Below are 72,089 nucleotides of genomic sequence, written 5' to 3' on the forward strand. Positions count from 1 at the left end.
CTTGTCTTTTAGCCACTGCCATTTTGGACTCCTTTTCCCTATTCTACCTACCTAACAGTTTCCAACCCCAAGCTAAGAGTTCTCTTGTGTTAAAAATAATAATAATGTCCTTCCCTGGTGGGGCAGTGGATAAGAATCCAATTGCCAAAGCAGGGGACATGGGTTCGATCCCTGGTCCTGGAAGATCCTACATGCAGCAGAGCAACTAAGCACAAATGTCACAACTATTGAGCCTGTGCTCTAGAGCCCAGGAACCACAACCACTGAAGCCCATGTGCCCTAAAGCCAGTGCTCCCCAGCAAAAGAAAGCACCGAAATGAGAAGCCCTCACTCTGCAACAAAGAGTAGCCCCTGCTCTCCACAACTAGAGAAAAGCCCATGCAGCAGTGAAGACCCAGCACAGCCAAAAATAAATAAAATTATTTTTAAAAAAATAATAAATAATAATAAGGGACTCCCTTGGTGCGGCAGTGGGTAAGAATCTGCTTGCCAAGGCAGGGAACACAGGTTCAATCCCTGGTCCAGGAAGATCCCACACGCCTCGGCACAACTGAGCCCATGTGCCACGACTACTGAGCCTGCCTGTTCTAGGTCCCACGAGCCACAGATGATGAGCCCCTGTGCTGCAACTCCTGAAGTTCATGCACCTAGAGCCTGTGCTCTGCCACAAGAGAAGCCACCACAATAAGAAACCCGTGCTCTGCGACTAGAGAGTAGCCCCTGGTCCCTACAACTAGAGAAAAAGCCTGCATGCAGCAACCAAGACCCAGCTCAACCAAAAATAATAAATAAATCAGTGTGTACATGTCAAATAGATAAATTTACCAAAACAAAATAATAATACAGAACTTCAGCTTCTGCTGCTCCACGAGATATGTTAGCACAGGAAGCACAGCCTTGGTGGAGTCCTCCCAGTGTCCCAGAAGGAAGTCTCAAAGATGTCTGCCCACAGATCCCACATGAGAGACCTCGGGCCACAAAACAGCCCTGCTTGGCCACCTTAAAGCTTCTTCTCTGCCGGGAGGGATCACACAGAAGCTGATCTGCTGTCTGAAAACTGCGGCATCCCAGGGCCAAACAGATGCCTTCATTCTCTGTCATCACCCCAGAAGATGAGTGTCTATCCCCATTTTAACTGTCAGGTTCTGAATAGTGAATGACTTCCCCAGAGGTGAGGTGATTTCCCCAGAGCCACGCGACTGGTAAGCCATTCTTTGGTGGCTCCTTGTTACCTTTAGAAATGAGCTCCAAATTCTTTAGCAATAACCAAGCAGGACCCTATAGGGCTTTTCTGGGACAGACCCCCTTCCCCTGCTCATGTCCTCTGCCTTGTGTTTGTAGAATAGCTGTCGTCTCCCAGGCCTCCTCTGAGTCACAAAAGCCACAAAAGTCACAAAAGCTCAAGAATTGAGGATTGAAAGGACGTGAACACGTACTGGCAAAAACAGTGGTTGGGGCAGGAGAACTGATAAGAAGTTAAACAGTAAGCCAGCCATATGACACTCGCAGAATCTTTAGTTCTTCTGGGAAGTACCTTGATAACAGTATCTGATGCACATTTCCTGAACTGTTTTACAGATGCTGAAACCCGCCGCCCCCCCTCCCCCGACCCAGCAATGAAAGGCGTTAGCTGCTTGATGACCATGAGAACCGTAGCCCCCAGAGGACAGATAATGTTAACCCCTGTGACATGGCCCTATTACCTCACCATCAAACAAAGAATTGTGCACAAGCTGATCACACACCCTGTGACTCCCCTCCCTCACCTTGTCTTTAAACATGCTTCCCTGACTGCTGTACAGCACAGGGAGCTCAACTTGGTGCTCTGTGATGACCTAGAGGGGTGGATGGGGGATAGGGGGACGGAGGCTCAAGAGGGAGGGGATATATGTATACATATAGCCAATTCACGTTGTTGTACAGCAAAAACGAACACAACATCGAAAAAGCAATTATACTCCAACTAAAAGTAAATTAAAAAAATGCTTCCCTGAAACCCATGGTAGGGTTCAGGCTTTTTGAGCATTAGCTGCCCTGGATTCCTTGTTTGAAACTTTACAATAAATGCTGCACTTTTCTCTGCTACAACCTGGGGTCAGCAGATTGACTTTACTACCCATGGGCAAACAGACACAAGTCTGGTTCAGTAACAAGCAAAGCAAACCAGGTGCCTCCCAAAACGCACCTCCTCTTGGGACTCATCCCCCCTCCAAGGCCCTCAGGGACTTTGCATTCTCCCTGTGCAGGGGCAATTCCTAGAACAAACAGGATACCTCACAACTCCATGTCCTGGGACATGCTTCTCCCTCCTATCTGCCCCCGCAGAATGTGGCTAGACCCTACTGTCCTTTAAGATCCATGTAAAGAAAGAAAAAAGACAGTCTCTGATAGGAATCTTTCCTAAGAAAATAAACACGTGGGCAAAGCTATTTATTCAAAAGCAGACCTTTTATATTTAATTATTACTTATAACAGTAAAGCACTGCTAACAACTTACATGTCAAAAAATATGGGAAATTTTTAATAAATTATATTCCCCTATTTGGGGTATACTAGTAAAGCCATGGGCTTCACTCATAGCTGAGCTGGTAAAGAATCCGCCTGCAATGCAGGAGACCCCAGTTTGATTCCTGGGTCGGGAAGATCCGCTGGAGAAGGGATAGGCTACCCACTCTTGTATTCTTGGGCTTCCCTTGTGGCTCAGCTGATAAAGAATCCGCTTGCAATGCAGGAGACCTGGGTTCCATTCCTGGGTTGGGAAGACCCCCTGGAGAAGGGAAAGGCTACCCACTCCAGTATTCTGGCCTGGAGAATTCCATGGACTATAAAGAGTTGGACACTACTGAGCGACTTTCACTTTCACACACAGCAGAGGTGGGGGGAGGTCTGTTGTTTTATTTTTTATTTTTTTACCAGCTGCTCAGCATGTGGGATCTTAGTTTCCTGACCAGGGATCAGACATGTGACCCCTGCACTGGAAGTGCAGAGTCTTACCAACTGGACCACCAGGAAAGTTCCTGTTGTGTTGTTTTGGGGGTTGCTAGCAAAAAGTCTTGACCAGGCAACTGTAAACTGATAGTTCTGAACTGAACTGCTGTAGAGGACTGTTGTGATTCCTTCCTAGGGCTCCATAATTGATGAATAAAGTTTCCTTTTGTTACAACTATCATTCAAACTGTTAATACCATGTTTGAGCAGACAGAATGTTGAGCTTTGCTGCCTATAGTTTCTGTGTGGTGCCAGGCGCAACTTGATGCATATGAAGAAACAAAGAAACTGCATTTGCTAGACTTGCCAGAACTTTGTCTCCTGAGTATCTGAGAGTGATCAGGGCGCTAAAAGGGTCTACCTAAACAGTGCCACCATGATGCTGAAATGTGACCAGTATAATAGTGTGATTCCTATACATGCCACTTAATCTTTTTGAGTATGCTGCCAAAATCAGATCAGATCAGTCGCTCAGTGTTCAAAAAAATGCCACCCTGTTCTGCTGTAACAAATACATACCCAAATTATGAGGTTCTTTCTCACCCACAAAACTAGTCAGATGAAAATGTTCCTGGTTAGCTGTTGGTTTTCCTCCATTCAGTGATTCTGGGACTCGGGCTCCTTCCAGCTGTGGCTTCTCTACCCCTAGAATTTCAGAATTCAGAAGATGGAGAAAAAGAACGTGGAAAGTCATCTCTTAACCCCTTTGGCCTGCAGGTGACACCCATCACTTCCAGCCCCATTCTGCTGATGATTAGTCACTGGGTCACATGAAGTGCAAGAGGTGCTAGGAATATAATCTCTGGCTCAGCAGCCTCTTCTCAGCAACACCTCCATACTGTGATAGGAAGAATACATTTCTGGTGGACATCATGCCCTCTATGCTGCAACCACAAATGCAAGAGTTGAGAACCACTGGGAAGTGGGTTTCATTGCTATGTGACATGGAGAACTGGGAAAAATACCCAATACTGCCTCATTAGTAGAACAACACCCCCTACTCCCAGTATTTCCTACGCTGGAATGTGCAATGGGCCTGGTGGAGAACATGAATACCACCTCCTCTTTGTTCTAGGAACCACATTGTCTCAATCTGTTCCCACTCTTCTGGTGGCCATTCGGTCTGCTCCTCTCCCCACATCTCCCCCACCCCACCCCCCACCACCTTACCATCCTTGGTGGGCAGCTCTGCCTCAAGCGCTAGTCCCTGGTCTGATCAGCTGTCACTCAGGAGACAGAGCTGGCTCTGTTAACCTGTGGTTTATAAAGGATAACCACCTTCTGGAGAAAGAACTGCCTGGGACCACCTCTCCTAGAGAGAGATGAAAGGCATGGCAGGTACTTAGAGCTTTATGGATCTACCAGTACCTAGAGTAAAAAAAAAAAATGTCACAAGAGGGCAGAGATAGTGTCTAACCATTTTTCAAATGCTTTATTTACTTTTGGCTGCACTGGGTCTTCGTTGCTGCACACGGGCTTACTCTTGTTGCTCTCTGTGGACTTCCTATTGAGGTGGCTTTGCTTGTTGCGGGGCACAGGCTCTAGGGCGTGCAGCATCAATGGTTGTGGCACACAGGCTTAGTTGCTCCGTGGCCTGTGGAGTCTTCCTAGACCAGGGACCTATCCATGTCCCCTGCATGGGCAGGTGGATTTTTTACCCCTAGACCACCAGGGAAGTCCATCCTGCAACCATTTCTACCACTATACTTTCAGCACTCAGCACAGTGCTTTGGAAACCCAGGTTCCATCTGTCTTGTGAAGCTGTAGCCACTAAGACTTGGGAGCCCTGAGAGTCTGGCTGGTAGGCCAGAGAAGAGAGTAAAGGAGCTACAGTGTAATCAAATACAGTGGTTTCTTGGAATCCTTGTAGGTATTAGTTCCAGAAACTTCCCCATATACCAAAATCCACAGATGCTCAAGTCCCTTATATGATACAGTATCACATATAACCTACACACAACCTTTGGTGTACTTTAAATCACCTCTAGATTACTTTTTAACTTTTTATTTTGTATTGGGGTATAGGTGATTAACAATGTTGTGATAATTTCAGATGAACAGGGAAGGGACTCAGTCATCATATACATTTTCCCCTCCAAACTCCCCTCCTATCCAGGCTGCCACATAACATTGTGCAGAGTTCCCTGTGCTATACAGTAGGTCCTTGTTGGTTATCCATTTTAAATACAGCAGGGTGTACATGACCATCCCAAACTCCCTAACTATCCCTTCCTTGGCCCCAGCCATAAGTTTTATAAGTCTGTATCTTTCTGTTTTACAAGTTCATTTTAATACCTCACAGAATGCAAATAATTGTAAAGACTATGTAAATGCTGTGCAAATTGTTGCAAATTCAAGTTTGCTTTTTGGACATTTATGAAATTACTTCTCTGGATATTTTTGATCCATGGTTGGTTGAATCTGAGTATGAAGAACTCTCAGATATAAAGAGTCAACTGCAGTAACTTGTTGAATGAAAAAAAAGGAATGAGTAAATGAACAATCATGCTCTTGATGACATATAAATAGTAAAGATAAGTTATGGAGCAAAAATAGAATACGTAATTTTATAATCAATGTGGTCACAATTTAGGAATTCCATATCAAATGCAAAAAGAATGAATTTGTTTATTTTTTTAACAAATTTTAGCACTTTCTAGCTCTTCACTCGGAGAAGGCAATGGCACCCCACTCTAGAACTCTTGCCTGGAATAGCCCATGGGCAGAAGAGCCTGGTGGGCTGCAGTCCATGGGGTCACTAACAGTTGGACACGACTGAGCGACTTCACTTTCACTTTTCACTTTACTGCATTGGAGAAGGAAATGGCAACCCACTCCAGTGTTCTTGCCTGGAGAATCCCAGGGACAGAGGAGCACAGAGTCGGACATGACTGAAGCGACTTAGCAGCAGCAGCCCTTCATTAAATAACTACTACCCAAGACTTCCCAGGTGGTCCAGTGGTTGAGAATCTGCCTGCCAATGAAGGGGACGTGGGTTTGAACTCTGGTCCAGAAAGATCCCACATGTCATGGGGCTACTACTGGGCCCAACAAAGACTCAATGCAACCACATAAATATGGAAAAAAAAAAAAAAAGAAAGGAAATACATAAAAATGTTTATCTTTGGTCCATGCATTTACAAGTGATTTTATTTTTCTCCTTCTACATTGGTATATTTTCCAAACCTTCTACAAGAAGAATGCACCTTTTTTACAATCAAATTTCAAAGTCACAGTAAATATTATCTTTAAAACATCTATCAAATGTTCCTGCTCCAGGAATTGTTCTGTGATCATTCCATGGGGACTTGGAGGTGCCTCCTCAATGCTCACAGTGTCCAATAGCATCCTCTACCATTCACTGAACTCAGTGGATTTTGTTTGCTAATCTATCTTCCAACAAGGCTTGAAGTTGAGGGACAGACTGATTCTTTGATTTCCGAATCCCCAGGCCCTAGTACATACACTAAGCATTCCTAAACATTGCAAATCAAATGAAGGAATCACCGAGTGCATAGTATAGGAACTCAGGTGTTCTCATTCTAAATCCAGTTGCATCTTTCCTGGAGCTAAAGGGATCGAGCATTTTCTCCACTCTTGACTGTAACCAACAGCCTAGGAAGAGCTTAGGAAGCCTATGGGAAGACCGCAGAACTGCCCCGTTGAACGTTCAGCGCCAAGGTTGAGGAACTCAGTGGAGTGAGAACTGAAATCTGAGTTTTCCTGGCAAGAGCTCAGATTAGTCATATGGAGGCATTTGGAGGATTCCCCAAGACTGCTCATTCCTCAGGGATCACTCACTCCTCCCAGGACCTCCCGTGGCAACAAAGGAAAACCCAAGACTTGGGACTGGGCCCTTTTCCACCAACAGCTGCTAGTAGTTTGCATTTAACCCTGAACCACAATTAAAATAAATGTCGGGGGTTGGGGGGAGTGGATAGCACCAGCTAGGAAATTCCTTCTGAAGTGCTTTGAGGACCGAACAGGCCAATTTCAGGACAAAAAAAAAAACGAAAAAAAGGAGATTCTTAAACAGGTTTTAATAAAGTCAACTACAGCCGAAACTGACCAACTGCCAAGCACGCTAAGAGGGGTCAATTTCCAGTTCAACCAAGGGTTTGTAATTCCCTGGAGCTAAAAAGCCAAACAGCACGACCACCCCCTTCACTGCGGCGGGCAGTGAACTCGGCTTCTCAGAAAACAGCCCGTAGGCCGGGCGGTGAGTGAGGGGGAGACCCGCTGCAGGCCTTGGAACCCTCCCAATTTACCTCTTAGAGTCTAATCTGAAACCCAGACTGACGCCTTTGCGGTTTTAAGGACTCCAGGTGCCCCTCCCTACAATATCATCTAGAAAATAATTCCTAGACCTGTAGTTTACAGACGAGGAGCTTACAATCTGGTTCTGGGCCAGCGCGCCCCACCCGCAGGACGACTGGATTCTTTGATTTCCACACTCGCTGAAAGCAAACCCGAGAGGAAGGGCACGAAAATATTTGAGAGCATTTGAGTAGGAAGAGTTTACAATATCGTTCTCTCTGGGGGCGGGTGGAGGCCTGGAGCGAGGCTACTCCGCATAGCGAGAGAAGGGTGTGTGCGCTGCGCCCGGGGTGTGAGTGTGGCGGGGGGAGAGGGAGGAGGGCAGGAAGAGGAGGGAGGGGAAGAGGTGGGGTGAGCCGAGCCCCGACACCCGCCCAGGCTCCTCCTGCCTCCCCCCGCCCCCCCACCCCCACGTACTAAGGCGCCCTGCCCGCGGCGCTGTGCTCACTGGCCGCGAGTCCCCGCCAGCCGAGCGTCCCCGCTGCGCCTCCCGCCAAGGTGAGTCCTGCCCGCCGGTCCCGGGCGGTCCCCGGCCCCACATCCCACGCCCGGGGAAATCCCCACATCGGCGGCTCCCGCGCGTCCCAGGTGTGGGGGTAGGACGATGGTGGTGGTCGGGCGTCGGCTGGGCATGCAGGGGTATCCTCTCCCCGAGCTCTGGGCCACACCCCAGCTGGGCGAGCACCTCCCCTGTCCCTCCCCGGCGCGACCCCCCAGACCCCCAGAGGAGGGAGCACTTGGCCTTTACTAGTACTTCGGTGTTGGTGCCCTGGGGTCTGCTCTCACCTACCTTTTGGTGTATCTTTACACCCTTCCTGCTTTTCGACTAGTCTCCCCAGTTACCCGAATCCCTGTTTCTGGCCCCCTGTCCTGGCCGGCTTGTTTCTTTGTGGGCTCCGGCTGCAGGTCTGTGCAAATGTTCGTAGTCTAGCTGGAGGGCCCGTGCAGACTCGGAGAGGGCTGGCGGGTTCTCTCCCTAAAGGACACCCCTCTGTCCCTCTCCTCGAAGCTTCAAGGTTGGGCTTCCTGTTATTTGTCTGCTAGACGAGAAGTTTCTCTCTACCAGCGGAGGGAAGACGGTCCTATTTGTTTTCCTTAAAACACAGTTTTGCTGAGGGGGTAAGGGGGAGCCACCACTTTCAGCCACCACTTAAGTGGGTTTTGTATTGAAAGGGTTTCCTTCTTGCTATTTTAGTTAAACAAGTGGAACTATACAGAGGTAGAGGAAGAGCAAGTTAATGAAGGATCTAACACCCCAGATTAACCTGGCCCAGTACAATGAGCTGTTGGTACCTGGACACAATTTGAGCCTGGCAAAGGACTGGTGCTTCGTCCCAGACCTGAATACCGCACTTTCCAGCCTCGGGCGGTCTCCACGTAACTGAAACCCGGAATCTGCCTTGTTGGGCGGGGGTGGAGGGGCCAGCAGAGCAGCTAGCCCTGTGCCAGGCACCATGGGGCCCTGGGCCAGGCTCTGGAATACGTTAAGCCCACCCGCTTCCCTCCCTTGAGGTTTCTGCAGGGCGTGGTTAGCACAAAGGGCTCCCGGATTCTCCTAGTGGAAGCCTGTGACTCAGTTGTGAGACCATGTGGGTGTGGCCTGGATGGTTCCAGACTCTCTCTGCAGATGGTTCAGACAGAACACTCCCTGAAGGAAAAGGGGAACTGTGCCATTTTAGAGGGCATTTTCCAAGAGGAAATGAGTCACACCCGGACAGGCCGGCCATCTGAAGGAGAGGTTTCTTGACTGAACTGTGGTTGAGGACAGGTTAGATTGGTAGGGTCATGGCGTTTCAGCTGCTGGGTTATCGGCCTGGATGCCCACTGGCAGGCTGCCTCAGCTTTATTTGGGAGGTAGCGCTTCCCACTGAGAGGTTTACAGTTACTGCAGATTTTTTTTCCCCTACAGCATGAGTTTCAGCCTGCAGCACTGGACTTATATCCTGCCCTTCAGGTGAGGCCAGGCCCACAGAAACACCCTGTCAGTGATCTTTGCCTCCAGCGTGTTTCATCAAATTGCAAAAGGTGATGCCAGGCATTAGGGCAGGAATGAGTTCATAATTCATCTGAAATGTCTTCAGCAGCCCTGCCCCCACAGATTCCTGTCCGGTTTCTATTTAATCATCTCTTCCAAGTGATGTATTCCTCCCTTAACAGCCAGAAGCTCCTTTCTTCACTATGGTCTTTGATCCACCATTTGGAGATTCTTATTTTGGTTCTTCAGATTTTCCTGATGGTCTTCTGTGCATAAAGCACTCTGATTTCTAGGTGATGCTCTTCCCCGGCTTTTCCTGCATACAACATCGGATGGCCCCCTTTCCTCCCATGTCTGGCACCTGGCCAACCTCTCCAGCAGCTACTCTCCAGTGAGGTCAGGGCTTGGGCTGGGTGGAGCTGAGACTGAGTGCCTCTTTGCTTTCCACCGACATCTCCAACCCTGTGACTTTTTTAGAGCACTACCCACTTGGTATGGCCTTGATCCAGTCCAGTCTTTTAAAGTTGAAGGCAACAATAGAATCCTTTCAGAGATATAAAGTGTAGATTAGCACTCAGACTGCTAGGAAAGCTGATCTTTTTAGAGTCTTAAGCTTCTCATTTTTCGGGGACTCAACAATTTAGGAATCTCACATCAAAAGCAAAGAGAATGAATTTATTTTTAACAATTTTCAGCACTTCCTAGCCCTTTATTAAATAACTACCACCTAATCCAACAATGGATTTAATAGCTGTTGTCACAATGGCTCTTGTTTGTCCGTTCTGGCGGATACCTGACAACTCTTCAGGGAAAATTGGATGTACTCTGTTAGGGTAGAGAAGGCCTCAGAGTTCTTCCTATTGGATTGTATCTGGAACTCTTCTTTTGCTGCTCATTTTCTTAATGGGAAAATTTTATGTTTGGTGAAAGGTGGGAGAGACAGCCGGGATTAGATCCATTGCTTCAACTCACTTTTTCTGAATTCCCTTTAGGGATCAAATTCAATCCCACCCCTCCATCCCCCACCCCCTTTTTTTTTCTTTTTAAAATCATCAAAAAGAAGGACACCCAAAACATTTTTAGATAACATGTTTATTTTTACTAACATTCTGCCAATTGTTTTCTGGGTGGGCTGTAAGAAAACTAGGGTATGGACAAGACACAGAAGAGATCAGACTTCTTACTCTTTAGAAATCTTTTTGAAATTATGGCCTGGATCTGGGCATGGGTCCAGAGCAAACATTTGATATTGCTTAGGAGCAGACACTTTTCTAAGGAGGACCCCTACTTCCATGCTACTCCCAGAAGGATCAAAATTTATATTATTGTCAATTTCCTACTTACTAATTCATTGAGCAGACTCTGAAGGCAGGGTGCTGGCTTCTAAGAGTCTGCTCCTGGAGCCCACAGTTTAGTGGAGAAAGACACAGAAGCACAGTTAACTAGAATTCAGGACATATTTTAAAATAGTATGACCTTAGCTGGTGAACTCCCCAAAGTCAAGCACCATGGGGGTGGGAGCTGTGGAGAGGGGGCCCACATGAGCCTAGTCATGCAAAGTAGGTTCTCAGTGTAGGTACAGCAAAAATTGAATTCCCACCACTGTAATTAAGTTTGTAGAGCCCAGAATTTTTTTCTGAAGAGACAGTTACACAAAGAAACCTATGTGAGCATCCACTCTTCAGACCTGTATAGGAGAAACACAGACATCACAATAAAATGATTTCAGTAAAAACGTGAGTGACCAACAATGAGGTAGTTAGAGCTTGTTGAACTCACAGTGAGAAAGCTATCAAGAGGGATAAACCAAAACTAGAGAAAAAGTGTTGGGTGACCAGACCTGTTTAGCAGGACACACCATTTTCTCCTACACTATGGAATGTACTCTACTGTTGATTCATTGCCCCTTTCCAGGCCCTTCCCAGCCCTCACCTCCTGCTCTGCTCCAGTGGCCAGGGTTTCAGCCCAGACCTGGGTAATCACACCTGCACCTCAGCTCCAGCCAACGGAATTGTTTGATTCATTCATTCGCTCATTAGCAACACTATACCACTATTTAGTGGTTTCTAGACAGAACAGAATAATAGCCCTTACCCTATAAGAACTTAAATCGAGGGTGGAGAGGCAGATAAATGATGAAATGGCAGTAGGCTGTCTGGGGAACAGAGAGGATGCCGCTGCCTCTCAGCCCAAGGCCATCCAGTAGAAGTGTTTCCGGGCCGGAAGCTAGAGTAACACCCCTACCTGGGGGTGGAGCTCGTCGGGTGGCTGGAGAACGGCCGCGGTGGGCGGAGGCAGTAATGGTAACGCCAGATTCAAGTTTGAACTGCTGCTTTAGCAACCAATCCATCTGCCCAGCCAGGGTGAGCCACGCCCAAGATGGGAGGGCCTGGCGGGCTGGCTCAGTAGGGCTCCCACCACACTCTGGAAGAACTGGAGGATCCATCCACTAGCCAAGAGCATAGTGTTCATGACATCTTCCCCTTTTCCTTCATCTTACTCTAAAATCAGTGTGCTGGCTTCACCTTCAAAACCGAATGACTTGCTCCTAGCCCTTGTCCGTGCCCTCAGGAGCCGTGGTTACTGATGAGAGGGTGGTCATCTCTGATTTTCAAACCTATTTCTGCTTCCACAACCTTAGATCTCCCGAGTATCCTCTGTTCTGCATTCTTATTGCAGAAGGTCTACCGAACAAACGGGCTCCCCAGGTGACTCAAGTGGTAAAGAATCCACCTACCAATCCAGGAGATGCAAGTTCAGTCCCTAGGTGGGGAAGATCCCCTGAAGAAGGAAATGGCAACCCACTGCAGTATTCTTGCCTGGAGAATCCCTTGGACACAGAGCTTAGCAGACTACAGTCTATAGGGTCGCAGAGTTGGACGTGACTTATCCACTGAGTACAAGCACTAAGGAACAAACTGAGAGTCTGCGCTGGCTGCTGTGGCCACAGCCCACGTGCTCAGTAAACAACAGGCGGGATCCAGTGGGGGCAGAAAAGCTTCCACAGTTCATAGTAAGCGCAAACCATCCCTGCCTGGGTTTGGAGTGTCCTGAGACCTGAGTGCTCACTCCAGGAAGGAGGGCCTCACTCTCTTGAAGAACGTATTCAAGGGTGGCCAGGACTTCCTCAGCTTACAACCTGTATTTCTTAGAAGTTCCTGAAGTAGCCTGTTTCCTGTCTCAGGGGTCCTTTTCATGCTGCAATTCCCTTTCTTACTTCTCTGGCTTTGCAGCGCATTTTCCTTCTGTTCTGCCCTGTGAAGAAAGTGAATGAGCTGTCCCACAGCCAGATCAGCTTCTGAGATCTTTGGGCATTGACTGTGAAGTGCTCTGGCTGTAGAGCTTGGGCACAGGTATTTTTAAACCTCTGGTATCTGACTCCTTTCCTGAGATATGTCCTGAGAACTGAAGTGGGATGCCACAAATTTCTCCCAAAGGTGATTCACTCAGTTCAGTTCTCTCAGTTACCTCTTATGCTGCTGGACTTGCAGAGCCAATCCAGGCGAGGCTGACTCCCTCTAAGCCACTGCCATGTGAAGCCAGATACTGGCTGTGTCAGGAGAGAGGAGAAAGGATGTGAGTCCTCTGGAATTCATCCCACAGCGGACCTTGAATTTGCTGCTCTCTCCATGAGAAGTCTTCCAGATGAATCATGCCAGATTCTGGCTTATAGTATTCTCTAGAGTAGCACATTCTTTGGCATGCTGATTCCTGTACTTTTCTGGGGATTAAGGGGTAGGACTTTCAACTCAAAGTGTAATTGCTCAATCCTCGTGTTCACCAGCTCCACCTTCTCCTCGGTAAAATATAGCATTTAGGGATCTGTGTTGAGTACGCATATGTCAGCAACAGGAACCAGAATGAATGCATGTCTCCAGTTCCTATTGAGACTCTTCAGGAGAAGATGCCAGCCTCCCCTTCAACCACTGCTCTAAACCAAGGGTCCCTATCCTCTGGGACTGTGGACCAGTACCTCCTGTCAGATCAGTGATGGCATTCAATTAGAAATAAAGTGCACAATAAATGTAATGCTCTTGAATCATCCTGAAACCATCCCCCATACCCATTCCCCATCTGTGGAAAAACTGTCTTCCACAAAACCAGCCCCTGGTGCCAAAATGTTTGGGGACTGCTGCTGCTGCCGCTAAGTCGGTTCAGTCGTGTCCGACTCTGTTCGACCCCATAGACAGCAGCCCACCAGGTTCCCCTGTCTCTGGGATTCTCCAGGCGAGAACACTGGAGTGGGTTGCCATTGCCTTCTACTCTAAACCAATTCCTAGCCTTTTTTTTTGAGTGGTATATTAGTCTCGATTCAATTTCATCTGTTTCCTATCCAGTAGTGATTTTAGTTAGTGTAAGCCAAAGCTACTCTGTTCTTGCTGAAGCATGCCTTCCAATTAAGCAAAATTCACTGGGCTCCTCTTCAGTACCAGGCATTGGGCCTTGATGAGACAAATGCCCCCAGATTATTATACCTGAATATAATGATCTGACAAATCCTTTCCTTTCTTTTAAGCTATTCACAATGAAAAGCTCTTCCTTTCCCACTGCACCTCAGACTGTGAGAGTAGCTCTTCTGTCTAGTGCTGCCAAAAATATATCAGATCCCCAAAGTGATTAGTATATACTGTTACTTGTTATATATACCTCAAGGCTTTGGGTAGCTTGTATTTGGGTAGGGCAACTGATGTTGCTACCAAAGATGCAAATGACTTTGTTATGATCAATAACAAGTTCAGAACTTTAGTAAAGAATACTAGGAATTCCCTGGAGATCCAGTGGTTAGGGTTCCTCACTTTCACTGAAGCGGCCTGGGTTCAATCCCTGGCCGGGGAGCACAGATCCCACAAGCCATGCTGTGTGGCCAAAAAAAAAAAAAAAAGTGCTCAGAAGATGAAATTCATTAAGCAGATTTCTAAACCCTAGAATGAGACCAAGCAAGGTCTAGTGAAGCTTGGAGGGTTGAAGTTCTTTTATTAATGACGCTTGACTGTGGCTGTTGGTATTCAGCCATGTCCACATGGAAGAGTCCCATTTACCAGCGCCCGCCACCACCGCCACCAAGAGAAGTGGTGAGACATCTGTTCTCTCAGTAGGTGCTTTGTCAGTTAAACGAAGGGGCACTGATCTTGCTTTTCCAAATGATCAGAGTTTTTATTCTTCATTATGCAAACTTAGCAGGCAACTAGATAAAACCCCTCATTCAGAGCACCAGTACCTGAAGTGCCTGTTTCCATCAGCAGGAGGAAGGCCCCAAACCTGGGGTGAATTGGAAAAGGATTGAATGGCTGAGCTCTTCCAGTCATTCTCAAAAGACTGGTAATTCATGTCCCTGAATGTAGCCTTGGGGCAACTAAGCCGTGTGGGTTACAGCTACTGAGCTTTTGTGCTCTAGAGCCTGCCTGCAGCAACTAAGACCCAATACAACCAAATAAATAAATGAATAAAATTTTTTAGAGTTAATGTGTATTGTTTCTTTCCATCCTTTAATAGGTTTCAACAGACTTCACCAAAATGCCGTCTCAAATGGAGCACGCCATGGAAACCATGATGTTCACATTTCACAAATTTGCAGGTGATAAAGGTTACTTAACAAAGGAAGACCTGAGAGTACTCATGGAAAAGGAGTTCCCTGGATTTTTGGAAGTAAGTGTTGAAAGGCTCAGGAAGAATCCGTTATAATGCTTCTGGGCCCTGTGTCCTTTCCCTTCCTCTTTCTAGCCCTTCCCGGTAGAAGTCACTACTAGAAAGGTGTTTTCATTCACTTAGTTATTAAATGTTATTGAGTGCCTCCTGTTTGTAAGATACTATGGGAGGAAACAGAAAGTAAAGAAGACATATAGCCCCTGCTCTTAAGGAGCTTACAGTTTGGAAGTGAAATGAGACTACACACAAATCACAATAAGAGGTGTTAGAAAGATTCCTTCTGGAGTCACTGTGTCCATTGAGACAGAGTTGCAGGAAAGAAGGTCTTTCACCAGAGTAATCATCCAGCTTGCCTTGTTGCCCTCAGGTCCATAAACCTGGCGCTGGAGGTGCCCCGTCCTGGTCACATCCACTCATGTCCCTTCTTAAATTAAATCCCTTTAGATAAAGACTTTCAAACTTTTTCCCAACACTACTCTAAACGAATGGGGGGTCAGGCATCTGCTGAATGAGAGCCAAGCATCGCTCCAGAAAAAACTGCTTTTCACATTGATAATGCTATGAGAACACAGAAGCACAATTTGAGTTTATGCCTGCGCTACTAGATTGAAATGCAAACCCTTCTCTGCCTGCCACAACCAGAGTCACTTAAAGGGATCAGGACTGTACTTGGTGTAGAACATTGCATTAGCCTATAAAGGGTGAAGGGAAAGTGAAAGTGTTAGTCACTCAACTGTGTCCAACCCTTTGTGACCTCATGGACTGTAGCCTACCAGGCTCCTCTGTCCATGGAATTCTCCAGGTAAGAATACTGGAGTGGTTGCTATGCCTGTCTCCAGGGGATGAACTTCCCCTGGAGGGATCTTCAGGATCTTCCTGACCCAGGGATTGAACCTGTGACTCCTGCATTGCAGGCAGAGTCTTTACCTTCTGAACCACTGGGGAGGAGATGGTAAAAGGCAGAGTCTTGCCTCTTGTCATCTGCATGGTAAATAGCAGTAGTTAAGCCCCTGACTCCTGACTCAGTAAACATAAGGTTTTATAGGACATGATGATTTATAGGTTATCAGTATCAGTCAAATAAACAGATAGAAATCATTTAACTTGTATCTTAGAGCTGCAGATACCACAGTGCTATCCTAGAATGAGTTAGAGGACACTGGTGCTCTGCTTTCTTACAGTTCTGCGATACAAACCCAGACCAGGACCCTAACTAACACTGGGAAGGTTGCTTCAGCTTTCTGTGCCTCAGTTCAGGCGCTCTGTAAAATGAGAGGCTGGACATGATTATCTCCAAGACCACTTTCACTTTCTGTGATCCTTCTAGGCAAGCATAAAATTCAAGGACAAAATGTTCTCATTGTAAACCTGCCCATCACACAAAGAAGCTCTCAGTCTGCTTCTAAACACTCGTTAATTGTGTTGTTACGTAAGTTAGAAGCCAAGATGACTATCACATGAGACAAAGACCCTTCCTAAAGGCTTTGTGGTTCGATAAAGTGTTCAACACAGTTCGGAACATGGCAGTACAATTTATTCTAAGCATGGAGTCATAATTCCAGGCACACCCACACTGGCTACACTGACAGAGCATTTTGTTTCTAAACCTGATCCCTTATGTCATCCAAATTGCACTGCTTGTGACCACAGCCAGGAAGCTGGGGTTGAGGCCAGAATTAACTGAAACCCACCAAAAGAGGGAGGTAGCTGCATAGACAGGTTATAGTTGACTGCTTAGGGCATGTTGGAAATGCTGCTGCTTGCCTAAAAGGGTTTCTGAGCGCAGTTTATATAAACATCCCACACACTTGAGACAGTGTGTGTCAGTTCCCTTACTCAGGTATGCAGTCAACAGGACTCATAAATGCTTTACCTGAGCCCTTAGTGGGTTTTTTTTTTTTTTTTTTTTTTGGTTGTACCACACAGCATGTGGGATCTTATTTCCCTGAACAGGGATCAAACCCACCCTCCTGCATTGGAAGCACAGAGTCATAACCACTGGCCCACCAGGAAAGTCCCCCTGAACCCTTTAACACCTGTAAATGGCCATATTTACTTGTGGTTGATGGTATGGACCCCACAGGAGAAACTACACTTTTGCACTTCTAAGCATCAACACTATGAAAAGGAGTGATTAAACCAATCACCCATGAAAGCAAGGGAAAAGAAAAAACAAAAGGGATCTTAACCTGTTCATTCCAGTTCCATGCATTTGTGCTAAGAGTTGTGGGGAGTTCTATGACTCCATCACATGTTCTACTTTTGAAACACATCCAATGTAAAACATCCAAGAAAGAGTATAGTATGACATAGAGTGGCCAACTCATTAAGAACAGAAGCAATTTTAGAGACACTCTAGTCCAGCCTCAATTCTTAGCTGTTACATGAAGGTCCACCAAGGTGTGTGACTTACTCACCTGGCTAATATGATATTAAGTCACACTAGGTTGGCCTCAGCTGTGCCAAGAAAAGAGGACCAACTGCCTTTCCTCTTTAAATCTAACCCATCCCAGGGTATCGTTAGCATTGCTTCAAAATCCATAGGACATAGATCTGAAATTTACTCCCTAAGTCATCTCATTAGGTCTTTCATAAGGAGTTTCTTTTTTAAGGACTTGACCATGCTATGAGGAATGAAAATTTGTTAAGAGAATGTAAATTTTAAAACTGTGGTAACAGACTTCCCTGATGGCTCAGATGGTTAAGAGTCTGCCTGCAGTGCAGGAGACCCGGGTTCAATACCTGGGTCAGGAAGATCCCCTGAAGAAGAAAATGGCTACCCACCCCAGTGTTCTTGCCTGGAGTATTCCATGGACAGAGAAGCCTGGCGGGCTGCAGTCCATGGCATTGGGAAGAGTCAAACACAACTAAGGAACTAACACTTAACTCCATGGTCCATTACCTTCAAAATAATTTGTATGGCAGAGGCCAACACAATATTGTAAAGCAATTATCCTCCAATTAAAAAAAAGGAAAAAAAAAATTGTGGTAACAGTTGGACTGTGAGTAAAGCAGGTCAGATTTTAAGTGGACTGAGAATTCAGAGTCGTGGATCTCCCTTCTCTGGCACTGTATCTCGTCTTTCTCCTCTTTCTAGAAATAGACTGTTTCTAGTCCCTGAGTTACATAAAAGAATGCCATGGAAACCTCTTTCCTAGCCTGCAATAAATATGAATTTACTGATATGCTCTCTCAAAGCAGAGAAGTACATTTAGAAGACCTCCAAATATCACTGTGATCTAAAGCAAGAATTCAAATAATGAGGAGAGTATACATATAGTAGTCAGCAGAACAAATCAAAGAAGCTCGTCACTGCAACCACTGACTGACGGTTCTTGCTTCTGTTCTTTTTTTCAGAATCAAAAAGACCCTCTGGCCGTGGACAAAATAATGAAGGACCTGGACCAGTGTCGAGACGGCAAAGTGGGCTTCCAGAGCTTCTTTTCACTAATCGCTGGGCTCACCATCGCATGCAATGACTATTTTGTAGTACACATGAAGCAGAAGGGGAAGAAGTAGGCAGCATTGAGCAATTACTCCCACCCTGATAAGAATTCTCATAAAGGGTCACTTAAGGACTCTGTCCCACAGCTTCCCCTGTATAAGGATTTCTGAGCATATGGGACCCATAGAAAATGTACAAATAAAATCCAGCTCCATTTTGAGAAGCAGAGAAAGAAAAGTCAATTAAAGCCAGATAAGCTTTTGATTTTTATATTGCTTGCATCCTCTTGCTCTCAATAAACAAATTCCTTTTTTAGTTCTGAATTACAGACAGAATGCTTATTCCTTCTTCAGAAATGCTTTTTCCTACATGTCCTTGAGCATCTGGCATGAGGCAGAGCTCTTTCCACAGAACCTGCAAGATGAGAAAGCATTCTCCACTCAGACTTGCAGTCTAATTTCTCAAATTGACCTGCCCTGTAGCTGTGTCTAGCTGAAGGACAAAACCTTCAAGGATTAAAAGAATGCACTTCAGGAATATATTCCAAGTTTATAATTTCTGAGCATAGTCCTGCCCAGTTAAATCAGTGCTTTTCCAACCAGCACTCTCTGTATGCCTGAAATATCTTTAGTCCATTTTTCATAGCAATGTTTCAGCAAACTAGGGTAAAAATAAGTCCATAAGACAACGAATTAAAATCAGAGACTAGTGTGATACCTCAGGAACAATATCACATTAACATTTTTTGAGTTGTCATAAGATGCCATGATTATATTGTGATGTCAAGAATTAACGTAGCCAAGATTTATATAATAGGGTAGTGCTGTTTTGTTGAAATTGATATGCCAGTACTTATGTCTTGATAAACAGCAAAGTGTTTCTCCTAATCCTTTCTGTGTCTGTGACAAGCTTCAGCAGATATGCGTTGCATAGGTATTATTAAATAGCTATACTTATTAATAATATAATATTCTTTATGGAAAGATGAGGTATGAATTGGCACATGAAATTGTACCAATTAAACAGTTCAATCAACATAATTCTGGGAAAAAGTTCAATGTAAGGTCATCCACTATCACCAGGAAAAGCATGTAAAGGGAACAGGATAGTCCAAAACTATCTTTGGTGAAAGGATATCTGTAATAAAATCAAGGTCAAAGGTCAAATTCCAACATTTTATTTTGTCTCAGCCAATAAATGAACAAGATAAGACAATGGATAGCTTTGCAGCTACAGAGTTATGTCAGCAGGTTTACAAAGAGGGATTTACTACAAGATACTAAATGGAAGAGGGGGATGGCTAGCTAAGGAACTGACTCCAGGAGTGATTCCCAAATCCGTGCCATAGATCGGGGCCACCAAGGGAGCTGCTTAGCTCAGGAAGCTGCCTGCTGAGCTGGGAAGCCATGGCTAAAGCTAGCTGCTCCAGAACCACACAACCGTGGCTCCACACGACCACACATGGCTCTTTCCACACATGACTTGGTTCCCACATCCAAGTCTCAAAGAAGTGGATCTAATTAGCAGAACCTCAATCCAATCAAAACCCAAACTGCAAGGGAATCTGGGAAATAAAGCTTTGTATTTTCCAATCTCTACACACTAGGAATTGGCATGCTAGTCCACTACATCTGCCACAGTGACAATTCTGAATTCTAAGAGAAGTCTTCCAACCTGTAGTTTAAAGATGCTTGCTCCAAGCAAACCACAGAGCTACAGGGAATAGAGAAGCACAATGGGCCCTTCCCAGCAAAGCAAACTCACCGTGAGAATGTGTATCAGCCTGGATTTACCCTTTCAGTTTATACCACTTGCCTCTGGGGCCAACTGTTTACTGGGCATTATAAAACTGGTGTTCAGTTTGCAAATGGGCAGGTGAAACCAGCACAGAGATAATATGGGCTTAGATGTCCCCCAATCTACAGCAAGCTTTCACACTCTAAGCCTCTTTACCTGAAAAGAGAACTATGCCAGCAGAGAGGGCTCTGGGGCTGGGAGAGGAGGTATCATTCATCTTCACAGTGGATTTGTAGGTTCAAAAAAATCTCTAAAGCAACGCATTCTTCCCAGAAGATGGCCTCAGAAACTCTGGCATTCAGAAAAGTGCCAGGAAAGCATCTGGGTCACTATATTTGGGGTGTGTGTTTATGAGGGGAGGACTGGAAGGGAAAAGGGACAATTAACAGTTTTCTTCACTTTAGCCCCAGTACTCAAAGCACTTAGTAGGGAGCTAGGACAGGGAAAATTTTAAGGCTATTCATAGTTTGAAATCCTACATGGCTCTCCATGCCAACAAAAACACAGGGCTCTCACAATCTGACCTGCTGAAACAGCTATCCAGGCTTTCGGGGCCACAGCCTAATGGCTCCCAGAGGCAAAGCTGCAATTGTGCCAACAGCCATCAGAAGGAACTATCTGGAAAATTCCCCTCATTCTGCCACACAGCAAAGCTGTAAAAGCAGATCCCGCCCCTCTCCACACCCAGTTGTGAAGGAAGAATGGATAGCAGTACAGAAAGCCAGTTTCAAACATGCTGCAGAGCTGACCCTGAAAAAGACCTCATGTTCTCTCTTAACCCCTGATCATAAGCCAATTACCTGTGGTTTCATACTTTTCTACTCATCTCAGTGGGAGACCAAGGGCAAGTATATAAACCTCTCTCTCAATCTGACCAATCGAAAGTGATTGTTCCGGTACCTTCTCTGGCTCTTTAACCACAGAGGAATAGTTGTGAATAGAAATGCAGTCATTTGGCAAACATTCATGAGGGCTACTATATGAAGGACACCAGGCAATGTTCTGTGGTAGATACAAAGAAGCAGCATGGCCTGCTCAGGGAGATTATAATCCTGTTAAAGTAAACAGATAAAACAGACAAAAAGTTCAAGATTGGCAAAGGTGAGATGTGATGGACGCCCTTGGTCACTTTTGGTAAATGTAATTTATACAAATTCTAGAAGAGGCAAAAGTTGGCAGAAGGCACCAGGATCCTCTGATGTGTTTTATTAGATCCAATATTTCTATTCTTAACCATTTCTCATAACAAAGTAATCAAAGATAGTGACAAAAATTCATATGCAAAGGTATATAATGCAGCATTCTTTAGTTAAAACCCCAATATAACCTCCACATCCAGCAATACAGTTTTGGTTAAATAAGTATAGATGTACACGGAATATGATATGACTCAGGAAAACCATGACTGAAGAATACTAAATAAGTTGGAGAATTGCCTATGTAAAGTAAAGCAGACAGTAATACTGGTATATAATGGGATTCTTCCCTTTTTAACATATGTCTATCAGCACACACTCACAGAAAAAGACCAAAGGAAATATACCCACCTGTGTTTTAATTTCCAAGGTAGGAGTTACTGGCTAGGGAAATTGTTGTCTCCAGAAAGAAGTTTATGAGGTTATTTTAACTTTCCTCTCTATACCCTGCTATGTTATCTAAATTTCCTACAACAATTCTACTTTTATAATCTGGGAAACAAAATTCTAAATAATATTTTTAAAAAGAGCATGTGTATTTATTGAGGGTCTACTATGAGTCAAGATGTGTATGAGATACTTCTCAAGCAGTATCTTACTTAGCCCTCATAATAACCCTGTTAAGGTAATAAATAGCCATTTTACAGATGGAAAAATCAAGACTCAACTAACTCCCTCAGAGTCCCACAGTAAGTTACAATATCAAGAGTTGAATTCAGATATTGTCCTTCTTTCTTCCTTCCTTCCTCTTTATTCTGCAGCTGTATCAAGGTGCTGTTTCAGTAATTTAAATATCACACATGTTACAATATTCAAAGGAGTAAGAGATCATTGTGGGCTCGGCAAGATTAGTCAGAGAAGGTTTTGTATAAAAGATAGGATCTTATCTGGTCTTCAAAACTAGAAGAAATTTGGATAATAACATTCTTAGTACAACCCAGACTCTGTTCTACTGCTACTGCTACTGCTAAGTGCCTTATAAATATTAACTCACTGTGATCCCTGGGTCGGGAAGATCCCCTGGAGAAGGAAATGGCAACCCACTCCAGTATTCTTGCCTGGGAAATCCCATGGACAGAGGAACCTGGTGGGCTACAGTCCATGGGGTTGCAAAGAGCCAGACATGACCAAGCACACACACACACACACACACACACACACCCCAACTTATGAGGCAGGTGCTATTACTTTACAGGTGGTTTGACAAACTGGTAAGTGGTAGAGACAGAATTTGAATCTAGACCATCTAAGGTTTTAACCACTCCTTCTGTTGCATCTCCAGACATGGCAGTGATAGCACAAAGAAACACCCAAACACCCGGGAGGCCATGCATAGTCCAGCAGGCTTAGAATCGAGGGTATCACGTGAGAAAGTACACATAGGCAGCACCGGAAAGGTAGGGAGTGATAAGTGAATGACAACTGCGAAATACTAAATGATATGAGAAGTGTGGTGGGTGAGGTCACTGCATTAAAAACTCCACAAATCTAAGGTCTGAGTTATGTCTACTCCTTTGGGAGACAGGGATGAGCCTGTTGTTTAAAAGGAGGTAATCAGCAGAAAATGTGTTCTTAAGAATGTTCCACTTTCCTCCAGCTCTCACATTCCAGTCACATTCCAGTTTACAAAAGATAAAGCAGGCTGGGGATTCTTACTTATCTTTCTCTAGCTCTGAGAACAGAGGAGGAAGGAAAAAAATTGAGCTCTGACATGTCACGCCAAAACCAAGAGTGTGAGTGAGTGAGTGTTGTGTGCTTATTCGTGTCTGACTCTTTGCGACTCCATGGACTGTAGCCCACCAGGCTCCTCTGTTCATGGGATTATCCAGGCAAGAATACTGGAGTGGGTTGCCATTTCCTTCTGCAGGGAATCTTCCCAACCCAGAGATCAAACCTACATTTCCTATGTCTCCTGCACTGGCAGGTGTATTATTAGGTTTGGTTTGTTTGTTTGTTTGTTTGTTTACTACTGAGCCACCTGGGAAGCCAAAACTAAGACAGGGAGATGATCAAGATGATGGAATCATAAGGTCTGGGTGAGAAAGGTACCTCCATAGAACATGAAGTCACCTTGTTTCCCACCAAAATTCCCATTTATCTGAAAAACGGTATGTTCACTCTGACTGCAGCTATCCAATATTTTTTTAGGGCAAAGTCTGGAAGAGGTTATATAAAAGTAAAAATAGCCTGTTATTAAAGTTTTAATGTTTTTACATCATCCTTTCAATAAGATTGACCAAAAGTGGAAAAATAATATCAATTAACTCTCCGGACACAGAACTTGGACTGCTCAATGTAAAAATCCTATTTGTCACATTATGCACAGCAGCTAATCAATGACTAGCCCTTGCATTGTGGGTTCTTCCTGCAAAGGTTCAGCCTGTTCCTTTCAAGCTCTTCTAGGCACATCCATCAAGGCTCTGATGAGCATTAATAGCACTTAGCCTCAAGCCTGTTTTTCTAGAAGGAAGAGGGAGATGATTCAGCTTTGGTCTCTGCAGGGAGGACTCTGTTCTGCCCTACCCCATACTGGATGAGTCAGCACACAAGAGCCCAGTTTCTTGACCTTCTTACAAATTTTACAAATATTGAAATTTCCTTTCAACGATGTGATTTAAAGCACTTCTGCTGCTAAGTCGCTTCAGTCGTGTCCAACTCTGTGCGACCCCACAGACGGCAGCCCACCAGGCTGCCCCATCCCTGGGATTCTCCAGGCAAGAACACTGGAGTGGGTTGCCATTTCCTTCTCCAATGCATAAAAGTGAAAAGTGAAAGTGAAGTTGCTCAGTCGTGTTCGACTCTTAGCGACCCCATGGACTGCAGCCTACCAGGCTTCTCCGTCCATAGGATTTTCCAGGCAAGAGTACTGGAGTGGGATGCCATTGCCTTCTCCGTTAAAGCACTTCAGGAAATAGTAAATGACAAAGAAAATGTGGTCACTGGCCTACAGAGTTTACAGATTGGTGGGGTAAGCACTGTTCATATCACAGCAATAAGACAGTGTGTGAGTGCTGTGTGCTTAGTCCCTCAGTCATGTCCGACCGTTTGCGACCCATTGGACTGTAGCCCACCAGGCTCCTCTGTCCATGGGGTTTTCCAGGCAAGAATACTGGAGTCAGGGATCGAACCTACGCCTCTTGTGTCTCCTGCACTGCAGGCGGATTTGGTGGTTAGCTCTGAGGGCTAGGGGTGTCATGGAGGAAGCACTTTGGCCAGAAAGGACTGAGAGGAAGATCCGTTTGAGGCAAGGAAGGCTGGGAAGAGCAGAGAAGAGCACACAGAAAACGAGGAAAAGGCAAGAAGGAGCAGTGAGAAGCCTGGCGGGGCTGTGACCTGGGACGGGAGTGCTGTCAGACGGAGCAGGGCATGGACCTCCTCACCGCTAACGGGGTTGGGGGTCGCTGGTAGGATTGATCAAGGTGTGAAAGCAAGGGAGTGGTATTTCCGCACAATTGATGTGACACAAATGACAGATGTGGGAGAGAGCAGAGACCTGCTGATTAATAGTCTACTACTCACTGGACTGTCATGAAAAACTGAGGAAGATCTCAGTGAGCTGATGTGGAATGGTCTCAAAGACACAGTATTAGAGCAAAAAAGTACTGAACAATGTACGTCTGTCTGTCTATATGTCTATTAAATGACCATTTGTGGAGAAATAACAGGGGAGAATATATGCATAAAACTACTTAAATATGCAAAAAACATATCCAAAAAGAATATACAAGAAACTGATGAAACTGGATACTTTCCAGAAAGAACAGGATGGCTAGGGGAGCAGGAACTGGGAAGGAGAATATTTATGTGTTCTTTTGCATCATTAGAACTTGAGTCCATGTAGAGATACAAAGAATTAACTATTAATTAATTAGTTAAAAAATATTTCAAAGAACTTTCTTATCTTTAGTAAACTTCTATTGTTCTAATAATCAAAGCTTAATATTATTTTTTAAGGTGTTAAGTGCATATTGTAATAATCAGAGTAAGATTTGTTAAAGAGTAAGTCTAGTATACTTGAGGCAAGAATGTAAGAATGAGGTGGATGCACATAGATAGAAGGACATCAAAATCGAGGATGGGTATTGGAATTGAAGAAGAATTTATTCTTCAAAAGCCACTCTTCACATTGTATACATACAATGAACAGCAAGTGATTAGGATCCATTAAGGATCCCCTGGTGGCTCAGATGGTAAAAAATCTGCCCACAATTCAGGAGACCCCAGTTTGATCCCTGGGTGGGGGAGATCCTACGGAGGAGGAAATGGCTAACCAACCCAATATTCTTGCCTGAAAAATTCCATGGACAGAGGAGCCCAATGGGCTATAGTGCATGGAATCACAAACAGTCAGACACAACTGAGTGACTAATACTTTCACTTTTCACTTTCAAGGATCCCCTTAACCTGTGCTTCTTCACACTATGGCCAGGGATTTTGGGTGAAGGTAAATGACAAAGTTTCTTCAAGTTATAGCATAGGGACTTTCCTAGTGGCCCAGTGGTTAGCACTCCATGATTCCACTGCAGGGGACACAAGTTTGATACCTGGTTGGAGAACTAAGATCCTGCAGGCTGCACAGAATGGTCAAAAAATTGTAACATGTCATAGCTTAAGTAGGGAGCACTCTTCTGGAGTGCCCACTTCACTTAATGGTGTCATTTAAATTTTTTTAAATGTTAAAACAGAGCATCATTATAAAACACAGGACTTCTAAGAAAATTTCCTTCCACAGGGTGTTCCTTTGGATACCCTCCCAACACACACAGACACACACACACACACACGCACACACACAGGTGTTCACTTTCCTCTGCTGTGACCAGCACTTTGGAGGACTTGCTTGAGAAATCTGTGTTGAGCAGCCAGGCTCACCCCAAGTAATACAAACACCTCCACACGGCAGTCTTTCAGATGTTTACACCCCTTCTGTCATTAGGCCTCCACCATTTGCCCTGACCCTCTAGGCTCATCAATCTCCCATCTCCACCATCTCTGACTTCTTTGTTTATGCTCTTATTTACGGCCTGCTCTAGCTTTACGACTGGGGCAAACCCACCCTCTGCATGATACCAACTCTGATTTCCTTCCTTAACATAGATTCTTCCTAATCTGTGTTTTCTCAGACCACCCTGTAAAATCTAGAAACTTCTACAAGACTGCAGCTTCCTAGGGAGCACCACCCCCTCTAGGCATTCTCAGATGGCAGATAGAGGGGCCAGAACACACACACAAAAAGTCTTTTAAAAATGTAACAGGACTCAGGACTTCCCTGGTGGTCTAGTGGTTAACAATCTGCCTTCCAGTGCAGAGGACAAGGGTTCAATCTCTGGTCGGGATACTAAGGTCTTCTCTACAATGAAGAGCCTGTGCTCCACAGCTAAGACCTGACACAGCCAAATAAATAAATAAAAATGCAACAGAACTCAATGACTGATTAAAATGGACAGAAAATAGAAGTATTAGATGCACCTTCAAAATTTATGCAAGCTTAACCCATTGGGGCTGGGGGCTAGGGTGGCAGACTTTCAAAAGAAGCCCAGTTACAATGAATGATTACATAGAAGCATTTGTCTAAACCACATCCTTACTTGGACCTGCCATTAGCCCATCGGCTTTGTGCATTTTCTGCTGGGATCTGTCAGCAACACGGGTGTCAGTTGTGTGACCTTGGCCACTCCTATGCCTTCCACTTACACTTCATCAACCATGTTTTGTCTTCTTATCCCTCCTTCACTGGCCTCCAACTCTCAGTCTGGTTCTGCCTTTTCATCACTGACTACTCATCATAGTGGGAACAGCAAGAGGAAGGGTCAAAGGAACTGCTTGTAAGTGGACAGAAGATTGAGCAGTCCATTGACAACATCCCAGAAGCCTAGGGGAGGGGCTTGCAAAGGCTGTGATGAGAATGCTTGGGAGGTACTTGATACAGTACTTAATTTGAGGGCTCTGGAGTCAAGTAGAACTGAGCTCAAATCCTGCCTGTTATTGTCAACTTTATAACTTATTGATAAGAATAGGTACCACCTATTGCCCAATTTCTACTGGCCAGGCATTCTGCTGAGCTCTTAAAATGTTTTGCCTCACTTAATCCTCACAGCAACTCTTTGAGTTGAGTATTATTATTGTCCCCATATCACAGATGAAGAAACTGAGTGGCAGAGAAGTTAAGTAATTTGTCCATGATCACACAACTTTTTAAGTGGTAGAGCTGTGATTCATACCTAAGTCTGATCCCAAAATTTATATCTCTAGTCAAATTAAGACAGGGAAGAAGTCAGAAAAACAGATCTGAGAATCAAGTCTAATTTTCTCTTCCTTCTATGTGTGCTCAGTCACGTCTGATTCTTTGTGGCCCCATGGACTGTAGCCTAACAGGCTGTTCTGTCCGTGGAAGTTTCCAGGCAAGAATACTGGAGTGGTTGCCACTTTCTACTCCAGGGGATCTTCCCGACCCAGGGATCGAACCTGTGTCTCTTGCATCTTCTGCACCAGCAAGCTGATTCCTTACCACTAGAACCACCTGGGACATCCACTCTCCTCATTAGAGACCAACAATCCCAGCCTGCAAGGCAATATCATTATATAGAGTCCACACTTTTTCTGGGTTCAAATTCTGGCTTTGTTGCTTATAGGCTCTATAACTATGAGCAAGTTACTCAACCTCTCTGTGCCTCAGTTTCCTCCTGTGTAAAATGGAGACAATAATAGAACCTACCTCATTGGGTTGCTCTAAGATTAAGTTATTAAGAACAACATTTCACATTATATAAATATTGACTGTTATTAGCCTTACAATTTTTGCTCAATGTAAGTTTAAGTAGCCGAAAGGAGAAAGACAAAATCCTGGTGGACCATATGCCAGGGGTTATTACAAAACCACATAATTCATCTTCCAACCAGCAGGTCCCACCCTACCCTCAAGCTACATGAAGTAACTCTTTGTTGAAACAGCAAGAGCTTTGAACTCAGAAAGACTTGAGTTCAGCTCTTACTTCACCACCTCCTCTGTGGCCTTGGCAAGCCCCTTGACCTCTTTGAGCTTCAGCATTCTCATTTGTAATATAGACCCAATTATATCTAAGTGGCAGGATTGTTAGGAATAAATGAGCTAATTATATAAAATACACATGTTGGTATTTCTTAGCTATATGCAGAAGCAGAAGCAAGATTGTTCATTCTAGCAAAGTCTTGCTCAAGAAGAAAAGTCAGACCTTTAGCACCGAGTTGGTCAAACATTAATTAAAGGCAGCCTCTCTTACTCAATCTCTACCAAATGACACCGCATATTTATGTCAGTAAAAGTTCTTTCCATTCTAGCTTATCAAGTCGTTAATCAAAGGCATAACTAAATTTTAATCACTTTCAGGGCACTTCCTATGGGGAACTTAAGCTTATACCACAGGCAAATGAGCATCATAGTTTGAGTTCAAAGCAACCTAGGTTCTCCTTTGTGACTTTGAGCAAGTTATTCAACTTTCCAGGGGGAAAACAATATCCACCCCTAGAGAGTTTTGTAATGACTAAATGACATAATATATAACCCACACTGATTCTTTTCTGTCTTTCTCCTTTTAAAATAGTCCAGATATCTCTCTTCCCCTCTGAGGTTAATCCCTCCTGCCGGGAGCCGGTGAGGCATTCCACTCGTGACAAACGTCATGAGGAAGGAGGCTCGGCATATGCAAAGGCGGGATCGAGCCTCAGGAGTCCCCCCGGATATTCTCGAGCATCTACCCCCAAAAAACCAGAGTCTGCCTACTTTATTGCTTTGTGCTCTCACCTCTGACTTTACTGGGGGCTGTCCCCCACCACCATCTTGCTCTCTCTATCAAAGAGTTAACTTACAGCTCCAATTAATAAAGTTCCTGGGCAATTAGGAGTGTTTAAATCCAAACCCCTCAGATGGCTCTCTAACTCGCCTGACAAGTTTACCCGGACTCCTACAGCTATGCATACGATTATTTACAGTCTCCCAGCCTCGAGAGGCATGGGAAGCTTAAGATATTCAAATAGCTTAGAACCTCTCAGAGAGTTAGAAACTGTCAGAATAAACTGGTAAAGGATTTCATTGATGAGCCAATGTTTGTTGCCAAGTTTTCACATCCCCTGAATTGTATCTTTGAATGTGTATTAATTAATATAGTTGGTATGTAGAAAAAATAAGTAGTGGCCTTGGTGTTAGTAACTTTAGACCCTTAAGGTAATAAATTCTTTCCTTTGTTGTAAACCCATTACACATCCACCCTATAGGAATGCAATTTTATCTTCGGAAGATGGCGCCAAACCTTAAAATAATTACTCTTAGAGAAAATAAGTATTTGTTGATAAGTCCTTGTCAAGAGTCATAAAATGTTAATAGGCCTTCTGGCCAGAAGATGATGTAAATCACCTAAACCATTTGTATACGATAAATTTGCAAGAAAGAAACCCTGGTTTTTGATAAGAATCAAAAACTGCTGACTTTGCAACCCCTATTATCCTCTATGTGTAACTTAGGGTATAAAAGCCCCTGTTGAAAATAAAGCTACGGGCCTTGCTCACCAACACTTGGTCTCCCTATGTCATTCTTCCCTTTAACTTCCAGCTGAAGTCTCCATCTGGAGCGTGGATATCCTCTGCGACCATTTATTTGCCTGGGCTTCTAAGACCCACTCGAGAAGGTGTCTAAGGTGGGGCACCTTCCGCTATTCGAGAGAGCGCCTGAGGCCTCCGTGGTCAGAGCTAACCTGGTGTCACAGGTTATATTGATTTTCCGCGTAAACCAAGCTACTCAGCCTCTTTTCTCCACTGAATTTTCCTACTGAGCTATCCTCTTTCTATTACTCTTTATATCTCTAATTACCATTTGAATAGGTCGCCCACGCCGTCTCCCCTTCAAATACCCTGGATCAGCTGGGGCTGGTTCCCGGCACCCTCCTCCTGTGTTTTGGTTCTCAACTCCTCCCTGACTTCTAAGAGATTCCACTCCAACAGTCATCCACTCTTTTCTATATCGTCTTCCCATCACTCCCTCCACCAGCTCATTCCATTCATTTCCATCAATGTTTATGTGCTTAAGTCTTCCTATTAGAAGAAAAAAATACTCCCTTAGATCCATATTTCATTCCTCACCTCCTCCTTCTCAACTCTTCCTGGTATATATTATACCCACACCACTCTACCAAAAATGCTTTCACTGAATTAACCTACCAAAAAGCTCCCTCCAATAGATAATTTTTAGCCGTTAATATATTTACCTTTCAGCAGGATTCACTATTGTTGGCTATTCCTTTTTTTAAAACATTCTCCCTTTGGGTTACACAAGGTCAAATTCTTCTGATTTTCTTCCTACTCTCGGGTTTATTTATATTATCCCTTGTTTGGCATCTCCTCTTCTTCTTTAAATGTTGATCTTTCTTAAGGATATTGCCTAGGCCCTCTTCTTTTCCCACATTAACTCTGCCTTGGGTAATTTTATTTACCACACCTCCTTTCCCATTCAGTTACTATCAGTGTAGTAACAACCCCACTAGGATGTACCACAGGCCTCTCAAACTCAGCATAAAATCTACAATTATGAATTTCCAGTCTGGCATGCATCTTCCCCGGTAGCTCAGACGGTAAAGAATCTGCCTGCAATGTGGGAGACCCAGGTTCAATCCCCGGGTTGGGAAGATCTCTTGGAAAAGGAAATAGCAACCCTCTCCAATATTCTTGCCTAGGGGAAATCCCATGGACAGAGGAGTCTGGCGGGCTACAGTCCATAGGGATGCAAAGAGTTGGACGCGACTGAGAAATTAACACTTTCACTTTCACAGTCTGCCATGTAAGAAGCTTGGAAGTCACCACTTCATCTTAACAAGTAAAAAGCCGAACTAACTGAAAAATCAACAGCTCTTCTTAGATCCATGGGAGAAGTCAGGTCACAGGGAAAACCACTGCCCGCCAAATTGGATAGGTCAATAGGAGAATATAGAGAATCACAACTGACTACAACAGAAAAGTCCATAAAAATCAGAGTCAGAGTAGGAAAATCTGAACTGTAAACTCCTGGAGGCTCACTGTGGGCGAGTCTGAGAGACAAAACCTCCAAGGAGGCCCAGTCATTGGGAAGCCCCAACACTTCTAAAAAGTTTTACCTCCTGAAGTTCCACCAGGTTCTCACAGTGAATATTGGAGAAAAATCCCAAAGTGCTTCCAGCAGGGGGAAAAGAAACAGAACCATTATGAAATATTCCAGAGTATTCTGTTTTTCTTAACAAGATCTGTCCTCAGAAAAAAAAACTATTAAACCAGAGTTTTCTGGGTTTTTTCAGAGCCTAACTGACCTGAGGGAAGGGGAAATACCCATCTCTAGCTGACTCTAGCCTTCCACAGTTGACAGAAGGAAATACTAAACATGAGCCTACTCCAGCCACCCTGTCCCACCTGAAGGGAGGTAGGAAGGCACTCGGAAGTGTGTGCAGAGTTCACAGTCTAGGATCGCAGGCTCACTGAAAGACTGAGGCTAATCAGGACTATGAACTGCTTCCCCTCCCCCTGCCCCACCTTACCACTCGTTGAAAATAGCAGTGATAGTCACTCAGTTGTGTCCAGCTTTTTGCAACCCCATGGACTGTAGACCCCAGGCTCCTCTGTCCATGGGATTCTCCAGGCAAGAATACTGGAGTGGGTAGCCATTCCCTTCTCCAGGAGATCTTCCCAACCCAGGGATCCAACCCAGGTCTCTTGCATTGCAGGCAGATTCTTTACCATCTGAGCCACCAGGGAGCCTACATTACTAAAGGCCTATTTCCTTTTACCTAGTACATCATATCTGGGTATCAAGAAGAAATTATAAGACAAACTAAAAACCAAAAAATACAGTATGAAAAGACAGAGTAAGAATCAGAACCCGACAATCTAAAAGCACTAGACCCAGATGGTTTCAGTGGTGATTCTATCATATATGTAAGGAAATACACCAATTCAGAATATAGAAGAGTGGGAATACTTCCTAACTCATTTCAGGAGGTCAGCATTACCCTAATATGAAGACCAGACAAAAGCATTACAAGGCAACAAACTACAGACCAATATATCTCATGAACACCAATTCAAAAATCTTCAACAAAATGTAGTTGACTCTTGAACAACACAGGTTTAAACTGCACAGGTCCACTTATGCATGGATTTTTTTTTCTAATAAATATGTGCTATGGTACTACGTGATCCACAGTTGACTGAATCCATATATGTGGAACTATAGATATAGAGAGCTGACTATATAAAGTTAAACACAGATTTTTGACTGCGGGGATGGTTGGTGCCCTTAACCATCATACTGTTCAAGGGCCAACTGTATTAGCAAATCAAACCAACAATGTATAAAAAGAACTATATACAATGACCAAGGGAGATCTATCCCAGATAGGCAAGGTTGATTCAGCACTCAAAAAACAAGTAATGTAATCTACCAAATCACATTAAAGAAAAATAAAATCACTAATCATATCAATAGCTACAGAAAAAGCATTTGATAAAAATCTAGCACCTATTCATAACAAAATCTATCAATAAACTAGGAATAGAGGGGAATTTTCTCAACTTGACAAAGAACATCAACCAAAAAACCCTATAGCTAATATGCTTAATGCTGAGAAACATGGAGCTTTCCTACAGAGATCAACAATAATGTAAAAATGTCCCATATCACCACTGCTTTTCAACATCATATTGGAAGTTTTAGCTAATGCAATAAGCCGAGGAAAGTAAATAAAAGATATTCAGATTGGAAAGGAAGAAATAAAATTGTTTTTGTTTGTAGATGACATAATCATCTATGTAGAAAATCCAAAAGAACTGACGAATAATCTCCTAGAATTAATAAGTGATTATAGCAAGGTTGCAGGATACAAGGTTAATATAAAAAAGTCAATTGTTTTCCCATATGCCAGCAACTGTATGGACCTAACAGAAGCAGAAGATATCAAGAAGAGGTGGCAAGAATACATAGAAGAACTACACAAAAAAAGATCTTCATGACCCAGATAACCACAATGGTGTGATCACTCACCTAGAGCCAGACATCCTGGAATGTGAAGTCGAGCAGGCCTTAAGAAGCATCACTACAAACAAAGCTAGTGGAGGTGACGGAATTCCAGTTCAGCTATTTCAAATCCTAAAAGATGATGGTGTAAAAGTGCTATACTCAATATTCCAGCAAGTTTATAAAACTTAGCAGTGGTCACAGGACTGGAAAAGGTCAATTTTCATTCCAATCCCAAAGAAAGACAATGCCAAAGAATGTTCAAACCACCTCACAATTGCACTCATCTCACACGCTAGCAAGGTAATGCTCAAAATTTTCCAAGTCAGGCTCCAACAGTATGTGAACTGAGAACTTTCAGATGTTCAAGCTAGAAAAGGCAGAGGAATCAGAGATCAAATTGCCAGCATTCACTGGATCATAGAAAAAGCAAGATAATTCCAAAAAAAAATCTATATCTGCTTCATTGGCTACTCTAAAGCTTTTGACTGTGTGGATCACAGCAAACTGTGGAAAATTCTTAAAGAGATAGGAATACCAGACCACCTTACCTGCCTCTTGAGAAACTTGTATGCAGGTCAAGAAGCAACAGTTAGAACTGGACATGGAACAATGGACTGGTTCAAAATTGGAAAAGGATTACGTCAAGGCTGTATATTGTCATCCTGCTTATTTAATTTATATGCAGAGTATATCATGTGAAATGCCAGGCTGGATGAAACACAAGCTGGAATCAAGATAGCCAGGAGAAATATCAATCACCTCAGATATGCAGATGACACCACCCTTATGGCAGAAAGCAAAGAGGAACTAAAGAGCCTATTGATGAAGGTGAAAGAGGAGAGTGAAAAAGCTTGCTTAAAACTCAACATTCAAAAAACAAAGATCATGGCATCCAGTTCCGTCACGATGGGGAAACAAAGGAAACAGTGAGAGACTTTATTTTTGGGTGCTCCAAAATCGCTGCAGATGGTGACTGCAGCCATGAAATTAAAAGATGCTTGTTCCTTGGAAGAAAGGTATGACCAACCTAGACAGCGTATTAAAAAGAAGAAACATTACTTTGCCGACAGAAGTCCATAGAGTCAAAGCTATGGTTTTTCCAGTAGTCATGTATGGATGTGAGAGTTAGACCATAAATAAGGCTGAGCTCTGAAGATTTGATGCTTTTAAACTGTGGTGTTTAAGAAGACTTTTGAGAGTCCCTTGGACTGCAAGGAGATCCAACCAGTAAATCCTAAAGGAAATCAGTCCTGAATATTCATTGGAAGGACTGATGCTGAAGCTGAAGCTCCAAAATTTTGGCTACCTGATGCTAAGAACCAACTCGTTAGAAAAGAACCTGATGCTAGGAAAGACTGAAAGCAGGAGGAGAAGGGGATGACAGAGGATGAGATGGTTGGATGGCATCACCAACTCAATGGACACGAGTTTGAGCAAGCTCTGGGAGATGGTGAAGGACAGGGAAGCCTGGCGTGCTGCAGTCCATGGGTTTGCAAAGAGTTGGACACAACTGAGCAACTGAACAACAAATACAAGCAATGAGCAAGTGGAAGTTGAAATTAAAAATATAATACCACTTACAGTAGCACCCTCCCAAAATGAAATACTTGGATATAAATCTAACAAAATATGTAAAAGATCTATATGAGGGGCTTCCCTGGTGGCTCAGTAGTAAAGAATCTGTCTGCCAGCACAGGAGACGTGAGTTTGATCCTGGTCTGGGAAGATCCCACACGCCACACCATGTGCCGCAGCTGCTGAGGGCCTGTGCTCTAGAACCCATGCTCCATAACAAAAGCTACTACAGTGAGAAGCCCACACACCCCAACTACAGAGTGTCCCTCACTTGCCACAAGTAGAGGAAAGCTTGCACAGCCACAAAGACCCAGCATAGCCAAAAATAAAAAATTAATTAATTTTTTAAAAAAGATCTATATGAGGAAAACTATCAAATTTTGATGAAAGAAATGTATTTCTGTTTTTTAGGTATGTTAACTTGTGTCATATTTTAGATTCCACATATAAGTAATATCATACGGTGTTTGTCTTTCTCTTTCTGACTCATTTCACTTAGGAGAGGACATTTGTTCTTAATGTTCTATCCCACATTGTATGGTACCTCAGTTTTCCTACTACCATGAAGAATCTTTTCATTTGCCTGGGGGCTGCAGCATATAAGCATCCACTTACCTTACCCTCGCCCCTCCCCTGCCCCAAAATAGGCTGAACAACCTTGTATGTCTGTGCATTTCTATATTCCATTACAAAATAAAATTGTTTCCTTATAAAAGGGCTAGCAAAAAAAAATTTTAAGGACATATAAAGAACTGTTATTCAAAGTATTTAGAGAACTCTTAAATTCAACAGTAAGAAAACACATATAGCCCATTAAAAATGGGCTAAAGACTTCAGTAGATATTTCACTAAAGAATATCTATAGATGGCAAATAAACATATAATAAGATGCTCCACATTATGTGTCATTGGGGAAATGAAAATTAAAATAACAATGAGATATTAGTCAGCCATTTAAAAAATTGAAATAATGTGATTTGCAGAAACATGGACAAACCTAGAAACTGTCATACCTGAGTGAAGTCAGACAAAGAGAAATATCATGTAACACACCTTATAAGTGGAATCTAAAAGGAAATGTTACAAATAAACTTACAAAACAGAAACAGCCTTATAGGGAACAAACTTACGGTTACCAGTGGGGAAGAGTGGAACGAAGTGATAATCAGGAAGTGTGGGATGGACATGTACCTGCCACCATATTTAAAATGGGTAACCAACAGTGACCTACCATACAGTACAGGGAACGCTGCTCAATATGATGCAACAACCGAAATGGGAAAAGAGTTTGGAAAAGAACAAATACATGTATATGTATAACTGAATCACTTTGCTGTATACCTAAAAGTAACACATTATCAATCAGCTATGCTCCAATACAAAATAAACAGTTTAAAAAAAAAAAAAACAGTGAGATACCACTACACATGCACCAGAATGCCCAAAATCCAGAACACTATGATAACATCAAATGCTGACAAGGGTATAGAGCAACTGGAACTCTCATTCATTGCCATAGGAATACACAATGGCACAGCTACCCTGGAAGACAGTTTGGAGGTTTCTTACAAAACTAAGCATACTTTTAACATACAATTCAGCAATCATGCTCTTTGGTATTTACCCAAAGATGTTGAAAAGGCTCGTGTCCACACAAAAACCTGCACATGGATGTTTATAGCAGCTTTATTCATAACTCACAAAACCTAGAAGCAACCAAGATGTAGGTAAATGGATAAGTAAGCTGTGGTCTATTTAAACAATGAAATATTATTTAGCTATTTTTTAAAGCTATCAAGCTATGAAAAGACACAGAGGAAACAAATGCATATAAGTGAAAGAAGCCTGTCTGAAAAGGATATGTACAGTATGATTCCAAATGTATCTAGAAAAGGCAGTAAAAGATCCATGGTTGCTAGAGGCCAAGGGGTAGGGAGGGATGAACAGATGGTCACAAAGGGCAGTGAAACCAGACTGTGCGACATTATCATGGTAAACCCATGTCATTACAAATTTTCCCAAACCTATAAAATGTACAACACCAACAATGAATTCTGATGTAAACTATGGACTCTGGGGGTAATGATGCCTCAATATAGGCTCATCAGGGTAACAAATTTACCACTCTGGTAGGAGTGTTAATAAAGCGGGGAGGCTGTGTGTGGATGGAGGCGGGGGTTGTATGGGAAAACTCTGTACTTTCTGCTCAATTTTGCTCTGAACCTAAAACTGCTTTAAAAAATAAAGTCTAAGTTTTTTTGGCCACATCATGTGGCTTGTGGGGTCTTAATTCCCAGATCAGGGATTGAACACAGGCCCTCGGCAGTGAAAGCACAGAGTCCTAACCCACTGGACCACCAGGGAATTCCAGTTTAAAAAAAAAAAAAAAAACTATAATCACCATTTTCTCTACCCTAACCCACACCACATATTTAAAATCTGATCTTTTACTAAGTCCTTGGTTCAAACAATAAGATTCACTTGGGCTTACCGAAGCAGGAAGAAAATTTTTATTAAAGTAACTCTTAACTCATCTACTTCAGTTTTGTAACACTGCAATCAACACTCTCCATTAAGCTAAAGTGAGCTTTCTAAAATGCATTCCTGGCACTTCTCTGGTGGTCCGGTGGCTAAGACTCCGCGTTCCCAATGCAAGCGGCCTAGGTTTGAGCCCTTGTCAGGGAATTCGATCCCACATGCTGCACTAAGACCTGGCACAGCCAGATAAATAAATGTTTTAAGTGCGTTACTAAAGAACCCAGTGCTGGAAGACCCTGGTGGCATCACAAAAACATCACAGACTGGGGTAGAACATACCTGGGTTGGGACTGCACTCTCTCACTGTGGGCTCCTGAGCAACTTCCTTCATCTTGCCTGAGTACCCGCAGTTCCTGTAAAGGGGCACCTCCTTTACAAAGGTGGGTTGCAGTAAGAATCAGAGTATTATCATTCCTATCATACTGTAAGTATTCTATAAATATTAGATGGGTGATTGAATAAATGGTGGCAGTTATTCTGCTTATTTCTATTGTAAACATGTTTTATTCATTAAAACATAAATCTGAATTGTCACAAATATAAAAAAGATACTGCTTAAAAAGAAATATAAAAGTATATACTAAAGTAAATATTTTTGAAAGATTTGAAGATTTGGAGAACTTCGGTAGTTTCAGTGACTGCTTTTTTGTCTTTTGTGATAGACCCAATTTTTTTATGTACTTACTTAACTTTTGCTTTATTTTTCTAACTTGAGTGGTTACTTTTTTTTTCTTTGAGAAGATTGGGAACGGTTATGTATTTACCTTTTTTTTTTTAAGCTTGAAGAGGTTGGAGTAAATTTTAATCAGTAAGAAATTTTTCCATTTCCACAGAGTATCTATTGCATTTCTGAAGAGGGTATCCATTAATAGTTGAAAGCGGCAGAATTGTTCAGATTAAGAAGCTCCCTGCAAAGGCTCAAGTAACCCAAGCTTTTACTTCATATGCTGCAGATCTTCAGTTCTTGGTTTTCTGTAAAGGAATTGTTTTTTTCTATTTGCTCTGTCTGGGGTACCACATCTGCTTCAGTCTTAGAACTGTTTTTTTGTTTGTTTGTTTGTTTCATTTAGCTCAGCTTCTCTGGTGCAGTTTAAGTATGCGAAGTATTAATTTTAGTAACTACATATTTTCTGGGTTTCATCCTTTAAATCCAAAGGGACAGAATGTAATGTGACCAGCCTTCTTCAGAAACTTACATTTTTCACTGGTTTTATACCAAGATTTAGAGAAAACTTGTTAATTTAGCAAGTTCACTAGTAGAAAACATGTTTATTATTCACTCATTGAAAAATATCAGTTTATGAACAATTTTTTAGGGTTATTTGAAAAAGAGGGAAGGCAGATATACTGAAAATATTAGTACAGCAAAGTCTAGATGCAGTTAGAATATTTTTATTCCTTTAAAAATTTTTTTTTACATCTCCATGGTGATCTTGATAATTAATCCTAAATATTATTATTAGTAAACCATTTTGTTGGGGAAGCATAAGAATTGCTTGAATTTGTGTGTTCAGGAATAGGTAAACCTAAGAAGCAAATGCTTTTAGTTGTATAAGTATTGGACATTTTTTTTATTATTCTGCTAATTATCAATGTTATTGAAAAATGGGGAAAATGTCATACTTACTTGAGCTGTGTTCCTTTAAGAGCACAGAGAGAGATAATTATTGACAAGAAACCTCATTGATATTAGAGGAATGTCTTCTGGGAGTTTGTAACAGCCATGCCCAAACAATTTTTTCAGCATTTCAACAGTGTTAAGTCAGGCTTCTAAATGAGTTCATACCAAAAAATTAATAAAGCAAATCATGGTGTTTTTCTGGTTTTACTTTGTAATTTGTTTTTATCAGAAAAATGTTAATGAGTATATTTTATTTTCTCTTAAAGTAGTACATCAATGGTTAGAACATTGTGATAATGGAAGTAATTCCACTTCCCTTCCACCAAAATTTTTAGTTGATATAATGTTGAATAAACTATACTTATATTAAAATTACATCATGAATGCCCTTTTATTTATTTAATCTAGAAGAATAAAATCAACTAAAATACAATCTGCTTTTAGGCTAGATAGACATATGATAGTTGTTATCAACAAATTTATCCTACCAGCTCTTCCATAACTTTTGAGTACAACATCATTTGTGATGAATTGTGCTAGTAGGCTCTGTTTGCAAAGTCATAGTGATAAGCTGTGGCAAATTAGGTCCATTACTTAGTTAGCTGAGTCTCACTATACTACTGTCATGTCAAACCAACCATGATCTGAAAATATTTCTGATTGCAAGATCCAGTGAACATCTCCTTAGGGAACTGATTTTTTTTTTTGAACTTCATTATGCTTGTTAATAATTTATGCACTAAACCTGTGTGTGTGTGTGTGTGTGTGTGTGTGTGTTTTAACGTAGATACATAGATTATATTATTGATGATTTATTTTCTGGCATTTGATTTTTCATTATGGTTTCCTCAAGTGTAAAACTTGTTTTATGTCCAAACTGATTTACCTCCAGCTGGGAGGTAGGTAGGTATAAAATACAGGCAGAAGGAAACATCAGAGAAGGCAATGGCACCCCACTCCAGTACTCTTGCCTGGAAAATCCCAAGGATGGAGGAGCCTGGTCGGCTACAGTCCATGGGGTCGCTAAGAGTTGGACACGACTGAGCGACTTCACTTTCACTTTTCACTTTCATGCATTGGAGAAGGAAATGGCAACCCACTCCAGTGTTCTTGCCTGGAGAATCCCGGGGATGGGGGAGCCTGGTGGGCTGCCGTCTCTGGGGTCGCACAGAGTCGGACACGACTGAAGCGACTTAGCAGCAGCAGCAGCAGCAAGTACATTACTAAAACCCTGCAATAGATCTCATTTGTTCTTGGGGCAAAGTTTAGACAGTTAGGAGATGCTGTGAGTGCCCTGCTCACAACCCATTGGCTCACCCTGGATATCACCTACAAGCCACTCCCAAACAGGCAGTGGTTTTATGTCTCTCAGCCTGCCTGAGGACATTTTCAGAAAAGCTAGGGCAGGTCCTCAGGAACAACCTCCAGCCCACAAAGGACAAGAGTGCTGGACAAATGGCCCTTCTTCCTCACATCCCTGTGACAAGTAAGGGGCATGCCCTACGTGGTCTCTCAGAGACCTCCAGCGGCCATGAGCTTCAACTGCCCAGAGCAGTACCCTGCAGGTTAACACAACCTTTACAGGCTTTCTTCCTTCTTTGTTTTACTTCCCCATTGCTTCACCATGCTTTTTGGAACCACTTTCCAAATAAACTACTTCCACCCAAACCCTTGCCCCAGTTCCTGCTTTGGGGGCACCCCAACCTAAGAGAGTGCCCTTACACTATCTAAAATTCCCTTCATCATCGGGCCCCTGCTTCCTCTTCCAACATCAGCCTTTACCATATTGCAATCTGCACAGTGTTCTCAAGATGCATAGAACTCCTTTCAGTTCACTTCATGCTCTCACTCTTCTAGGCCTTTGCATCTTCATTCTTCTCCTAGAACACTCTATCTTCTCCTCCATCTGACCAACTACCACTCAACCCTGAAATATCTGCTTAAATGTCACTTACTCTAGGAAGCCTTCCTGAGTTTCCAAGTTCATGTTTTGTGTTCCTTCTATCTGCTCTCAAGTCATCCTATTCTTCCCAAATATAGCATTTATTGTATGATTTGGTAAGTTCCTTAATTTTTCTGCCTCCACCAGAACTCACTAAGTTTCAGGAGTACGTGTTCCTTACTGCACCAGAACAAACCATCACAGTTCTAGGTCCAAAGCAAAACTTTATGATTGGGCCCAGCACATGACAGTTGCCAAAAATATCTGTGGAAACGGAAACAATTTGAAACAGTGCTCAAAACAAGTTACATGGTAACTTAGCCAAACTGTCAGAACACAGTTCAGAGAAGCAGCACAAGATGCTGTAGTTCAACTTCTTCCTGATTGTCATCTGAGTCACTCTGAGGAACACAGGATGGACCAACCTCCAGAAGTCATGGAAACAGCTTTAAACAAATATGACACAAATTATGTAGATCTATGGATAGCATCACTGTCAAGATAATTCATAATTCATAAACTGACTTACAGTGAGCCTTAATAAGTTAGCAGCAGGCCCTCAAAATCCAATAACGAATTTCTGTAATTTACAACAGATCAAATAGGCTGTATCAGAATAGGCTAACTGCAGCGTCAAACAGCAAAATAAAGTCCACTCAGGCCTGGCAGCTCTCCTTCAAGTGGTGACTCAGTGACTTCAGTCAGCAAGGGGGAGGAGGATAGAGGGAAGACAGAGAGTATGAAGGACCTCACGTCTGATATTTAACTGCCTTCGCCCTGAAGTAAGCACATTCCCTTCCACTTACATTCTTCTGCAAGTACCAGTCACATGTCCCCACCAAGATATAAGTTTAGAGACTTGCTAACATGGCTCCTGGCTGGGCACCTGCTTTCCAACAACTGTCCTAGGCCATGGAAGAGGAACACAGACCTTTGGTGGTCACCTAGCTGGCTCTGCCACCTACCACAGGAAACTGAACTTTAGCTACAGTACTTTCATCATATTAAACGGAGACAGAGTCAAAGATGGACATCGCTAGCTTCTCTCACAAGGACTCTCACGATATTCTGTACTCTTGTAGATTTCCCTGCCTCTAGTTCTACCCCCACCTCCACTTTCCATTTGATCATACAGTTTCTTTCAGAGTAGTTGCTCTAAATTCAAACCTGCCCCATTTAAGTCACACCAATGGCTCTGAAGTCCTTTTAGGATGAAGCGTACCTTCCTCAGCATGACATCAAAGGCCCACCAAGGACTGGCTTCAGCCTACTCCTCCAATCTTGTCCCCTGCCACTCCTTCTCTCATTCGAGGCTCCAAACTACCTGCAGTTCCCCCAAAGCATCAGGCAACTTCGTGCCTTCATGCTTGTGCGTCTATCTGAAATGCCCTCTCCCCTTGTCCCAGAGCACACTTATGTTACTCTTCAAGATTCTTTCTCTGTGAATCCACATTCCCCACCCCACCCCAACTATAGTTAACCATTTTTTCTTTTGAGCCACCACTTTTCTTGGCACATACATTAACCATCACTACACTACAACTTGGAGAAGGCAATGGCAACCCACTCCAGTACTCTTGCCTGGAAAATCCCACGGATGGAGGAGCCTGGTAGGCTGCAGTCCATGAGGTCGCTAAGAGTCCATGAGGTCGCTAAGAGTCGGACACGGCTGGGCGACTTCACTTTCACTTTTCACTTTCATGCATTGGAGAAGGAAATGGCAGCCCACTCCAGTGTTCTTGCCTGGAGAATCCAAGGGACGGTGGGGCCTGGTGGGCTGCCGTCTATGGGGTCGCACAGAGTCAGACACGACTGAAGTGACTTAGCAGCAGCAGCAGCAGCACACTGCAACTACTTGCTTTAAACATCTATCCTACCTACTAGACTGTGAACTTCTTAACTTCAGGGCCCAAGTCTTTCTATGTGTTTTCAGAGCCCACAAAATATTCAATATGTACCAGGAGCTCCATAAATGTTTGACGAATGTATTAATGCATGTATACACATGTGAAGGAATCACAAGTCATGCAGAGTGAATCTTGAGGGATGACATTCTTTTCTGTTTATAGAAGCCAACAGATGAAGATATTATTTCCAAGCCCATAACTATGCCTCTGGGGCCTCTAATTTTAATAAAGCTTGTGGACTAGCTGCATGAACAATTTCATTCTGATTTCAGATTCAGCTGGGAAGTCAAAACAATATTTTCTCATTTTCGCTAAGCTTTTTGTACAAATTCATAAATTTAAACCAAACATGCAAAACAAACTCAGACACCCAGATGGAACAGCAAGCAGGAGGGGGTTCCTGTCCAATGAGACATCAGCACAACAGAAAATCTATGTCCAGTCTCAACAGCTTTCTGTGGATGAAGATGAATTTAAAGTTTAACTTTTTTATTTTTTTTTAATAATTAGAACCAGATGTAAATAGGTGGGGTGGTTTTATTAAAGAACTTTTTATGGAAAAAATGAATATAGTTGGCCATCTGGTATTCACAGGTTCCACATCTTCGGATAAAGAAGGCCAACTGCACTACGCCATTTTATACCAGGGACTTGAACATCCTTAAATTTTGGTATCACTGAGCATCCTGGAACCAATCCCCCCATGGATGCTGAGGGACTACTATATTCACACTTTTCCTCAATTAAAATGTCAATATTTATACTAAAAATAGAAGTGTTCTAAGTATCAGAAGACGATGACTTAATATAACCTCTCCTAACCTGCCTATCAAACTTTGATATAAATCATACATCATAGCTTCAGTGCTTGAGTCTAACTGTATATTCACAGTCTATCTATCCTACATGGCTCAGTCTGGTTAATTTTATTCACCAGGGAGATGCTAGGAAATAACATTGATTGAGATATAATATATACCAGTTATTATGTTAGGTGTGTTATATTTATTATATTTTTTTCAATCTCCCCATGTGTTAGTTGCTCAGTAATATCTCACTCTTTGCAATCCCATGGACTGTAGCCCTCCAGGGTCCTCTGTCCATGAAATTCTTCAGGCCAGAATACTGGAGTGGGTTGCCATTTCCTTCTTCAGAGGATCTTCCTGACCCAGGGATGAAACCCAGGTCTTCTGCATTGCAGGCAGATGCTTTACCGCCTGAGCTACTAGAACTTGTGAATACCAGATGGCCGACTATATTCATGTTTTCCATAAAAAGTTCTTTAATAAAACCACCTCACCTATTTTCATCTGGTTCTTATTATTTAAAAAAATTTTAAATTAAACAAATTTGAATCCATGTTCATCCACAGAAAGCTATTGAGACTGGACATAGTCTACCTTGTTTTATATTTACTACTTTTTTTAATCTCGGCACCCCAATCCAGTACTCTTGCCTGGAAAATCCCATGGACGGAGGAGCCTGGTGAGCTACAGTCCATGGGGTCTCGAAGAGTCAGACACAACTGAGCGACTTCACTTTCACTTTTCACTTGCGTGCATTGGAGAAGGAAATGGCAACCCACTCCAGTGTTCTTGCCTGGAGAATCCCAGGGATGGGGGAGCCTGGTGGGCTGCCGTCTCTGGGGTCGCACAGAGTTGGACATGACTGAAGCAACTTAGCAGCAGCAGCAGCAGCAGCAACAACCTCACGAGGAATTCCAGTAAATCCCAGACAGGTTTTAGGCTGCCCAGCACCGGAACTTGTATATGTTGAGGAATTCTCTATCTTAGGAGTCTTGCTGGAGGCAGCTTGACTTCCTCTAAAATGATGGAAAGCCAGGTACTCACTTTCTAAGACTCCCTTACAGCTAGGAAGTTAGCAGGAGACCTGTGTCACCAATACAGGAGATCTAAAAGACACAGGTTTGATCCCTGGGTCAGGAAGATCCCTTGGAGGAGGGCACGGCAACCCACTCCAGTATTCTTGTCTGGAGAATTCCATGGAGAGAGGAGCCTGGCAGCCTACAGTCCATAGGGTCACAGTGAGTCAGACACAACCAAAGTGACTTGGCACACACACATGTACCACCTATCAGATACAGTGATCCGGACTTGAATCAGAAGCTAGTGACCCAGAGAAACAGGAACAATGAAGAATCTCTGCTAATTAAATGCTTTCCTGTGGTCACATGGAGTAAAGAACCAATGAAGGGATGATATGACAGCCAGAACAATCATTGACCAACACGAACAGTATGGGGAATTGCATTCCAAGGACTCCATAAGAGAGTGGTTTCTTCTCATGTCACCGGACAGGACGAAGACAGTAATAAGCACAAATTCTTACCTTTTACCCACACAACATACACTGAAATCCAAAACTATATAACTTGAAAAATAAAGCTCTCGTGTTTTTTACCATTTTAAAATGTTTTAAAATTAAAATAAATATAAAACTCGTATCTCTTACAGCCACAACACTGAGATAGTCAAAAAACACACAAAGTTTGATTCTGTGGGTCACCAAATTATATGTTTAATTCATGGCCTTGCAAGACCTTTTGTGTGATATTTTGGGTACTGTGCATAAAGAATTTAACCCTAAGTACAGGCATGGCTGGATGGCATCACTGACTCGATGGACGTGAATCTGAGTGAACTCCGGGAGTTGGTGATGGACAGGGAGGCCTGGCGTGCTGCGATTCATGGGGTTGCAGAGAGTCGGACACGACTGATCGACTGAACTGAACTGAACAGGCATTCTATTGCCTGTTACTCTTTGCTTTATTACACTTCACAGATTTTTTTTTTTTTTTTTTTACAAATTGAAGGTTTGTGGCAACCTGCATTGTCAGAGGATAGTTAACATTTTTTAGCAATGAAGCATTTTTAATTAAGATATATATAGTCTTTTTAGACATAATGCTATTGCATAAATTACAATATAGTGTAAATATAACTTTTATATGTAATGAGAAACCAAAAAATTTGTGTGACAATTTATTATGATATCTGCTTTACTGTGGTGGTCTGAAACTGAACCTACAATATCTCTAAGGTATACTGTACCGGAATAGGGAAATATGGTATCATTTGGCCATCTCAGAGCACTCAAAAACCTCACTCACTGAGTCTTCCTCATGAACCAAAGCTGCCACTCCCTCTTTGTCAGACTTGTTGCAGCCTCTCCTGATGATTCTGTCATCTGAGTGAGGCACCGTGCAAGGAGAAGCCAGTTCATCTCCTACAATCAAACCACACTGTCCTGGGCCTTTGATCAGAAAAGAATGCAACATATGCTGAAGAGCCAACTACAAGGTCAGACTCTGATGCCACTGGTGAAACAGGCTTTGTGCCTGTTATTCAGTTCTTAGAGATGGTAGACCCTGAATATTAGGAGGAAATGGGGATGCTGCTACATAATGAGGCTGGAAAGGGGACTGCTGGATCCAGGAGATCCTTGGGGATAACTCCTAGTACTGCCATGATGTCCAATGACCAGAATGATCAGGAGTGGAGGCCTGGGTCACACCACCACTGTTTGAAGAACATCAGGGAACTTCCCTGCTAGTCCAGCAGTTAAAACTCCGCACTTGCACTGCATGGGGTATGGATCCGATCCCTGGTCAGGGGACTAAGATTCCGCATACCATGTAGCCAAAAATTTAAAAAAAAAAAAGAAGAAGAAGAACATTAGTTTGCCAAGATAAAAGGATGTGGAATAGGGGAATGTCAAAGTCAAATATCTACTTTGGCCTTGTGACCTGATACAGCATGTGGAATATAGCATTTATTCACAGTTTCTTTCTTGCAATAACATAGGTGTGTGACATATTTAAATTAATTTTCTCTTTCTCTCTCTTACTTAGGATATGCTGTTGATGATTAACTTTACAACTCAGCCTATAACATTAAGGAACATTGAGATGGGATCTTGCCAGACCTGAAGAAGGAATGGACATCACCTAGAGATCTTGAAAGTGGAGACGAGCAGATAAGACTTTTGCATGAGACTTTTTGCAGATGAGACTTCCCTTGGGGAAGAAGTGAGAGCATTTTAAATTATGAAATTATAGCTTCATTCAGCTGAATAGGAGAAATTTTTTCTTTTGGAATGTAAATGTAGGGAAAAGGAGGTAGGTCACTGTTGGGCTACCAAAGGGACGGACTCCAGTAGGGGATATTTTGGGGATTTTGTTTTTTGAGATTTTTGATTGTTTTATTGTTGTTGTTATTGTTTGGGTGGGGGTTGTTTGTGGGGTTTGTGTGGGTTTTTTGTTTTTTGGGTTTTTTTTTCCATGTGGCATCTGGATCCTCTTCCTGTGTTTGGAAATTCTCTACTCTTGAGAGTTTGGCTGAACAGGCAGAACCCACCTCACACTACCCACACTGAAATGTTACATACTTGATTTCTCAGATTCCTTCACTGCTACAGAGTAGCAGGTGACCTAAGTTCTCCAAGCAGATAAGCCTTGCCCCAAACATTGATTTGGAAGTTAGTGACACTAGTTAGAGACTGCAGAGAATCCACTGAATCGGTGGCAGGGCAGGAGGGCAGCAATCCCGAGAGGCGCCAGCTAACGTCCAGTGTCAGCAGCGTCAGTGTCTGGGCACTGCTGTCTCCACTGGACCGGTTCCGTAACATACTTCCCCTGAAGTCCTGGCCTCTGCCTGGCCTCCCCTGTTCCTATGGATTTTCCTTTCTCCAGATTTCATGAGTTATCCAATACCATTTTAATAAATCCCTATGGGCTTAACTGTGCAATTAAATATGTAGTTGGTTTCTGTTGTTATAAACTAAGAACTCTGGCTGATACAGGTGGATATTATCTCATTTCCCCCATGTGGAAATGAAAACTTTAGAGAAGCTAAGTGACCTACAAAATAAGATATAACCCAGGAGTGGCAGGGCTGGGTTTGAATCTAGGCCAACTGGTCTCTCTCATCTGTGCTCTTCCCACTGTGGCACACTTTAATATGCAGAACTGAAATATTTCAAATCAAAGACACTGTTAAGTCTAGAAAGTCATACACAATATTTTAATGGAAGATCAGGAAAAATTACTGTTTTCCAGCAACGTTTTCCAGCAACGTTTTCCAAATTCTGCTTATCAGTATCAACCACCAAAGTGGAAAGCCACTGGAATGCAATATTTCCATCCTCTTCAAAACAAACCTGTTTCCTTTCCCTGCCAGAGTGTGCCAGAAAAAAAAAAAAGTTCCAAGAACGCCAAGAAAAAGTCAAAATACAGTATCTTTTTTTCTTCTTGCTATAAAGTGGAAACCATCTTTGAATAATTAATTAATTACTATATAATTCAGGGACATAACTCCAAGGAGACTCAGATTCCTCTCTGCCGTTAAACAATTGTGTGAGTTGCACACACTCCAAGTCAACAAGGCCAGCCCTTTCACAAGAACACGGAGTTGGCTCTGTGCCTGTTTTGATTAGAACAACACCCTGCTTCTTCTTCCCAGAGATCTTTGGACTGGTCGTGTCTCGTACAGCGGGCACCCAATAAATGCTTACTGAACAAATACATCTTTGCCATCTGTATGTTAAGAGTTAAAAGCCTTGTAACCTGGAGTTCGGTTTTTAAGTACATGGAGGATCTGAAGAATAGAAATTATTTTCATCTTTTTTTGAAGCTTCTTTCATTCACTTTCATCAATGCCCCAAATTCCATTTCTTTATGTTGTTAGTGCTTAAGAAGATGAACTGGAGGCAAATTATGCATAACCAAGAGGTCAGACCTTCCTTCTAAAAAGGATACTAGAAAATCAGAGAATTCCATGCGACAGGGATGAAAAGCTCCACCCAGAAGGGAGGGTGTTTTCAGCCTCTATTGTTTGCTCTCAAAGAATATACACTAATAGAATTAGACATGCTATTTTCTTATTTTGTTGTTGCTCTTCAGTCACTAAGTCGTATCCTACTCTTTGTGACCCTGTGAACTGCAGCATGCCAGGCTCCTCAGTCCTTCACTATCTCCCAGAGTTTGTTCAAATTCATGTCCATTGAATCAGTGATGCTATCTAACCATCTCATCCTCTGCCACCCACCCCCTTCTCCTTTCACCTTCAGTCTTTCCCAGCTTCAGGGTCTTTTCCAGTTAGTCAGCTCTTTGCATCAGGTGGCCAAAGTACTGGAGCTTCAGTTTCAGCATCAAAAGAAAGACAATGACCTTTCCCTCTCAGGGTCTGGGATTCCCTTCTACCTATTCTGGGAAATCTTTTAGATCAGATAAACATTTTCATCCCCTCCAGGATCAGTATGCAGTGATTCGGAAAATAAACCTTAGAACTACCTTGTACTACAAACTCCCACTCCTGTTTCTTATCTTTTTAAAATATCTTCACCTGGAGGCAGAGTGTGGGCAGAATAATGCCTTATTCCTCACATGCTCCCCCACCCCATGTCCTCATCCCAGTGCTTGCAACCTATGAATATGTCACTTCACACAGAAAAAGAGACCTTGAAGACGTGATTATGGTTAAGGATCTTAAACTAGGGAAATTACCCTGGATTATCTGTGTGGGCTCCATTCTATCACAGTAGTCCTTAGAAGTGAGAAATTTTCTTGGCTGTGTTAGAGAGAAGAAAGGGAAGAAGGAAAGACCGGAAGGGTAAGGGAGACTCAGCCTACCATTCCTGGCTTTGAACGGAGAGGTCTCTGAACAGCCCTCAGCTGACAGTCAGCAAGGATTCAGGGATCGCAGTCCTACAACAGCAAGGAACTAAATTCTGCCAACTTTCCAAATGAGGAAGGAAACAAGTCCCGCTTTAGTGCCTCTAGAAAGGAACGCAGCCTGTGGACACCAAGATTTTAGCCCCGTGAGAACGTGTCAGACTTCTAGAGAACCATAAGATAATGCATCTGTGTTGTTTAAACTGCTAAGTTTGTGGTAATTGGTTACAGCAACAATAGAAAATGAATACAAGACATAAGCCACCACCTGAGATCTAATTATTCTTTGCCTATTCAAGTTCACTTTAGAAACAGGATTCAGGCAAGCCAAGGGAAGTGAGTCGGCTTTTGCTGTTGCTATTATTTGCTTGTTTTCTCATCTGTTTGCCTGACCAGCCCTGCCTCCCTCTGGAGTGAGTGCTAGCGTCTTCTTTCTTGTGTGAAATTCCTCCAGAATGAGTGGGCCACCAGGCTGCGGACTGGTCAGTATCTGAGCTAATAAAGCAGGCAGTTTCTCCTCAGTGAATCACAAAATGTTGCAACTAGTTAGGGGACAATCCTATTTAGTGAAGTAAACAGATGCCTGGTTAAAATGATTTCCTTGGGGGAATACCCGGTGAGCTATCAGACCTGGGACTCTGAAACTAGCCTTTTGGCTTCCAGTTTGGACAGTGGTTTCCATCACACTGGTGGTTCAAAGAATCAGCCCTGGATGTGCATAAAATCATGAGGGAGCTTTTAGAAAAAAACAGGGATGCCAGGTCCCCACCCAGGGGATTCTGATTCAATTGGTCAGCAGCAGAGCCTAAATCAGTATTATTTTTTAAAAGCTCTCCTGTTCTAACGTGCTTTACATTGGGCCTCTGAATTTTGGCCCCATCTCAGCACACACTGAATTCTACTTAAAGGTCCAGGTTAATGATAATTAATGTCCAGCATAAGAAAGAGATGAGTACCAGTGTTATTCCTGGTCACATAGGGTCTCTAGATACAAAGCAGAAGCAAAATGCTTAATTGGATTGCCACATGTTCTCTAAAAGAAGTTCGCTTTTTCCCTGCGCTCATTTACCTTGTGAGAGAAGACTTTCTGCCACCTAGAAAGTATGACAGCTGACTCCACTTCCTGCCTGGGATCCCACGCTGTCACTGTTATCTTATTCCTCTCCACGTCTCCCGGAACTAAACTCCCTCCTCAAACCTCAGTCCCAAGTGTTGACAGCCCTCTCCTGGTGCTCACCACCTGGCTGCCTGAACCACCTATGGCCAACAGAGGACCTCCCCACACTGTGCCGGGCCTGCAGCCAGCCCTCGTCCTCCTCCCCAGAAGGTCTGCTACTGAGACTTGGCCCACGCCAAGATCAGGTTGTTGATGTCCACCAAAGTGGCGGTTGTACACAGAAAAAGATTATTAGCAGATGCTTTGATTTTTGAAGATTAACATTTGGTTTATCCAAGTCAAATTTTAAAGCCCAGTATTTCTAGTATAAATCTTGATATTCTAGTTATTAATCAAGCAAAATTCAACAATCATTTTTAAGATGTGCCTTCACAAATTAATTAAATGCCCTTAAATAGTTTAAAACTGACTTTGCAGATTTAGTATATTTTACTTTTAATTTTTTTTTCTATTAATGAGACCTTCCATTTATTATAGTGACTCTCAAGTCACTATAATATAAAGCCAATTCATCAGATCTTTTGAACCTAATAGAATTATGTCGTAAACTTTTGCACTTTATTGCTTGATTTGAGTTGAGCAAATTCTGTCAAGTCTTCTCGGCAAGGCCATAACTCACACATTTTTAAATAACCTCCTTTGGATTCTACACAGCTCTCCTGATTTGGGTTGACTCTGTAGTCCTTAGGCTCTGTGCTGCTGACCACCCCCCCCACCACCACCACCATAGGCTAACAGCACCCACACCGATGCCTTGTCTTGCCCTCAGTTTTTGACCCTCCTTTAGTGTAAGTTGCTCAGTCATATCTGACTCTTTGTGACCCCTGGCACTGTAGCCCGCCAGGTTCCTCTGTCCATGGGATTTTCTGGGCAAGAATACTGGAGTGGGTTGCCATTTCCTTCTCTAGTGGATCTTCATAACTAAGGGATTGAATGCAGGTCACCCACATTCCAGGTAGATTCTTCACTGGCTGAGCCACCAGGCTGGTGCTAACACCCCTTCCTAAACCAAGTTCCAGTGCTGGGACCTGCATGTAACTCTTCTTTCTCTTTCTTTATTGCCCTCTCCCTGTTCTTTACCCACCCATCTCTCATTTCAGATCCCACCTGCCTTCACCACAGTACAGAGTGACTCCTCTCTCTTCCACACATGTGCCACTGTTGCTGATACTGTTCATTTTATTACCTTGTACCTCATATTCAGAGAAGGCGATGGCACCCCACTCCAGTACTCTTGCCTGGAAAATCCCCTGGGCAGAGGAGCCTGGTAGGCTGCAGTCCTTGGGGTCGCCAAGAGTTGGACACAACTGAGCGACTTCACATTCACTTTTCACTTTCATGCATTGGAGAAGGAAATGGCAACCCACTCCAGTGTTCTTGCCTGGAGAATCCCAGGGACGGGGGAGCCTGGTGGGCTGCCGTCTCTGGGGTTGCACAGAGTCGGACACGACTGAAGCGACTTAGCAGCAGCAGCAGCAGCACCTCATATTCGGAGAAGGCGATGGCACCCCACTCCAGTACTCTTGCCTGGATAATCCAATGGACAGAGAAACCTCGTAGGCTGCAGTCCATGGGGTCGCTAAGATTTGGATACGACTGAGCGACTTCACTTTCACTTTTCACTGTCATGCATTGGAGAAGGAAATGGCAACCTACTCCAGTGTTCTTGCCTGGAGAATCCCAGGGATGGGGGAGCCTAGTGGGCTTCCGTCTATGGGGTCACACAGAGTTGGACACGACTGAAGCGACTTAGCAGCAGCAGCATCTCATATTATTGCTAGATAATTTTTCCTGCTTTTTTTTTCCCCTGTCTTTTCTTACCTAGATTAGAAATTCTTAGAAGGTAACAACTGTGTTTCAGAGCATTTATATCTCTGCTTCTGGCCTAGCATGGTGCCTTGGGCATGACGACAGCTAAGTAAGACCAAAGGGCATGTGTACATTCTGCTCCTGCCCAATATGCAATGGATGGTCAATGACAATTGAGCAGTATTAATTTAAACGAACGCATGGCACTGGAGACCCATGGCACATTCTTATCAGGGGATAGCATGTCACTCTGCCTCTCAGATTTCTGAATGCTGATTTACTGACGTCAGTTCAGTTCAGTTCAGTCGCTCAGTCGTGTCCGACTCTTCTCGACCCCATGAATGGCAGCACGCCAGGCCTCCCTGTCCATCACCAACTCCCGGAGTTCACTCAGACTCATGTCCATCGAGTCAGTGATGCCATCCAGCTATGCCTGTACTTAGGGTTAAATTCTTTATGCACAGTACCCTGAATATCACAAAAAAGTCAGTGATGCCATCCAGCCATCTCATCCTCTGTCGTCCCCTTCTCCTCTTGCCCCCAATCCCTCCCAGCATCAGAGTCTTTTACAATGAGTCAACTCTTCACATGAGATGGCCAAAGTACTGGAGTTTCAGCTTTAGCATCATTCCTTCCAAAGAAATCCCAGGGCTGATCTCCTTCACAATGGACTGGTTGGATCTCTTGCCGTCCAAGGGACTCTCAAGAGTCTTCTCCAACACCACAGTTCAAAAGCATCGATTCTTCGGTGCTCAGCCTTCTTCACAGTCCAACTCTCACATCCATACATGACCACAGGAAAAACCATAGCCTTGACTAGACGAACCTTTGTTGGCAAAGTAATGTCTCTGCTTTTGAATATGTTATCTAGGTTGGTCATAACTTTCCTTCCAAGGAGTAAGCGTCTTTTAATTTCATGGCTGCAGTCACCATCTGCAGTGATTACTGACTTCAGCCAGCTAGTAAATTCCAGACGAGCCATATCTGGGACCGATTTTCCATCCTGAAATTACAGTGCCTGTAGTTGTTCAAACACTTCTGTCTGAAAAACCTCCTCCCACGTGCTTTACTCCTACTGAGAAGAAAATGCTGAATAACGTATTTCAGCATGCCTTACTTAGGACAATGAGTATGTGTGGAGAGGCAGGAAACAAGAGAAGCAGCTCACAATTCTGGGTTTAGTCGTGTCAGGACTACATGGGAAAACAGACCACATTTTTTATCAAAACTAAGTTTGCTATTCCTTGATATATGCAGAAGAGCAAAAGAGTATCAATAGTTCCGTCTACCCAGGGGAAGAAAACAGGAGAAAACATTCACACGGCAAATGAACCACGTGTACAACCAAATCCCCAGACCTGAGATGTCTCTGATTTACTGCAGGAAACAGGGGAGTCTTTCGATTCAACTAGTGCTCTGGCTGGCGTGGTTTTAATTGAAAGCAGTTGCCCTCTCCCCACCCAGCCCCAAGAATGACTCATTATCTGCCCCCCAGGCCAAGTGTTTTACAAAATATTCTGCATCACCATGGCAACAGTCAAACATCTGCCTTCACTTGGGTGTGGTTAGACTGAATACTACTGCCTTTTTTTTTTTTTGGTATCTGTTTGACTAGTTATAGATTTAAAATAATAATCACAGGAAGAGGCCATTTGGTACAAGAGAGCTGTCACCATAGCAGTGCAAGAAGCAAAAAGAAAAGAAGGAGACCTAAAACAACACAATTAATTTTTTGTTACCAAAAATAAATAGATAATAACTTTTTAACTTTGTTAACAAAACATATGTCTCTCCTGTAACATTAGCCACACATAACACCAAACTACCTGCAGAAGATGGGAAATAGAGATAATGATAGTTACTGAGGTTTTACTATAAGGTGCCCTAATCCTCACAGCATCACTTATTTTTATTCCTGTTTTACAGATACAGAATCTGAGACACTCGGAGATTAAGGTTATACAACAGGTAAGTTACAGAGCAAGGATGCAAACTCTGAAGTCTGATCTCAGGACCCACCCTCATAACCACTATATCTGATCACCACAGGTCACAGGAGAGGAAGATCCTCCCGCGTCATCTGGTTGTGTTATTTGTTGGTTTCTTTTGCCAACTAAAGTCAAATTATATCGAGGCTTTGAAGACTAAAACAGGATGGATTTCTAATTTGTCAGTTAACTGATAAACAAGCAAAAACTGAGGAAGTGGTAGAGACCCAGCTGGTGGGATGGACATGTTCCACTCACAGATGCATGCAGAAAGTTCTGTTTGCTGCCAATCGACCTAAATTCCTCCTTATGCTTGGCAGTGTTACTGTTCCACAACCAAGGATTCCACCCAATTTGGCCAGGCATGGTACAAACCCCAGCCCACATCACAAAGGGGCTTCTGCTGGGGACAGATCAGCACAACTCCACTGCCATGACTGGAAACACAATCCGCAGAACCTATCCTACCAACAGAGGGCCATCAGGGACACCCATAAGAACCTAATGCCCTGAAGTAACGTCCTCACTTGCCAGGACACCCCTCTCGCTGCTTGAATTGCTTGAACTCAAGAAAGGGCTACTAGCTTTGGGTCCAGAGCCATTATTTGAGAAGATAAAAAGGGAGGCAATGACCACATTCATTTAATGCTCAGCTAAGAGCATTTAAGTGAAGTGAAGTCACTCAGTCGTGTCCGACTTTTTGCAGGTCGACCCCGTGGACTATAGCCCACCAGGCTCCTCCATCCATGGGATTCTCCAGGCAAGAATACTGAAGTGGGTTGCCATTTCCTTCTCCAGGGGATCTTCCACACCCAGGGATCCAACCCAGGCCTCCCGCATTGCAGGCAGACACTTTAACCTCTGAGCCACCAGGGCAGACCCCAAGAGCATTTAGGTTGAACCTAAATTCAAATGCCGACTGAGGATTAAATGGAGTCACTTTTTTTAGGCATTGAAGTAATTTAAGCATTCTGTCATTGTTGGCTAGCAGTTTTCTTAGACCTAATTCAGGTCATTAAAGGTAACATGAAGTAACTATGGGCTTAATGCTTTATGCTGTGTCATAATGCAAAATGGCTAAGCCACAGAAGCAAGGGCACTAACCTATTACTGTGAGACCTGTCCTGGAGAGGTCAGCAACCTGTGATTGCCAAAAATTCATCTCGCCATTACAGTGCACACCCTACAGCAGGACTGTCCGAGCTCATTACCCACCTCTGCAGTTGACTGCCTCTGAAGCTGGGTAAGTTACTTTATTCTCTGTCCTTCAGTTTCATTACTCAAAATAGGGGGATAGTAATAGCTCCTACCTTTTTAGATGGTTCTGAGGATCAAGGACACTAACTCATACCAGGTGCTTCCTGGACACCCTGCCACATGTTTCAATCTTAGATTTAAGAACTTTGTTGTTCAGTTGAGCTTGCTTATTTCCATCTGAGCTCAGTCTGACCCCTGAAATATGCTTTGTTTGGAAGGTCAGTTTGTCTGCTTACTGGGAGTGTGTGTGCATGGACTCAGTCACTCAGTTGTGTCCAACTCTTTGCTATTCTATGGACGGCAGCCTGAGAGGCTTCTCTATCCATAGGATTCTCCAGGCAAGAATACTGGAGTGGGTTGCTATGCCCTCCTCCAGGGGATCTTCCCAACCCAGGGATAGAACCCTCGTCTCCTGCGTCTTCTGCACTGGAAGGCGGATTCTTTACCAGTGTGCAACCTGTGAAGGCTATGAACTGGGAGGACACTGTAGAAGAAGTGGTCTTTCAAATTGTATCAATTTGTCTCTCTTTTGCTCATGTTCAGTTTTTTTTTTTTTTTTTTCATGTTCAGTTTTTTTAAAGTATTTACAGCCAAAGGGGCCTCCCCAGAATATCGGAGCCCTAACAGGGCAATGTAAGAGCTGCAAGAGATGTGGAGTTGATCCCTGGGTTGGGAAGATTACCTGTAAAAGGAAATGGCAACCCACTCCAGTATTCTTTCTGGGAAAATCCCATGGACAGAGGCTCATGGCAGGCTACAGTCCGTGGGGTCACAAAGAGTCGGACACAGCTGAGCACACACATACATACATTAACAAGGCAAAGTCAAGCACAGTTTCTTTTTTAAATCCTGTAATTCTGATCACAGTCCCAACCAAGCACCTGGATCAAATTCAAAGGGCAGTGAAGTGGGGCAGGAGCAGAGGGGTCAGACGAACTTCAGAAAAACAAACCATAAAGCTTCTTTGCTGCAAATACACTAATGCAAGGATGGCCAGTTCTAAGGAATGGGAGTCAATCCCCATTGTCTTAACTCACAATACCCTTCAGTGAGAGGGGTGCAAGCTGCCATCAACATTCCCACATTGCTTCAGAATTCCTACAAAGAATGGATCTAATGATAACAGTCTGGGGGACAGTGCGGGAGGGCACGGGTACTTGCTTGCAGTTTCATTTACAATAGCAAATAGATTTGTTTTACTTAGTGGCATATTTACTTATTTACTTGCAGGTACTCATGAGGAGAATGAGGGGCCAATGTCCCCCAAATTGCTCCTTGATTACTGCCACTTCTCCCGTTTCCCATTCTATGGCAATGTGGCAAATTATTAATACATTAAGAATATGCATCAATTATGCTTTAAGGGTATTTTGAGAATTTCCTATATTCCCACTCTCCCCTTCCCCACCAAGATCAATGAGGCATCCTGTAATATTTCAAAACTAGGTTTTGTCTAGATGTATTCGAATAAAGGAAAAGGCAGGCCATAGAAATGCTATTTGACCAGAGCCATTCTCCTGATTTTAAGAACTTCCTTTTGAATTTTCAGTGAAATACCCCAATATAACAGGCATGTCTCATCCACTAGCTTGTTTCTCAAGAATGCGCCTAAAACTGCTAAAACTAGTAAGATTATGTATTCTCCAGTTCAGTTACAGGAGTTCTTGGATGATGGGACTTTCAGTAACTTTGCTTTACTGGACTTTTGCCTCCCAGCTCCTCTACACAGGAAGGGCTGGACACACAATGACTGTTACTGTTTCTAGGTGTGGGTGCTGGTTAAGATGTTCTGCATACCAGGTAGTGGCTAACTCAAATGCCTTGGAGCTGGTAGATGACAAGACAGAGTCCCTGGGGCACACCCCCAACTCAGTCCTGCTTTATTGCTGCTGTGTAGGAAAGGCAGGAGATTTTTAGACATTCCCACATTTTCAGAAGAAGCCAGAAATTCAGAGTGTTGTACAAAATCTCCTGAATTTTAAAGTTGGCAAATTACTAAAATGTTTTTCAAGGACAGCATGGATGACCAAGCAGGTAATTCACAACCTCTAACCATAGAAGACACCCTGGAACATTTGCACCTGACCTTTAAAGGTTTGGTGACCTTGGAGCATTCATGATATTATTTTAGTGTCCCATGTTATTATTTGCTTGGGTACCTAAAGGCTTGGCTATTATACATCCATTATCTCATTTCATCCCCCACAAAAACACTGATTTAGGGACTAGTACTATTTCCATCCCCAGATGAGAAAACTTAGTCTCAAAGAGTTTGAGTAACTTACCCAAGGTTCCAAATCAAGTCCACCTTGGGGATTTGTCACGGGGCAGTCATGCCCTCCAGCATGGGGCTCTACTGGCACCTTGGGCCTAAAGTCCTGGAACTCCACTGAGCCCACTCTCAGACTAGGGGTATTACTACATTCAAATCCCATGTGGTAGGATGTTGACTACTCCAAATACAAAATTTATTTAGTTCTCCTTTAGTGAAAGAGTGTTACAGTTTTGCAGTGTTATAGTTTTGCCAATAAATATCTAAAACTAGTCATTCAAATAGCTACTGTGAAGCAATTTCATGCCATGCATTCAAATGTCTGAACTTGCAAACTTTGGCATACAGAGTGCTATGAGAGGCTGCCAAACACAAGAGAGGAATAAGAGGAAAGGTAAAGCATGGAGCACTACTGGATTTTTGTTTTCCCATGACAGTAGTGAGAACTAGAGACTGTAAAGGGGGTGGAAAAATCTGTGTGGAACTTTACAGAGCCAGTTTTCTCTTTTTTTTTAATTACTTATAACAGTAAATAGTTACCAAGCAACTGTAACCAAGTTACTACATCCGTGGTGAAAATACAATACACACACACACACACACACGCACACACACACACACACACATAATCTTTCCAAGGAATGGCCCCTGATTCATTTTCTCCAACCCTTACTATCATCACTCACAGATCTGCGGTAGCTTTGATATCATCATTCCCTCCAGTGAACCAGAGGGAAAGAAAAAGTGGTGTGACTGTGGTATGTGTGTGTGTGTGAGAGAGAGAGAGAAATGGAGCAAGACAGTTGAAAGGGAGTCAAATATTTTGATCAATCACTCCAGCAGCAGGCTTAGTCACATTAGCTTAGAACCATCTGATAAATTTTAATGGGATCACTATTATTTGGGGGAAGTGATTAAAGACTGAGCAGCCTCTGCCATGAAGCAGTGGAATGCAGTGGTTACTCACAAGGGCTCTAGCACCAGGCTGCCAGGTTTGGGTTTCAATTTCTTTACTTACTAGCTAGGTTTTCGTTTCTTTTCTCTCTCTCTCTCTCTTTTTTTTTTTTTTTGCCTTTTGGTCATGCCACAAGGCTTATGGGATCTTAGTTCTCCGACCAGGGATTATACCAGGGCCCTCAGCAGTGAAAGCATGGGGCCCTAACCTCTAGGCCACCAGGGAATTCCCTAGCTAGGTTTTCTTTAATGCATTGCCTAAATTTGATAAGTTTTAGTTCCCTATCTATAAGTTGGGAGTAATAATAGACTCTACATCATAGGGTTGTTGTGAGGATTAAACAAGTTTAAATAGATTAAAAATTTAGAACAGTGGATGGCACATAATTAGAACTCAACAAATATCAACTTTAATGCTATCATCTCTCCCAGTGAAAAACACTGGTAACTCAGAAATGCTGACTATTGGTGTTTCTCATCAAGGATGATATCACCGCTAGTCTGGGAAATTCACAAGTGAGATGTTCTGTTTTGTTAGGTTTTGGCTCGGTTGTCACAATGATTGGCAAGCACTGCCAACACTCAGTGGATAGAGTTAAGGTTGGGGTTAGATACTAGATGTCCTGCAGTTAATGGGTCAGCACAATGGTGAACTGCCTCACATCCATCCTCCCAGTCTTCATGTAGGTAAAAAAAAAAAAAAGTTGATTATCTGAACCTGAAGCCTAATTCCATTTTACATATAAATGCAAAATATTTTTCTGCACAGCTTAAATATTACTAAATTTTCCAGGAACACAACTATCATGTAAATCAAGTGAAGTTAAACTTCTTGTAGCTCAAACCCTTCCCTAAGAATAGTTGTTCAGACTCTTCCAAAGAATAATTCACATTTTGCAAAATTAGGTGACCAACAACAATTTGAGCCATCAGCATACCTGTGTCAGCCAGTATCTGTAGCCATCAGAATCACAGGGCTTCTATGTGTACTTGGGAGATTCCAACTCCATCATGATGTCGTCCAAGGGAGCTACATCTGAGCGATTACCTATTGGAACTGATGGTGGTTTTTGTTTTTCAATTTTTTTGTTTTTTAGTGTATAAATTACCTCCCTTTTATCTCTCTTCTACATGACTATTTGGATATCAGATTCTTTTTTTAGGTTATGCATATAGATGTTATGCATGCATGCATGCTAAGTCATTTCAGTCGCGTCTGACTCTTTGTGACCCTATGGACTGTAGCCTGCCAGGCTCCTCTGTCCATGGGATTCTCCAGGCAAGAATACTGGCGTGGGTTGCTACGCCCCCCTCCAGGGGAAATTCCTGACCCAGGGACCAAACCCATCTCTCTTGTGTCTCCTGCATTGGTAGGCAATTCTTTACCACTAGTGCCACCTGAGAAGCCCCTAGATGTTATATTATCTATGAGTTTTGTTTCAGGAGAGCAAAGGGAGTAAAAGTATTTGTTATAAAAGGGGATGTTGGACCATAAGTGATGGAAGAACCACACTCGCAGAGCCCACGATTTAAAGAAAATTCATTAACTGACAGATTATGTAAATAACAAATTCTTTTAATTAGTTGATAGATGTTGAGTTTGTCAACTATGTTGGTAATTGATGTAGCAGACAGAATAATGCCCCCTACCAAGATGTCCACATCCTAATCCCCAGAATCTATAAATATGTTAGATAACATAACAAAGGAGAATTAAGATTGCAGGTGGAATTAAGGTTTCTAATCAGCTGACTTTAAGCTAGGAATTATTCAAGTGTGCCCAATGTAGTCACAAAAATCCTTAAAAGTGGAAGAGGGAGGCAGAAGAGTGAGAGTCAAGGAAGGTGTGATTATTAAAGAAAGGTACAGACAGATGCAACACTGCTGGCTTTGGAGATGGAAGAAAGGGACCATGAGCCAAGGAATGCAAATAGCCTCTAGAAATTGAAAGGACAAATAAACACATTTTTCCCCTGAAGCCTCTTGAAAGGAACACAGTCCTGTCAACTGAGGAGGCTGACAGTCTACAGTCCAAAGGCTCATGAAGAATCGGAAACAACTGAAACGACTTAGCTCACGGAGCTCGCAGGATCTTAGTTCCCTGCCTAGAGATTGAACCTGGGCCCCCACAGTGAAAGCACTGAGTCCTAACCACTGGACTGTTGGGGAATTCTCCATTTGATTTTAATTCAGTGTCCCTCACCACCCCCCCACCCCCCCACCTAAAACCAAAACCAAAACCAACAAGCACCTCCTAGCACTTAGTACTTAGCACTTAGTACTCTTCTCTCTTGGTAGTAATTATTTATTTTAGAATATCGATGCTGCCATTGTATTACATTTAACTTACATGTATAAAGACAATTTTTAATACATCTATCTCTTAAAATTGTATTTATTTATTTTTGGCTGCACTGGGGCTTCATGGCTGCAGGGGCTCTCTCTGGTTGCAGTGAGTAGGGGCTACTCTCTACTTGCGGTGTGCGGGTTTCTCACTGGAATGGCTTTCTTGCTACAGAGCGTGGGTTCCAGGGCACATGGGCTTCAGTAGGTGCCGCTCACCTGCTCCAGAGTATGGTTCAGTAGTTGTGGCATAGTTTTAGTTGCCTTTCGGCATGTGGGATCTTTCTGGACCAGGGATCAAACTGGTGTCCCCCACATTCCAAGGCGGTTTATTAACCACTGGACCACCAGCAAAGCCCAAGACAATTTTATTTTTTTTAATCAATTTATTTTAATTGGAGGATAATTACTTTACAATATTGTGATGATTTTTGCCATACATCGACATGAATCAGCCACAGGTACACATGTGTCCCTCCATCTTGAACCCCCCTCCCCACCCCATCCCTCTGGGTTGTCCCAGAGCAGGGACTTTGGGTGCCCTGCTTCATGCAACAAACTTGCACTGCTCATCTATTTTACATATGGTAACATGCATGTTCAATGTCATTCTCTCAAATCATCCCACCCTCGCCTTCTCCCACTGAGTTCAAAAGGCTGTTCTTTACAACTGTGTCTCTTTTGCTGCCCTGTATGAGGGCAAATTTTAAGACAAATCTGAAGTTCTTAAAAAGAAGAGAAAGAGAATTCCCTGAGTGGTTGGAACTTGGTACTTTCACTGCTAGGGCAGGTTCAGTCCATGGCTGGGGAACTAAGATCTTGCAAGTGTGTGGCACAGCCAAAAAAAGAAGAAAAGAGAGAGAGAGAAATAATCTAAAGGTAAGGGGGGAAAGGTAGGAAGAAGAGTAAAATGCAATTACGGTGAACAGGATTAGGAAGAAAGTTGAGAGAGCATGAAAACAAAACAAAAAATATAAAAAGAAGAGGAAGAGAAATGTGGTGGGAAAACAGCAGGGAGCAAAGTGAAATATCTCCTCCTTCCATCTGTAAGGTTCACTGCCTTTTATTTCTGTCCCTCGTCTCCACACACAGAGCAACACTCCTGGTCAGAGCAACACTCCTGGTCAGAGCGCCCTTTGGCTTCTTTCTGAATTGTGCTGAGTGTTAAGGTTCAATTGGGCTTCCCTGGTGGCTCACGTGGTAAAGAATCTGCCTGCAGTGCAGGAGACCACAGTTTGATCCCTGGCTCAGGAAGATCCCCTGGAGAAGGTAATGGCAACCCACTTTAGTATTCTTGCCCAGAGAATCCCAGAGGTGCCTGGCAGAACGCAATCCATTGAGTTGAAGAGTCGAACAGGAGTAACTCTAATGCTCAATGGGCCTCTGATGCCCCCTGCAGGTCTGCAAGGCTAACTGCTCACTCTCTTGCTCTCTCTGATTTATCAGATGGTACTTAATCTTTACAGAGAAGGTTAAGTACTTGTATCCTGCAATGTGATAGAAGAACTACAGGCTTCAACAAGTGTATGTTTCCAGGAATGATATTGAGATTATGCCTTGGAATTACCCATGTTTATTAAATGAGAGATTTCGCATATTGTCAAAAAGAACTGAGTTCAAATTCCTGTTCTATAACTTACTAACTGTATGATCCTGGGAAAGTTCATAAATCTCTTGAAGCTATTTCTTCACCTTTAAAATGAAGATATCAAGACATACTTTATCGGTTGCTATGATATAATTAAGTGAGATATTATGAACATAAAGGGCCTCATTCAATATCTAGTACCTGGTAGCTCCCCAATAAGTGGTAGCTTTTATTATCTTATTTTAAAAACAAAAAACAAGCTTCCCTGGTGGTTCAGCTGGTAAAGAATCCACCTACAATGCAAGAGATCTGGGTTCAATCCCTGGGTTGGGAAGATCCCCTGGAGAAGGGAATAGCTACCCTCTCCAGTATTCTGGCCTGGAGAATTCCATGGACTGTATAGTCCTTAGGGTTGCAAAGAGTTGGACACAACTGAGTGACTTCCACTTTCAAAAAGAAAAATAATATGTTAAGATCTCTATATCCATTGTGATATTAGAAACCAAGGAAATGTAAACAAGAGTCTTATGTTTTTTATTCTTCTTCCCTCTATCCTCCTCTCTCTCTCCCTCTCCCTCCCCTCTCTTTCCCTCTATGCTAGGGGCTTCCCTTGTGGCTGAGACAGTAAAGAATCTGCCTACAATGCTGGAGACCCAGGTTCAATCTCTGGGTTGGGAAATCTCCTGGAGGAGGGAATGGCAACCCACTCCAGTATTCTTGCTTGGAGAATTCCAAAAGAGGAGCCTGGAGGGCTACAGTCCATGGGGTCACAAAGAGTCAGACACGACTGAGCGACTAACACATTCCATAGTAAAGATTGGTTTCTGTGGTTTCTGCTCTGAAGTGAGAAATTCTACAGGTAGAGCCCTTGCTTCCTGCAGTTGTCAGCTCCCCTGTGAGAAAGAACTATCTTCATTGTGACTCATTTTTCTACGAGGGCCTTTAGAACTCTAAGTACTTTTGTCTTGCAGCCCTAGAAACTTGGCAGACCTACAGACTTTTCACACAATAGATTCCTATGCCTTGGAACCTGCTTTCTCTGACCTTAATCCCACTGTGGGGAGGACACAGATACTGCTAATTAGCTACTCTCAATATAGCCACTGGCAAAGTACCCCAAAAGCAACAATTCAGAAATCCATCCCCTCTGCTATTCCATGAGATTTTATGGGGACAAGCACTGTAGTCCAGGTTTCAAGGACAGCTAGCTAGGATAGGCATTTCTGAGGTAGTTTAAACTGCTAAACATACTCCACCATCCTTTAGCATATGTAGTCTTGCCATGGATATAAGCATTGGAGAAAGACAAGAGGAGCATCTTACTCCTCTTTTATTCTTTTAAATTGGAGGATAATTGCTTTACAATGTTGTGTTGGTTTCTGCCATATAACAGGATGAATCAGCCATAGTATAATTATGTTCCTCCCTCCAGAGCTTCCCTTGCACCCCGCACTCCATCCCACCCCTCTAGGTTGTCACAGGGAACTGGGTTGAATTCCTTGTGTTACACCACAACTTCCCAGTAGCCATCTATTTTACATGTGGTAATGCATATGTTTCAATGCTACTCTCTCAATTCGTCCCACCATCTCCTTCCCCCACTGTGTCCACACCGTTTCTCAGGGTGTGCCTCTCTATATCTGCCCTGCAAATAGGTTCATCAGTACTGTTTTTCTAGATCCCATATGTGTTATTATACAGTATTTCTTTTTCTCTTTCTGACTTACTTCACTCTATAACAGGCTCTAGGTTCATCTACCTCACTAGAACTGACTCAAATTCATTCCTTTTTATGGCTAAGTAAGATTCCATTGTATATATGTGCCACAACTTCTTTATCCATTCATCTGTTGATGGACATCTAGGTTGCTTCCATGTCCTAGCTATTGCAAATAACGCTGCAATAAACAGAGGGGTTCATGTGTCTTTTTCAGTTATGGCTTTCTCAAGGTAAATGCCCAGTAGTGACACTGCTGAGTCATACTCTTACCCCCTTTTTACAGAAGAGGACAGAGTCCCCAAGATGTCATTCTATATATTAATATATGTTAGTTCTTATATACCCAATTTGGAAACCAAAAAGATTAAATAATGGAGCAATCTTTCTCTGTGTAAGGCCCAGCAGACTAAATTTTGAAGTTCTTCTAAGCCCCTAATAAGACAGTGGTCATCAGCTAAAGGTACAAACTATTAGGTATTGAGATAAGCATACCTCTTAGCTTATTGAGGAAAATTAGCTTTAAAGTACATTTGGCAATAATGGTGTATAAAATTTTCCTAATTCCTCAAAGGATGTTTCTAATAGCCAAAAATTTTACCTACTGACCAGAAATTCAGAAGATTCAGAATGGAAAAATTAAATAGGGTATAATCTATAAACATATTAATCACTATTTTGTATACTTGACACTAATATAATATTATAAATAAATTATGCTTCAATTTTTTTAAGTAAATGGAAGAAATAGGTAATTATCTAAATATATTTGTGGCAGGCAAAATAGTAGGTCCTGATCGACGTCTACATCTAGTCCCCAGAACCAATGAATATGTCACCCACATGGCAAAAGAGATTTTGTCAGAAGTGATTCCATTGCTGCTGCTGCTGCTGCTGCTAAGTCACTTCAGGCGTGTCCGACTCTGTGCAGTCCCATAGACAGCAGCCCACCAGGCTCCCTGTCCCTGGGATTCTCCAGGCAAGAACACTGGAGTGGGTTGCCATTTCCTTCTCCAATGCATGAAAGTGAAAAGTGAAAGTGAAGTCGCTCAGTCGTGTCCAACTCTTTGAGATCCCATGGACTGCAGCCTACCAGGCTCCTCCGTCCATGGGATTTTCCAGGCAAGAGTACTGGGGTGGGGTGCCATCGCCTTCTCCGAGTGATTGCATTAAGGATCTTGAAATAAGACCCTGGGTTGTCTGCATGGACTAAAGGTAATCTCAACAGTCCTTAGGTGAGAAAGAGGCAAGCAGAACAAGTTAAAGGAGTTGTGAAGACAGACAGGTTGGAATAAGTGAGTGAATAAGTTCAGTCTCTCAGTAATGTCTGACTCTTTTCAACCCCATGGACTGCAGCACACCAGGCCTCCCTGTCCTTCACCAACTCCCAGAGCTTACTCAAACTCATGTCCCTTGAGTCGGTGATGCCATCCAGCCATCTCATCCTCTGTTGTCCCCTTCTCCTCCTGACTTCAATCTTTCCCAGCATCAGGGTCTTTTCAAATGAGTCAGCTCTTCACATCAGGTGGCCAAAGTATTGGAGTTTAAGCTTCAGCATCAGTCCTTCCAATGAATATTCAGGACTAATTTCCTTTAAGATGAACTGGTTTGATCTCCTTGCAGTCCAAGGGACTCTCAAGAGTCTTCTCTAGCACTACAGTTCAAAAGCATCAATTCTTTGGTGCTCAGCTTTCTTTATTCAACTCTCACATCCTTATATGACCACTGGAAAAACCATAGCTTTGACTAGACAGACATTTGTTGGCAAAGTAATGTCTCTGCTTTTTAATATGCTGTCTAGGTTGGTCATAGCTTTTCTTCCAAGGACTCAGCGACTTTTAATTTCATGGCGGCAGTCACCATTTGCAGTGACTTTGGAGCCCCCCCAAAATTAAGTCTGTCACTGTTTCCTTTATTTACCCATCTATTTGCCATGAAGTGATGGGACCAGATGCCAAGATCTTAGTTTTCTGAATGTTGACTTTTAAGCCAACTTTTGCACTCTCCTCTTTCACTTTCATTAAGAGGCTCTTTAGTTCTTTGCTTTCTGCCATAAGGGTGGTGTCATCTGCATATCAGAGGTTATTGATATTTCTTCCAGAAATCTTGATTCCAGCTTGTGCTTCATCCAGCTCTGCATCTTGCATGATATATTCTGCATATAAGTTAAATAAGCAGGCTGACAGTATACAGCCTTGGTGTACTCCTTTCCCAATTTAGAACAAGTCTGTTGTTCCATGCCCAGTTCTAACTTTTGCTTCTTGACCTGCCTACAGATTTCTCAGGAGGTAGGTCAGGTGGTCTGGTATTCCCATCTCTTTAAGATTTTCCACAGTTTGTTGTGATCCACACAGTCAAAAGCTTTAGCATAGTCAATAAAGCAAAAGTAGATGTTTTTATGGAACTCTCTTGCTTTTTCAATGATCTAGCAGATGTTGGCAATTTGATCTCTGGTTCCTCTGCCTTCTCTAAATCCATCTTGAACATCTGGAAGTTTACACTTCATGTACTGTTGAAGCCTGGCTTGGAGAATTTTGAATGATATACAATTGCTGGCTGGGTGCTCAAACCAAGGGATGCGGGCACCCTCTAGAGGCTGGAAAAGGCAAGGAAACAGATTCTCCCCCCAAACCTCCTGCCCTGCTTACATCTCTATTTTAGCTCCATGAGACCCATTTCAAAGTTCTGACCTCCAGAACTACAAGATGATTATCGTCATTGTAGGCCACTGTGTTTGTTCGTTTGTTACAGCACCATAGGAAAGTATTTTGGCTCTTAAAGTTAATGTGGAGTTTGGTGAGAAAATATTGATCAAGGTGAAAGTGTTAGTCTTTCAGTTGTGTCCAACTCTTTGTGATCCCATGAACTGTAGTCCTCCAGGCTCCTCTGTCCATGGAATCCTCCAGGCAAGAATACTGGATAGGGTAGCCATTCCCATCTACAGGGGATCCTTCCAACCCAGGGATTGAACCTGAGTCTCCTTCTTTGGAGGAGGATCCTTTACTGTGTGAGCCACCAGGGAAGCCCATATTGATCAAAACTGTCAGCAAATTCTGTGATGTTCTTTTTGTGTGTGCTCAGTGGTACTATAGAGGTTTCTCGGGTAGCTCAGTAGTAAAGAATCCTCCTGCCAATGCAGGAGAATCAGGAGATGCAGGTTCCGTCCCTGCATTGGGAAGATCCCCTGGAGAAGGAAATGGCAACCCATTCCAGTTTCCTTGCCTGGAAAATCCCGTGGACCCACTCCAGTTTTCTTGCATGAGAAATCCTGTAGACAGAGGAGCCTGATAGGCTACAGTCCATGAGGTTGCAAGAGTTGGACACTACTTAATGACTAAACCACCACCACCACCATAGAATTCCCTCCATGAGAACTTATGTACAAATCCATGTCTTAAGGTCTCAGTACCAGAAACAGGTAAGCTGTTTCTAAGCAGACGGTTATTTTTTAAAACTCTTTTAGAAATGCATAATATACATCACATTGATTCATTTGTCTAAAACCACAGAACTACAAAGAATGAACCTAAATGTAAATTATGGACTTTTGTTGATGTTAACACTACTGGTTCATCACTTGTAACAAATGTACCACTAATGCAAGATGTTAATAGTAGGAGAAACTGGAGGAGAGGGAGTGTATGGGAACTCTCCGTAGTTTTGGTTCAACTGTTCTGTGAATCTAAAACTTCTCTAAAAACTAAAGGTCTTTTTTTTTAAGTATACATACAATAAAGTATACACATAGGAGATTCTGGGAAGATAGCTGAGCAGCATAGCTTTTCAATCTCCTTGAATCCTCACATAAAAACAGATAAGCAACTAGAAAGCAAAAGTAAACACTATGAATATTTACAATAAAACTTCAGTAATAAATTATCCCCGTGAATCCCCACATGAAGTCAAGTGGGGACAAATCAATAATCCAGTGCTGCACAGTATCAGCATCAATATAAGAACAAGGAAGAAATGGGTCAGTGTCTGATGCACTCGAGAACAGAACTCCAAAATAGCAACAGGTACAGAAGGCACAGGTGAAATGGAGCGTGTAAGGGACACCCGTAAGGACTGGGAGGGCTGGGGCAGTCTGGCTCCTATGAACTCTAGGAACTCATGTCCCAGGGCTTCCCTCCAGAACAGGACCCCCAGCTGGAGAGAAAATTCAGGGAGTGGAATCAAAATTGAGCAAGGACAAGAGAGACAGAGAGAGGCAAGGTCCTGATCAAAGTCCAGGAGAACAGATATCACAAATCTCAGAAAGCAGGCTTCATATTTTAATATTATACCAAAACACAGAGGAAGCTCTGTGACATTATAAAAGTGTCCCTGCCTTACTCTAAAGTCCAAGAAAAATACATAAAAGTCAGCAACAAAAAAGGATTTAGGTTGAATGCTCATGAAGTTAAGTTAAAAAAAATACTCAAGGAGCAAAATAACACCCCTGAAACAATAGTGTGTCCAGAAAGACATATCCACAAAACATATCAAAACTGTAACCTATTATTTCAAAATGACCTGCAAGATGTTAAGAAGTGGACCATCAGGTGGAACACTACCAGCATCTTTGTAGAGTCCCAGGTGTGCAGGGTGTGTGTGTGTGTGTGTGTTGTTAGACTGTCCTTCTTGGTGTGTAGGAACTCTTCATCCTTAAAATCCTTCATCAGATGCGTTTTCGCAAATACCTGCTTCCATTCTAAGGCTTGCCTTTTCATTATTACTACTGGGATCTTTCAGCTAATAAAAATTCTCAACTATAATGAAGTTCAACTTATCAATATATTTCCTTTATGGTTTGTGATTTTTGTATTTTGTCAAGGAATATTGCCTCTATGGTCATGAAGATCTTCTGGTTGTCTTCTCAGTGGGGAGTTGGGGTCATTCTGGGTGAGGAGATGGCAACCCACTCCAGTTTTCTTGCATGGAAAATCCCATGGACAGAGGAGCATGGCGGGCTACAGTCTATGGGGTCATAAAGAGTCGGACACAATTGAGTGAGTAAACAACAGTCATGAAGATCTTCCAGGTTGTCTTCTAGAAGTTTTACTGTTGAACCTTTCATGTTTATAACTACAATCCATCTGGAATTGATTTTTGTGCATGAGATATAATAGGGTCAAGGCTCTTTCTTTTTTTTTCCATCAGCTATCTAATGGATCTAGCACCCTTTGATAAAAAGATCATATTTTCTCTGCCAGACTGCGGGGACACCTTCATTGTAAATCAGGGGTCCACATATGTGTGGGTCTGTGTCTATGCACGCTATTCTGCTGCATGAGTCTTTTTGTCTATCTCAAACCTAATACACCCCAAACTGAATTCCTGATCTTCTTCCCTAAGCCTGTTCCTCTTACTGTCTGCCCTGTCTCAGCTGTGGGCAATTCGACACTTCCAGTTGCTCAGGCCAAATTCCTTGGTATCACCCTGACTTCTTTCTTTCTCTTATACTCCACTTGTAATTCATCAGACCCTACTGCCTTTACGTGCAATTACATCTGGAATAACAACCTCTACCACTCCCACCCTGGTCCAAGCCAACATCGCCCTCATCTAGACTACTGCAATAACTTCCTAACTGGCCACCCTGATTATTGCTACCTGATTGGATGTAAGGCATGGGAGAAAAGGAGGAGTCTGCTACCATCCAGGCTTCTGGGTTTGGATGGTGAAAACTGCTTTCCAAAGTGGGAAAGGAAAGAAATTGACTTGGGGGCAGAGGGAAGAAAATCACCCTTTCAGCCTCTTCTCTATCTACAGAAAAAGTAATACTGTTAAGCTAGCTCATGTAAGTCAGGTGATGTCCCTGCTCTACTCATAACCTTCCAATGGTGCCCCATCTCACTCAGTGTAAAGGCCAAAGTCCTTACAATGACCAACAAAGTTCATTGTAATTTAGCTTTCTAGCCTTCACTAGCTCTTTCTATATACTTCACTAACCTTGATGTAGCCACATTAGCCTCTTAGACGCCTTGAAAAACTGAGCCTACTCCTGCCTCAGCCTTTGCATTTGTCATCTTTCCAAATACCTAAATGGTTAGCTCCTTCATTTTCATCAAGTCTTTGTTAAAATATCATCTTTTTAGGGAGGTTTTACCCTGACTAGCCTATTTAATTGTAACCCAATCCCCATTCTGGTACTCCCTATTAGCTTTTTCTGCTTTATCTTTTTCCTTAATTCTGATCACCTTCTAATTTTGAACTCAACAAAAGCAATGTTGAGAAAAACCAAGCCAGCATTTTATAATGAGAACCATACAACAGAATCTTCTGAGGAATGCATCATATTAATAACACCCATAAAAGACTTTAAAATATTTTTGTATATCTTTTTCACTGCTTTAAGCCTAGCTTTCAGAAGAGAACCTGATATATAGTAGATGTTTAATAAACACTTTAGTGAGTAGACTCAATACATGAATGAATGATTGAACCAAGCACATCTTAAATATTGCCAACATTTAAAGGTTTAATAAAAGGGGATGAACTTTCAAAGGAGACAGAAGAAACAACCAGAGATGGAAAAAGACCTAAGTGAGTCTAATACCCAGACATAAAGGGAATTTCCTGAGTGATGGAGTATCTTTTGTTATTCATAACAAGCCCTTTTCAACCATACCTGAATTTATACTAATGAGGTTAGTGAAGAGTATTACTCAGGGTAGAGACCCTAAATTATCTTTAGAATTGGGGAACCAACTATGTGATTAGAGTTTGGAACTTTCAGTCCACCCCCTGACCTCTAGGGAGGGAGAGGCATTGGAGGTTGAGTTCAATCACCAGTGACAAATGAGTTCATTGGTTGTGCCTACATGATGAAACCTCAAGTAAAAACTCTGACAAGGTTTGAAGGAGAGTTCAAGTTGGTGAACTTGATGGGCTGGGAGGGCGTGGAAGTTCTGGGCCAACGCTTCTCCACCCTCGCATCTCTACCCCAGACTTGCATTTGGTTGTCTCTGAGTTCTATCCTTTATAATAAAATTGTTACGGAAAGTATATGCTGTCCTGAGTTTTGTGAGTTACTGGATTGTGGCAGGGTGTACAGGGAGAGGGGGCATGAGACTCCCTAAATTTATAATTCAGCCAGGCAGAAGTGGTAGTAAGCTGGGCACCCCATTTGCAGCCGGTATCTGAAATGGGAGCAGTCTTGGGAGATTAAGCCCTTAATCCAAGGTGTGTGCTGACTCCAAGCAGTTGGAGTTTTAATTGAATTAAATTATTGAACACCCAGTTGGTATCAGAAAATTGGAGTATTGATCATTATTTGAAAATACGAAACAGCCAGTAGAAGACAGAGTCTGTTTGAACCCAACCTTTGTACTACAGTGTAGTTAAAGAGTAA

The 72,089-nt window shown here is 42.9% G+C and overlaps 1 protein-coding gene across 1 annotated transcript; it reads left to right on the forward strand.

Moving 5' to 3' along the window:
* The first annotated feature begins 7,553 nt into the window (after positions 1–7,553).
* S100A10 (S100 calcium binding protein A10) lies at positions 7,554–18,699 on the forward strand. The gene is made up of 3 exons (XM_027533255.1): positions 7,554–7,803; positions 14,774–14,926; positions 18,284–18,699. The coding sequence occupies exons 2-3, from the start codon at positions 14,795–14,797 to the stop codon at positions 18,443–18,445; spliced, it is 294 nt and encodes a 97-aa protein (XP_027389056.1). The 5' UTR covers positions 7,554–7,803; positions 14,774–14,794; the 3' UTR covers positions 18,446–18,699.
* Positions 18,700–72,089: the final 53,390 nt, after the last annotated feature.

The sequence above is a fragment of the Bos indicus x Bos taurus genome, chromosome 3 (genome assembly GCF_003369695.1).
Source record: "Bos indicus x Bos taurus breed Angus x Brahman F1 hybrid chromosome 3, Bos_hybrid_MaternalHap_v2.0, whole genome shotgun sequence".
Classification (NCBI taxonomy): domain Eukaryota; kingdom Metazoa; phylum Chordata; class Mammalia; order Artiodactyla; family Bovidae; genus Bos; species Bos indicus x Bos taurus.

What these genes read in the sequence shown, in the direction of transcription:
- S100A10 (XM_027533255.1), top strand. Translation starts at nt 14,795, where the DNA reads ATGCCGTCTCAAATGGAGCACGCCATGGAAACCATGATGTTCACATTT. An exon ending in AGTTCCCTGGATTTTTGGAA is followed by an intron (nt 14,927 to 18,283) that starts GTAAGTGTTGAA and finishes TCTTTTTTTCAG; the next exon opens with AATCAAAAAGACCCTCTGGC.